Source organism: Engystomops pustulosus, chromosome 4 (assembly GCF_040894005.1).
Source record: "Engystomops pustulosus chromosome 4, aEngPut4.maternal, whole genome shotgun sequence".
NCBI lineage: Eukaryota > Metazoa > Chordata > Amphibia > Anura > Leptodactylidae > Engystomops > Engystomops pustulosus.
The window spans coordinates 20,802,709-20,855,096 of record NC_092414.1 but is presented as its reverse complement, the minus strand read 5'-3'; the positions used below and the strand labels follow the sequence as shown (position 1 = coordinate 20,855,096).

Here is a 52,388-nt window from a genome sequence, read left to right as displayed (position 1 = left end):
CGGAGCCCTCTCTGTGGGCACCCAGGCCATCACCCCAGAATGAAGTTCACCGGACAGGACTCAAAGAATCTTCCTACAATGATAGGCGAATTTGCCCTCCTCCTTTCAACTGCATTGGTGTCTTTAGGAGGCTGAACAATTTAAAGTTGTCAAAGCAGTAAGCAGTAAAAAATTACTGCTTAAATTGCTTTACTGGCACTTTGCAATAAATAAGTGGCTTTTGGTTGAAGTTTGGGCACTCAGGCTCTAAAAGATTCGCCATCCCTGCTCTATGGTGACTTTAACATCATTCCAGATCCAGACTTAGATACAACAACTAGGGGCAGGGTGTCTCCTCGCTCGCTAATGCATCGGTTACATCGGAGGAATTGATACATACAGGTGCTTGAACGCGCAGGCTTAAGTCCTTTACGAAATGGCGGACAGAAGGGCGCTAACACATGTAATAGAATAAGGTATAGGTAACACAACATGGTCAGACCATTCCCCCATCTTCACCGCTCTGACACTCTCCAACAGCCTTACATCCCAATGGTATTGGAGGAACACTCCATTTACCGTATATACTCCCTACCATTATACAGAGAGAAAATCTCTCAGGCCAATACTTTCAACATAATGTAGAACTGAGAGTGGATCTTTACAACCTATGGCTGGCACATAATGTAGCAGTAAGAGGAGAACTCATACAAATGGGCTTTCACTTCCAAAAACAGAAGAATAAGAAAGTGACAGAACTTTTAAATAAACTCCTAACAATAGAAGGTGACTCAAGATCCGAGTAAATAATAACCGTCTCACAGAAACATGCCAGGCCTTACGGGCCACGTTATTATCAGATTATGAAAAAGAATTATTGTCCATTAGGGCCTCATACTATAGGTGTACTAAAAGGTGTTCGACAGGATCCATTCGACATACGCATTTCCAGTGCTGTCCAAGTTAGGATTTGAGGGCCCTATTAAGAGAGACATTCAAGCTTCATACACACAGAGTCATGGCTATGTCTGAACCTTTTAGAATCCCGAATGGTACCCATCAGGGGTGTCCACTTTCCCCATTGCTGTTTGTGGTGATGATGGAGTTGGAATGGATCCGATGTGACCCTAACATAAGAGGGGTGTCGGTGTGGTTGAGACAACATAAGGTGGGCCTCTTTGCCGATGAGGTGATCCTGACTCTCACCTCGGTTAGAACCATACAGACAGCATTACAGTACTACAGTCCTTCTTACTATAAATTGTACGAAAAAGCAAATCCCATTAGGCAACCACATCCCATCACATATGAAGAAAGACTTAATAGGGGAATTCCTATTCCAATGGGGCAAAGAGCATATTCCATATTTGGGGATTAAGCTTTGTAGTCCGACTAGTAACCTGGGGTCTATTAATTTCATTCTTCTAGCTGAGGACCTGCAGAGAGAGCTTGACACACTGGGGCTCATTTACTTACCCAGTCCTGTCGCGATCCTCGATGTGCGTTGTCCGACGATAATGCACCCTGGAGCAATTCACAAAGATCGTGCACCGATATCCTACATGTGTCGCTTTCCCGCTCAGGTCCGCCGGAGTTCACCTTCTTCTTCCTGGTGCATGTAAGTGCATTGTCTTGCGACACAATTTTAAAGTTAAATCCCGCGCTTGGTCCGAATCCGTCGGATTGTCCGACAGCCCACCCCCGATTTCTGTTGCATGAAAGTCGGCGCAAAGTTGCGCCAAAATACGATCGCTTGTGACACACTCCCCTTCTAAATACCTGTCCCAGCAGCGCGAAACCCAAAAATTACTAAAAGCCGACGAAAGTGCTATCCGCGGGACCCTTAGTAAATAAGCCCCACTGTCGTGGTTAGGACATATGGTTCTCTATAAAATGCAAATTTTACCCAAAATCCTTTATGGCCTCTGTACCCTAGTGATTCCAATCCCAGGAGACTCAATAAGCTTCAAAAGCAGATGCTGAATTTCATATGGAATAATCGCAAACCAAGAGTGGCTGCAACCACGCTATATGCTGCCAGGGATAGAGGAGGTTTGGGCACCCCAATTTTAAGGAGCTACCACAGGGCAATAGTCAGGCAATGGTGGTGGATGGTGTACTTGGGGGGGGGGGGGTAAACACAAGTTGGCCCACTATTGAATCACACATGGTAGGGGACAAGCTATTGCAGCACTTGCTATTGGCTCAGATACTCCCCCCTAGGCTAAGTCGCCTTGGGAAGTGGGCTCCCTCGATAAAATCCCTCGATAGAGGACCCCATTAAAGAGATCCAGATTCCACTTCGGATGTTGGAGTTCATAATTCCCAACATCTCACTAAAACAATGGACAGAGTCAGGCAGATCACATATTGGAGATCTAATATGGACAAGAGGAGATTAGGCTTTTTCAAGAACTAAGATCCAAGTTCGGGATGGGGGATAGGGACAGCTACATGTACATGCAAGTCGTCCATTGTGTAAGAGGGTTGGGTAAGGGCACAAGGTTTAGCACATGAAACACCCAGCCCAATATTAGAAATACCCAGGATGTATGAGATACTCCACAAAGACACATCTGGCTCTTTAACCAGTCCAGTAGTAAAGTGGCCGGAGGAATTGGGGAGGCAAATCCAAATCACAGATTGGAAATCAGCCAACATTTGGGCTAGGAAGCCCACAGCCAATGCCAGCATGTTAGAAGTACACTGTAAAATCACTACCAGATGGTATCTTACCCACTGCAAGGTTAGCACGAATATATCCCGATTCTTCAGACCGGTGCTGGAGGTGCCACATCCAGAAAGCTACAATTTTCCAGCCTTTCTCGAGTTGCCCAAGGCTGTTATCCTTCTGGTCAGAAGTCTTTCGATTAAGTTCTCCAATTGTCTCAACACCCCCATGCCCCGCAACCAAACATTAGCAATATTGGGGTTGGATATACAGGATATACCTTTTAAATACAGAAAACTATTAGGTCACATATTAATTGCCAAGTTTATGGATTATTGGAAATTTAAAAAAAAATTTTACAAATTTCCTCAGAGGGGTTTTCCGAAAATCTTGGAAAAACTGCTGGCAGTAAAGGCTCTGGCTCCCGATTCCGAGTCCTCGGCAGTGCCAGAGTGTTTTTCAAAACATCGGGCCAAGCTTGCAGTCCCAAAACATGTGAGACCTCCACAATTCTGGAAGTGGAAGCCAGAGTAGGGCAGGTTATCCTTTTTTTATGGTTAAATCGGTCCTGTGTGGCGGGCGGATATATCAAGGGGATTGAAGCGCAGTGGGAGGGGTGGAGAGAAAGGGAACTTGCCAGGGAGCTCATTCCATAACAGAAGTCCATTACACATGCAGTGCAAATATGTCTTTTTGCCTTCTATGAGCATTTGCATTACAATTTAATTGTGCGTTTTAACTTACCCTGCACCCTTACAGCTTTCCCTGTGTAGTCCCAGGGGTTGGGCTTTGGTTTGGATGCATTTCAAAAAACAACATGTGACTTGTCTGTGCTGCAGACTCCTCAGCACTCCCCAACTTTGTGCTCCTGTACAGCTCTTCCCTCCTGCTCCCTCCTGCTCCTTCACAAAGCTCACAGCCTGGTGAGCTGACATCAGTGGAGGAGGGAGAAGCTGTACCGGAGCATAAAGGTGGGGGCTGAGAGCTGAGGAGTCTGCACACAAAGGTGGGGGATGAGAACTGAGAGGTGAGCAGCCCAGACAAGTCACATGTTGTTTTTTGAAATGCATCCAAACCAAAGCCCAACCCCTAGGACTACACAGAGGATTATGTCAGATTGTAAGGTAAGTTATAACACTCAATTATACTGTAATACAAATGCTTAGGCTCCTGCAATCTGTGTTTAATGAAAATGAGCTCCCTGGTGACAGGTGCCCTCAATGTGCCAGCGATTGATGGTCTCAGGTTATCCAATGGAGTATGGGTATAGATTGCTTTGACTTTTATAGCTTTGTGGGGTTTATTTTGAGAATTTTTAAAAATGGTTTACATTTAACTTTAAAGGGGTATTCCAGGAATAAGCACATTTCATGTGATCATCACTATATTTGCTTGCAGTTCATCCAGTTTGACCAGTGTTATGGTGAGATGCCATCTCTGAGGCCCATGTGCCGTGATGGCAGTTACACACATCATTACTAGTACCAGCAGGACAGTCTGGTACAAAATCAATGAGAGCCGAGCAAAAGAGGGAGGAGCTGTTACTGAGAAATGAGGAATCATGGGAGTTGTAGTATGCTGTTGTGGCAATCTTGGAGATAACTCCACCTACTTTACAAAGCCCATAACATTTTGGGAACAATAAAAGCAAACTTTTTAAGCTCCACTTGTGGTCGATGACATTGAGTCTTGTTGTATTCATTTATTTATAACATTATGGTTTTTTTTGTATCAGACGTTCATATTACTGGAATACCGCTTTAAAGGGAACCTGTCACCAGGGACCTCATTTTCACTAAAGACAGATTGTAAAAGCCCATGACACCTGCAAGGCAAACATGCCTCTCTGCCTTTTCTAAGCATTGGTATTACAAGATAATTGTGTATTATAACTTACTCTTGCATCCTGACAGAATCCTGGGGTAGTCCCAGGGGTTGGGCTTTGGTTTGAATGCATTTCAAAAAACAACATGTGCCTTGTCTGAGCTGCAGGCTGCCCCCATCTTTGTGCTCCTGTACAGTTTGTCCCTCCCCCACTGATGTCATCTCACCAGTGTGACCTCTGGGAAGGAGTAGGATGGAGGAGCAGTACAGGAGCACAAAGCTAAGATCTGAGGAGTCTGCAGCACAGACAAGTCACATGTTGTTTAAATGTGTGCAAACCGAAGTCCAACCCCTAGGACTAAACAGAGGATTCTCTCAGGGAGCAAGAGTAAGTTATAACATACAACTATACTGTAATGCAAATGCTTAGAAAAGGCAGAGAGGCAGATTTGCACTGCAGCTGTGATGCAACCTGTCTTTAGTGACAATGAGGTCCCTGGTGACAGGTTCCCTTTAAGAAATATTCCCACTTTTTATATATATTTTTTGTTTGTATTTTTTATTATGTAGATTTCTTTTGTTAGTATTGGCGGGGATTCAAACCCTAGTCTCTAGATAACCATGGACACAGTAATGGGTATCGGGACAGATCCTACGTTCAGCCCGTCAATGTAGTTTTTTAGTTTTTTCACAGAAAACACCTTCAAGCTACATATTCCATTAGAAGAGTAGAGCAGAGGTATTTTCGAAGGTAAAAACAAGGTTAGTCCTGTATAATTGGTTTTCACTTAAAGCAACAATTTTGGAATCTGGCTGCGGCCAGTGGGACAAGATCTCAGGCTGTAATTATTGAGGTAGAGCAAATGTGACCAGCAGCAAAAGTCACACAATAATATTTACAGGGCACTGAAATATGCAGCGTAAAGAGAAATCCTTGTATGAGGACTCGGTTCTTCTGTGATTAAAAATACTAAATCGATAGGACAATTCTGAAATATTTTGACAATTTCTGAAACATAAGTGGGCAGCCCCTAAAACTACCATGGCCCCTGGAGAGAAAGGACCTATTTTGGGGGTTGCGTATAACCTGCATGCGGAGGGTCGGATTAAGGCTAGTGGGGGCCCCTGGGGGCAAAATCTGGTGGGGGGCCCCCATTGAATGTAGTCTAGACAGGGTAGAGCAATCACTATATACTGCTCCCCAGTAATAACTATGTACAGCTCCCACTGTTCACTATATACAGCCCCAAGTAATTACTATAGACAGCCCCAAACAATAACCATATACAACCCCCAGTAATCACTATATACAACCCCCAGCAATTACTGTATACAGCCCCCCAGTAATCACTATATACAGCCCCCCAGTAATCACTATTTACAATCCCTCAGCAATCACTATATGCAACTCCCCAGTAATCACTATATACAGCCCCCTGGCATTAACTATATACAGTCCCCAGCAATCATTTTATACAGCCCCCAGCAATCACTATATACAGCCCCCAGAAATCACTATATACAGCCCCCAGCAATACATATATACAGCCCTCGAACAATAACCATATACAGCCCCCCAGCAATCACTATATACATCCTCCCAGCAATCACTATATACATCCCCCCCAGCAATCACTATATATAGCCCCCAGCAATAACAATATATAGACCCCAGGAATCACTATATACAGCCCACCAGCAAAAAATATATACAGCCCCCAGTAACTACTGTATACAGCCCCCTAACAACTATATACAGCTCCCCAGTGATCACTATATACAGCCTCCCCAGCAATCACTATATACAGTCCCAAATATTCACTATATACAGCCTCCCCAGCAATCAGTATATACAGCCCCCAGTAATCACTATATACGCCCCCCACAGTATTCACCGTTTACAGCCCCCAATAATCACTATAGTCCCCCCCAACATTACCTATATAAAGTCCCCCGAACATTACCTATATATACAGTCCCACAGCATTAACTATATACATTTCCACTATAACAACTATAACAACCCCCTTTAATAACTATATACAGACACCCATAATAACTATATACACCCCCTATAATAAATATATACAGACACCCATAATAACTATATACACCTCCTATAATAACTAACTATATACAGTCCCCCTATTATAAATATATACCCCCCATGATCACTATATACACTACTCTATAATAACTAGCTATATACAGTCCCCCTATTATTACTATATGCACATCCTATAATAACTAACGATATACAATCCCCCTATAAAACCTATACACACAGCAGATTGGTTATGTGGCAATCTTGTAAATTTTCCTCTCTTGACTGTATATACTGCATAATTATTTTTGAATAAAAGCTTTAAAATTTAAAAAAAAAAAAAACCTATACACACTCCAAGGTAAAATAATAAAATTCTACTTCACCTTCCGCCCTCCCCCCGATGCGCGCCGACTTCGTCGTCTTCCCTCGCTGTGTCCCTGGGAGGTGTACCAAGGGGCCCCGTCATCTTGATTTACCTCATATTGTCTAATGGTAGAGCAGGGAACGTATTGTTCCCTGGCTCTGCCATAGGCCGAACTCGGGCTTGCCCCATGTCTGCCGACTGCCTGGTACGACAAATACACAGCCCAGAACCAAATATACACCCACATTTTCAGGGCAGTTTTATACCCTGTACAGGCAACACAGAGAGGGAGCTCCAGCCCTGAAATCCTCAGACATGTGTGCTACCTCACAACAAACATGTATATAAAAGCCCTTGCAGGACCTTTAAAGGTTCTCTAATGGTATTTAACTGCAGAACTGCACAATTTTCACCAAGCCTAGATCCAAGGCAATCTTCATCCAATCTTGGTAAAGACCTGCAAATGCATTTTTGAAGGTAGTGAGAACCTTCAAATGGATGATAATAGTTAGTAGGAACCTGCACAGGATTATGGACTCCACAAGTAGGATTTGCTGGTTCTCCAGAGCAGGATGGACCATGTTAGTGGAAGGCCCATCATCTGGGTGTCCAGGCACAGGTGGCATTGTGGTGACCTCTAATGTTGTATATACTCAAGGTGATCCTTATATGCCATGGGTGAAACTCGCCCACACCATGGGGAGAGCTCTCTACGGCTTCCAAAGCTGAAGAGATACAGTCACCCCCCCATTAATCACTTAGATATGATAAGGTGACAGTAAACAAGGAGACTCCCTGGCCTAAGTTCGACCAGTTTGTCATAATGACAGCCCAAGATGTAATTCCAGAGGAAGAAGATTACACAATTTGTTGCAGAAACTGGGTTCCAAAAAAAAAAATGTGGGTGTTGTCAAAATGAGCAGGGATGGGTAACTGGTCAGCCCAGGACAAGAATGGAGACGTCTCACAGAAGTCATTTCTTATTCCACCATGGATTCTTCATTCTCCCTCCTTGCTGTCCGCAGCTACCATACTGCCCCCCCCCCCCCATGGATTTACTGCCCCCCCCCCCCCTGGGCCCCCCTCACTCTACATGGATTTACTACATGTAGCCTGGGATCCATCACCCCCCATGGATTTTCTATATGTAGCTTGGGTCCTCCTCAACCCCCATGGATTGACTATTTCTAGCCTGTGTCCTCCTCAAAATGGATTAATTATATTAAGCCCAGCCCCCCTCACCCTCCATGGGTTGACTATATGTAGCCTGGGCCCCTCTCACCCCCGATGGATTGACTATATGTAGCCTGGGCCCCCCTCACCCCCCATGGATTGACTATATGTGGCCTGGGCCCCCCTCACCCCCGATGGATTGACTATATGTAGCCTGGGCCCCCCTCACCCTCCATGGGTTGACTATATGTAGCCTGGGCCCCTCTCACCCCCGATGGATTGACTATATGTAGCCTGGGCCCCCCTCACCCCCCATGGATTGACTATATGTAGCCTGGGCCCCCCTCACCCCCCATGGATTGACTATATGTAGCATGGGTCCTCCTCATCCTCCATGGATTAATTATATGAAGCCTGGACCCTCCTCACCCTCCATGGACTGCCACTGACTTAAAGCAAACTTGTCATGAGAAATTGTCCTAATAAGTCACTAGCAGTATGTTGTGCAGCAGCTGAGCAGCTTCTAGATGACATTTCTTTCATGTCCCAGTGTGGTGGCATCATCCAGAAAATCAACTTTTAAGTGAGATGTAAATTGGTTTTATGAAGTCATGGAGGCAGAGAGTTTAACACTGAAGTCAAGCTCTCCCTGCCTCAGAAAGCTCCATTTCCTGTCACTGGTGGTCCAGTGTCCGGGGACATCATTGATCAGATCTACTGAAGTCCGATGAATGATGTCAACTACTTGTCCCTGTGCAGAGGCAGGAGAGCTTGACTTCAGTGTTTAACTCTCCGCCTCCATGACTTTATACATCTAACTTAATCTCACTTCAAAGTTGATTTTCTGGATGATGTCACCGAGCTGGGTCATAAAAGATAACATACTTGCTTGACAACATACCTATAGTGACTTATTAGGTCAATTTCTGATGACAGGTTCCCTTAAAAGGGACATCTACCTCTTGATGAGTCCTAATAAGAAGTTCCTGAGAAACATCATTCCTCAGGACTTCTTTTATTATAACTTTATATAACTCTTTAAAAGTTAATCAATGGGAGGAGCGCATAAATTAAAATACCAGGCTCCCTGAGGCGCTCAGGTGATCTCTGCAGGGTAATTTGGGTAACTTTTATAACTCTATATTTCCATAATCATATAGAGTTGTAATAAAAGAAGTTGTTCCTCAGGAACTTCTTATTAGGACATAATAATCATAATAATAAAGGGAACCTACCACTAAGGATCTACCTATTATGGTAGATCCAGTGGTAGATGCATCTAACGTATGTAAGGATTGCCCTTTTTAGGGCTTATCCTTGAATCCCCTCTATCTTTTCTAATCTTTAATCTGGGTAATATGCAAATTTTCTAAAGAGGCTCCTGGGGCGTGGAGTAGCCAGAGCTGAGGCTACACGGCGCAGCTACTCTACGCTCCAGTAGCCTCTTTGATCCTACTACCCAGACATCTTCAGCGCGCAGCTACAAGGAGCAGGCTCCAAAGCCGTAGCTACAGCGCATGCACAGAACTCCGGTTTCGCAGACAAGTGCGTGCAGCTCCTTGTAGCTGCGCGCTGACGATGTCTGGTTAGGAGGATCATAGAGGCTACTGGTAGCATAGCCTCAGCTCCAGCTACTCCACGCCCCAGTAGCCTCTTTAGAAAATTTGCATGTTACCCTGATTAAAGATTAGAAAAGACAGAGGGAAGTAAAGGATTAGCCCTAAAAAGGACCTATCCTTACATATGTTAGATGCACCTACCACCAGATCTGTAGTTTCCTTTAAGGGTGATGCCACACATGGCGTTTTGAAACCATTTTTGGTCCGTTTTTAAGCACTCTGTTAAAAGACAGATGCGTTAAAAAACGCATGCGTTTTTGTCCGTTTTTTATTGGGCAAATTCTGAAAACCTGTCAAAAACGGATGCATTTTCAAAAACCGCATGCGTTTTTAAAAACCGGATGCGGTTTTTAACGCATGCGTTTTTTAACGGATTGCTTAAAAATGGACCAAAAAATGGTTTCAAAACGCGATGTGTGGCATCACCCTAAGTCAGTGGTGGCAAACCTATGGCACTCTCTGTGGGCACCCAGGTCATCACCTGAGCATGAAGTTCACCAGACAGGACTCACAGAATCTTCCTACAGAATCTTCCTACAATGATAGGAGAATTTGCCCTCTTCCTTTCAACTGCATTGGTGTCTTTAGGAGGCTGAATGACTGAAAGTTGTCAAAGAACAAGGAGAAATAAATTACTGCTTAAATTGCTGTGCTGGCACTTTGCAATAAATAAGTGGATTTTGGTTGAAGTTTGGGCACTCAGACTCTAAAAGGTTCGCCATCACTGTCCTAAGTCATGGCTGAAGTACTTGAGCAGAGTTTCTGTTCCTAAAACCTTCCTAAACTTACCACTTTAGCTTTCACCAATCAGTATGTGAAAACAAAGTCGGAAGAGGGCGCAGAAATCAAAGCTTCACTTATGTTCCAACAATGACATTAAATTAGTTTTCGGAAGTTTTCTATGCAGGTTACAAGGATTTGGTAACTTCCAAGTTTGGGGGGTGCTGAGTGGTAATTTCATGCTCATGTCATGTCATATACATTTAGGGATGTAGTTATAATGAATGCAGAGATAGAACCTGCACCCGTGTGACGCCCCTCGGCCACATAAGAAGACCCCATAAGAAGAAACATGTTGTCCTGTGACATGGACTCCTCTGTGTCCCCTGTATTGGTCTCTAGTAATGAAGGTGACAGTGACTGCCAGGTAATTATACGCTGCGGCTGTAACAAGGTGACCTAGAGAATGATGTTTGCTGGAAGTCGTGCTGTGTAGAGGCCGCCTGCTGGATTGTGGTCATAGATCTCTATCCACACCTGACAGACGTCTGCGCTGTGCCATCGCGGGGTATATTGCGCTGGACCGGAGGCGTTTGATGAGTTTTGCCCTTTTGAAGAACATATTAAAAGTCTAGTTTGGCCAATGTACAGACATAAATTTAAAGGGGTATTCCATTACTATAAGTTATAAAAGTGGGGTTCTGCCTGCTGAACGAGATGTACCCCTGAGGGCGCGTTCACACGTTGCGTTTTGGTTGCGTTTTCATTGCGTTTGAAACGCATATACAACAGCTGATGAGAGGTGATTTGCCTAATTACATTACCGTTTACACAATGTTAATGCATGCGTTAACGAAATACATGCGTTAACATCGCGTTTACGATACGTTTTGTAAACGGAAATGTTAACATTGATATAATTAGGCAAATCACCCCTCCTCAGCTGTTGTATATGCGTTTCAAACGCAATGAAAACGCAGGTCAAAACGCAACGTGTGAACGCGCCCTGACGGCGCTTTCACAGTGTATGCCCCCGTACGCTTGCACTGCGTTTACAAATTAAATTGCTGTTAACTTGTGTGTTTACAAAATGTTGTAATGTTGTTTTGTTAATGTGATGTTAACACAAGCGTTAACATCACATTAGCGGTTGCGTTTTGTAAATGTAAATGTTAACCGCAATGTCAGGGTGAAGACACACATGGCGTTTGTGGGCCGTTTTTGGGCCGTTTTTACTAAGTGCGTTTTCAGATCGTTAAAAACGCATGCGTTAAAAAACGCATCCGTTTTCAAAAAACGCATGCGTTTTTAAAAAACTGATGCGTTTTTTAACGATCTGAAAACGCACTTAGTAAAAACGGCCCAAAAACGGCCCAAAAACGCCATGTGTGTCTTCACCCTCAGGGCGCGTTCACACGTTGCGTTTTGACCTGCGTTTTCATTGCGTTTGAAACGCATATACAACAGCTGAGGAGAGGTGATTTGCCTAATTTCATCACTGTTAACGCATGCGTTAACAAAACGCATCGTAAACGCTATGTTAACGCATGCGTTAACATTGCGTTTACAAACGTAAACGGTAATGTCATTAGGCAAATTACCTCACATCGACTGTTGTATATGCGTTCCAAACGCAATGAAAACGCAACCAAAACGCAACGTGTGAACGCGCCCTCATTTGGCAAATCTCCGCTCTTCAGCTGATGTATTGTGTTTCAAAAGTCAGTGCTTTTACTCCACGTGTGAACGCGTGTGAGCCGTTCATTCTCACCTGGTGTATGGGATTTGCCCCTGGAGCTGCTGTGTAGATGTGATTAGCATACATCAGCTGGGGGATATTTGCCATCACTGCCCGGATAAATAGCGGGGAGCTCTGGGTGCAGTCATCACCCCTGTGCTTGGATAGCAGAGTAGTGCTGGGAGCAGGTAAGTAGGACTAGTCATCCTGCGGCATCAAGGCTTTTACTTTTAAGGATTGTCATGTGATAATGTCTTGTTTGGTCTCTGTAGTTTTGCGCAAAGCATGCAAAGAGCATTGGGTGTGTAAAGTTTACACCTGTGTCTAGTTTTAGCACACCCTGTCTTCAATCACATCATCAAAGTTTGAGTTTGAGGGCGCGTTCACACGTTCCGCTAGCGCTGCGTTCATAATGCGATGCTAGCGCACAGGGGGCGGAGTTTGGGGCAATGGCATATGTGATTGGCCTGAGCCCCGCCCACTGTGCGCTAGCGTCGCGTTATGAACGCGACGATAGCGGAACGTGTGAACGCACCCGCAATCTTCAGAATTGGGCATGGAGGGTGCATTCACCCTTGGACATTAACGCATTACAACAGCGGAGAGATTTGCCCGTTAACTTATGATATTGTTAACAGCAATGTAATCTGTCAAATCTCCTCTTCTTCTCAGCTGTTAGGGCGCTGTCCCATGTTGTGTTTTGGCTCTGGCTGCAAGCCATTGGCGTCTCGTTCCCGATTGCGGCCGTTTACATAGAAAAGCAGATGCAATTGGCCCACCTTGGTGGGTGTGGTTTGGTCTGTGTTTGCAAACGCAGCCAAAACGCAACGTGGGACAGCGCCCCAGGGAGATTTATCATAAGTCTCTTAGGCCATGGTCACATATGCCACTAGTGTCGCATTCATAATGTGATGCTAGCGCACAGGGGGCGGACCTTGCCCTGAACGCATGTGTTTCCTGGGAAACGCTTATGCGATCGTTCCGATGCCCGCCCCTGTGTGCTAATGGCGCATTATGAACGTGACGCTAGCAGGACATGTGACTGTGGCATAAGAGCAAACCTGTTTTAGTTGCCCATGGCAACCAATCAGAGCTCAGCTTTCATTTTCCCACAGCCGTTTATAAACTTAAAGCTGAGCTCTGGTTTGTTTCCATGGGCAACAGTTTTACCTCAGAAACTTAATGATAACATGTCTGAAAACCCTAGAATTCCCCTTGAAGAGTGCTGGACTCACAGGGCCCCATTTATCGCCTGTTTTAGGGGACTTGGCAGGTTGGGATATTAAGAAGAACCCACAAAATGTTTGTTGTAATACTTCATCTGCCCTGTGGGAGTGCTGTAGGGAATACTTGAGGGAAGACTATGGAAGTGCAATGTGAGGGGTATTAAAATTCCCTGATTTATTTTTGTTAAATCTAAAGTTGCACATTTATTCTGGTGTTGTGTTCATAACACCACGTTAGTGTTTTGGGGCCGGGCCTCGGCCCAATTGCACAGAGGTCTCCAGAAACCCACAAGTGACCAAGTTAACCAGGCTTCGGTGTCTTGTATGTAAACAATACAATACTGTCTGGTTACAGACTGCCTACATATTCCTGGAGGTGCATATGTGATCGGGCCGAGACCATCCTTTATTCAGAAGAACCTTGAAGGCAAAGTTTGTAAAGGAACTCGGTGGGGAGGTTGTTCCTAACATCTTGGAGGACTAAGCACAGATCTTCTAGGGACATGGGCTTGTTTTCATCGTTCAGACCCACAGATGAGATCAGGAATCTTGAGGACCGTATCAGGACTGCTTTTTTTACTTATCCTTCTGTATTTCACACTATTGTAGTTCTGCTCTTCACAGTAGATGGTTATAGGCTGTAATCTTATCTCTCTATGGTTCACACTTTGTTATCTTCCTTATCAGGAACCTTCTTGCATCTCAGACTTCACTTTCTATCCTCCAGGAATACAGAAGTCTCTTCTCACAATGAGCCCCTGTACGGCCTTAGGGGAGGGGTGGGGTGAAGATTTTTAGGCTAAGGAGGCGTCTGAAGTAGGGCCGGGCCTGTGATGCCCTTGCAGAGTTGTCCTTGGAGGGGATTGAGTGAGGTGATGGGGTGTGTCTCTGGGCTGTAGTCATGTAGTCTGTAACCACTCCTCTGCCTCATTCTGACAGCCGAAGCCTCGTACAATCAGACATCCACAGCCATAAGTCATGTACGTATTATTCTGCTATGTGCTACTTTAAGCTTTGCCACCGGGAAGGGGTTAAACCCGATTGTAGCGAATGACCCCCCTCTTATTGATGCGTCTCTGGTCCACGCTGCGCTGGGTGACCCTGGCATCTTGGCAGTGATCCCTACGCTGATCCTTGCATCACTCATCTGGTTAGACGGAACACTTCACACTTTTGTATCGAATGCTTCATACTTCATATTCTACGTCTTGCTTCCTTTAACCCTTTATAAGTTGTAGCAGCGTGTTGTGTAACCCTTTGTTATCTCGCCACAATCCAGCACAGGCCCCGTCTATTGTGAGACGTGAGCTGGACGCCTGCCAGGTCTCGGCGCCTGCCTATAGATAAAACGACACATTATATAGACCTGTGTACGTCAGCGTAGGGGACGCTTTACTTGAATTGCTGTAATATAATGGCCACGACGGAGCAGATGGAAGGTTTCGTAACGCTGGGACCTGCAGATGGTTACTGGAAGTCTTACTAAGCAGGAAACGAGATGTTCTAGATCACAAACCAAACATGACCGGGTCGTGACTTGTACACGTGGAGTCATAGCTGCGATGAGAGATTCATCCCTTTAAGATGTTAAGATTTGGCAGCATATAATACAGTAACTTTTTTAATTTGATAAGATTTCCAGTTTTATATTATGCACATGATTTGGACTTGAAGGTTCATCGGGTCACAGGTTAACGGGATAAAGGTGTGTTCACATGGGCAGTTTTTGAGATGGGAGTTTTCAAACCTAAAACCAGGCGTGAATGCCCCCTTAAGAGATAAGCTGTTGCGTGGGGGGGAGCCTTGGCCTTATAACCCTTGTGTATCAAGGGAATGCTCTGTTTCTCTATAGCACTCGGGTGGTTTTGGGGGATGGCAAACTGGGCATTTGCCCAGGGCCACCTGTCTTAAAGCGGCCCCATGCATCGATCTCCTATAATTTGCAGAACTAAAGGAGCCTCTTACTGACTGGTCATATAATAGTTTTATTTTGGGGCCCCACTTTTAGTTTTTACCAAGGGCCCCACTTTGTCTAAAACTGGCCTTGATAGCACTAAATGAAGTTGCAGAGCATCTCCATGCCATAAAGTGAATGGCACCGTGGTGCACATGCCTGACCTGTAGTTCAAGCAATGGGGGTCTGTGCTGCCCGACCCAAAAAAGAATGAATGGAACTGTGGGTCAAACTTTGTGGGCCACCCCAGTCACTATTTAATGGCCCTGGAAGACATAGAGTTCTGATAAACAGAGCGTCAGGGAGCATGTGTGACCAGATGCTCCATTCATATTGTGGGTGCAATTGGTTGACGGGTCGTCCCCTATTCTTGTCTAACTTGTTATTAGAACACCCCCCCCCCCCTCCTTTACCCAAATTATGAAGATTAAGAAACTCTTAGCAGTAAATCTATGGAGATGCTATGGGCAGTGACCTGGGAGTAGAAGAACTGGTCTGAAAAGCCTAATCTTTGCTGCTAATTGTGTCTCTTGACCCATAGTCAAGATTTATGGACTTGATACTGACCATATAGACCAAGGACCATCTTATACAGTCATATTGTAGGTTTCTAAACCTGTAGGTGTGTATTATGGACTGTTAATGGCGTGTATATGGACTTGTGTGGGGTATGTCAGTACTTGAGTCACTACAGTAGAAGTCCAGGGGCAGAGAACTTGGTGATGATGGACGTTGGACATGATGAATGTAGCAGTCAGATTGTTGGGTGATGTGTTTGGAGAAGATGGATACAAGCCCACGTTCTATAACGGTAATTATATATACAATAATTCCTCTTTAAAATTCTTGGAAGGGTTTTCCGCTTGTCAAGGAAACTTGGATCTGATGCCAGGGCAGCACCTGACATGGAAGGACGACCTTGTGTAGCATTAATGTGTGCAGCGTCGCTTCCATAAGATGGGAGGCTGAATGCACGTCCAGGGCTTTGCTATAGACTGGTAACCTGAGTCGTGAAGCTGCGGGAGGCAGGATATACAGCGACGTCATGGGTAGCGTGATGCTGCACAACCAAAAAAATCCACATGTGGGATCTTATGTTTTGCATTAACTCAAATTATTCCTAAGTACGCCCTCATGCAGCTTTGCTCATCCACTTGAGTGCCGGGCACCACCACTTCATGTATAGTGTGGGATGAACACTAACTAATGGGTCACGGCATTTGTACCATGGCCCTTTAAACATCTGACTAGTGGGGGCGCTGTCTACTAAAGTTGCTACTTTGGAGACTAGAAACTTTGCAAAAAGTTTGTCTTTGAATAAAGACAATTTTACTGATATTTGGGGTGTTCCATGGATGGAAGTATAAATGGGGAGCTGATCAGAGACTGCAGGACGCCTTCGGAAAGTCTGGGCCCTCAAAACTATAGGAGGTGATGGTGCCAATGCATAACCTGAACCCTCAAGTTGTGTCCTCCAACTTCAAAACTGCACATCAAGGTCTTGTTTTAAGTGAAGGACAAACTCTTATAGGATCTAAAATTCCATTGATATAAAATCTCTGCTTGCTGAAGTAATTTGGGAGGGGGGGACACTAGCTGCATCCATAACATCTGAACTGTTGTATTGAGTTGGTCCAATTCTGGTTTCCATGTATCGATTACAAGCAGAAATGGAAAATGGTGCCACCCTACCCTCTTGAGTTTGACAAATCATTCCATAATTTGTACACTTTATTTGACTGGTTTGGGAATTTCTCTTCTAGAAACCATGGCAACTGTACAAGAGGGACTGCTCAGCAGCACTGTAAAGGATAAGACTGCTCCTCCAAGGAACAAGATCACAATCGTAGGTGTCGGGCAAGTTGGCATGGCATGTACCGTCAGCATCCTCCAGCAGGTATGTGCCAAAAATAGCTCCACTCACACAAAGCATGTGACCAACTCCTGCACAGACGACCTTCAGCAAGCCTTTGTCTCGGAAACACTAGACTAACACTGTAATGGGAAGTTCAGCTCTGTCCAGAAAGGCTAACTTCACTCCTGGTAGTGAAAGGAGTGGGGAGGAACCCGGACCTTCATAAATTAAGTACAGGGAAACAAGTCTCCCAAGTAGGCACTGAAGAATTGGCTCTTGATGGCTCATCTGGGACTAGGGTTGGGGTTGACTAACGAGAGTCCTATGCCAGTTCCTCATGTAGAACAATCTAAGGGGTTGAGCTTGGTACCCCCTACTTACTGGTTGAATAAGTCTTTGAAGCAATAAATTTATGGTGTTCCCCTGATTGTCAATCCATGTGGCTAAACCAAATTTATAAAGTGTGATTTAAAATTTGGACTATGGCCTTCAAGAAATGCTTGCAGGAATCTGTAGAGCCTCTGTTTTTAAAGTGTCATTAGCTGATCTTCAGATTTGGTGTTGTGGTATTGAAGGCTTCTTTCTCAAACAGAATCTTGCTGATGAAGTGGCCTTGGTCGATATCTTGGAAGACAAGCTCAGGGGTGAGATGTTGGATCTGCAACATGCAAGCCTGTTCCTTAAAACGCCAAAAATTGTTGCAGACAAAGGTGAGGAGAACTTGTATTGTAGCACTTCATCCACATTGGTCTGATTCATACAGAAGTTAAATAAGTGGGTAATGTCTATGTTATGTTTGAGGGGACATTTTGGATGTCTAGACTAATTTGTCTTGTCCTCTTTGTACTCTTGCTTGGTTATCTGTCAAATCTTGTGTACCTGATTGCCAGCATGTACTGAAGAGTTGGCCCTCACAAATGCCTTGTTTGAGGTTACCAAAAGTCATACTATACACAGTACAAGGTAAAAACTCATATTGGGTAGTAGTTTGAAGACCACCAGGACCCCATGGGATTCAGCAGTGGTTCTGATCTTAATACAGTGCAATCTGTGGTATGAATGGCTTGCCCATGGAGTTCCCACCATGGTGGGATGTACTGCAAGGGAAAGATCCTTGTCCCAGTAGAATGTTGACAAACTTGCAGCCCAAGAAGTTCTATTTTAGTGTCTTGTACCAGGAAACCCTTTCATGTGCCATATATTTCCATTGCACAGACTACTCCGTAACAGCAAATTCTAGGATTGTAGTGGTCACCGGTGGCGTCAGACAGCAAGAGGGAGAGAGCCGTCTCAACCTGGTACAGAGAAATGTCAATGTCTTCAAATTCATCATTCCCCAAGTTGTTAAATACAGTCCAGATGCCACACTTCTTGTTGTCTCCAATCCAGGTAGGTGTAAACATGGCCTTCAAGACTGTTGGCCATTGCATAGGTGTCTATAATCTTGGCGCACTTCATAACTCTAGTAATGGGTTAAAAATCTGCTTCTAGTTGACATCATGACCTATGTGACATGGAAGTTGAGTGGTCTGCCCCAGAACCGTATCATAGGAAGTGGCACCAATCTGGATTCTGCAAGATTCCGCTACTTGATGGCTCAAAAGCTTAACCTCCATCCAAGCAGCTGCCATGCTTATGTCCTGGGAGAACATGGAGACTCCAGTGGTGAGTGACCATCCAGATTATTTGGTTAGCAATGATGCTTTCAAAACCTGATGGTGACTACGTGCTTGTTCTTCTGCAGTTGCGGTTTGGAGTGGTGTTAATGTGGCTGGTGTTGCCCTACAGTCTCTTAACCCTGCTATCGGAACTGACAAAGACCCTGAGAACTGGAAGGAGGTCCACAAACAAGTGGTTGACAGGTAATGACGACTATCTTGTTCACTGTTTGAACCATTCATGGACCCTTTCAATGCAAGGGAAGAAATCTGGGCTTGGCCTTCAAAAGCTCTCATGAATTTAGATGGTCTTGGGTGGTTCCTGTGAAAATGAACAAACATTAAATTGCCAATACATCTGATATTTCACTAGTGCCTACGAAGTGATCAAACTTAAGGGATACACCAACTGGGCCATCGGCATGAGCGTGGCTGACCTGTGCGAATCCATCACAAAGAACCTGGGTAGAGTACATCCGGTCTCCACCATGGTGAAGGTAAGAGTAGCCATAGTATTGTTGGTGCAGTCTCCTGATATAATTGTGTATGGAGAGTTTGAAAAATGTTCTCGATGCTCATCACCCCTCTGGCAAATATGTATTACATGTTGTCAAGGCCGGATTAAAGGTGGTGGGGGGGGGGGGGGGTGCCCCTGGGCTCAAACTGGTGGGGGCCCTTCCAACAATGTTTTTGGAGGTATATAGCTTGCCATCCCCCTGTAGTATTCAGCAATCTGTAGAATTTGGCCGCCAGTCCCCTGTAGAAAATGGCCATCTCCCCCAGTGGAGGCAGCTGTGTTTAGCTGACATCCTAGACCCCTATGTGCATTTCGCACAGAGACAGTCAGCGACTCGGCTGAGCTGAGTCGCTGACTGTCGGAAACTGGTGGGGGCCCCTTAAAAATTTAAAGTGGTGGGGGCCCCGGGGTTCTAGCCCCAGGAGCCCCTCCTGTAATCCGGCCCTGCATGTTGTTGAACCTAGGGTGGTGTGGCCAATTTTCAGGGCACGTAGGGCAAAGGTTAGAACTGGATTCAAATCCCATGAACCCCAGCAACTAATATCATCTACTTTACTAGATGATTGTGGGGAGAGTTCAACTATGGATGGGTTGTGCATTAACTAATCAAAGAAAATGCATGCAAGAGATGCTATCGCAGATGATAAATCCAGAGTAGCTCCAACATTTGGAAAAGCCACTGGAGCAAATGCTTATGTAAGCTGTAGGTTGGTAGACTTGGGACTCTTATTTGTAACTGGCTGGGCCAAACGCTTCATGTTGGTTCTCACAACTTCAACTTCTTCACCAGGGTTACTATGGCATTGAGAATGAAGTCTTCCTCAGTCTCCCATGTGTCCTGAATGGCAATGGTCTGGTCGAGGTGGTGAAACAGAAGCTGACAGATGATGAAATTGCCCAGCTGAAGAAGAGTGCAGACACTCTGTGGGGTGTTCAGGCAGACCTGAAAGATCTGTGAACGTTGCCTTGGTTGAACTTGTCCTGCACATTGCGCCTCAATCACTTGTGAATTAGTTGTATACTGGTTTCTAGAATAACAATAGTTGTCAGAATAAAATCCTGATACTAAACTACTAACTTGGTCATTATTTTGGTTCTGTGGATGGGGGGGGGGGGGGGGGTACAATACACCTTTACAAAAATTTTATATGGGGGGCCCCCATAACTTGTAGAACTCTAGAATCAAAATTGTACAAAACTGACCAGGTTCTGCAGGCCCCAGCCTCATGACTGAGGGGTCTTGACGGTTGATTCTTGGATGGAGATGGACCTTAAACTTCTGTTTCTACACATAACTTGCATGTAGTGCAGTATAAAGGGATTCTCTAGGCAAATGATTGAGTTTGTCCATCTTGGCATAAGGATATTGTTCCATTGATCCTAGAGTTCTCGTTAGCCCCCTAAGAATTGGGCTTCTCCAGACATCAGGTGTGACAATCTTTCAGTTCCAGCTCAGGACCACTGGCCTAACCAAGCTTCTAGGAACTATAATAATTTGTGGGTTGTCTAGCTCTACCCACTTGATGTACACCAGAATCGGAACCATTGAGGAGTTGGTTGAGCGTGAAGGCTCATATCAAGATGAAGCTCTTGTACCCTACATGCTAATTAAAGGGATATTCTCGTCTGGTCATTCACATTCAGTTTGATTAATCTGCCATATATAAACATTTCTTCAATAGGATGTTATTAAAAAAAATGCTCCTGTGTGAAGATAATTTCCCATAAACATAGCCATGTTGTCCCTTAGAAACGAGAGAGCTTCCTCGGATACGGCCACCTCTGCTGGAGGGATTGCACAAATAAACAAAATGTTTTTGTATATGAAATGTCCGTGAGTTACTGCAGGTCCTACAGTCGTCCTGTAGTAATGAACGCTTAATCCAGGAGGTCAGGCAGGACTCAATAGCGCATGTCTGGCCACCGCTGAAGAGTGTGAGGTGGTCGTAACCGAGGAAGCCATCTCGTTTCTAAGGTTCAACATGACTACGTTTATGAGAAATTATCTTCACACAAACATTTTTTTTTAATAACATCGAATTGAAGAAATGTTTATAAATGGAAGATTAATGAAACTAAATGTGAATGTCCAGACGAGAATACCCCTTTAAGCTGTCAGATGGGTTGTGTGACCATACTGAGTCCAATCATGAGGCTCTTCTTAATCCCAACCAGCACAAGAGTTTCCTGGACAATGGCTTGTAGGCAACCAGCCTTATGGACACCCTTTCAATTATCAGCTCTGCCCCTGATTATAGAATTTTTTTTTTTTTTTTCTAGGAATTGTATGACTTGCACCTTGATACGTGGGTTTTCTCATTCTGCTAAGTGCCATCATGTCTCTTATACACTGCACCTTAGACAACTCTTCTAAAATTGAGGAAACTCCCATTGAAGGAAACTGCTGTGGCTTCCTTGCCTCCAGCTTCCTCCCTCCTGTGGCCCAGCACATTAATCCCCTTTCCACTTGTTCCCCCACAGTCCTGCTTCCACTTGTCCATGGGCTCTGAGATAAGGAGGTGGAGCCATCCGGCTGTGACTCCTCTCCTTGCGTGGCTCCGGGGATTGGAGAAAGCGGCACTACGGGGGGACGATGGGTAAAGGGATTTTCTTCACACAAGAGTTGGTCTTCCAGTGTGTCGGGGTAGAGACCAGGAGGCAGGACATTGATGTAAGGGGAGGAGGAAGCAAATGCCTGCAAGAGGCGTGCATAATAAGTTGAAGGGGCTTCTGTTATGTACACCGTAGTCCCTCAGTCCAATTTGCATATTTTTAAACACTAATTACACATTACAAGTGATTCCAAGGATCATGAGGATAAGACACAGGTTCAGCAGGCACATGGCTATGAGTACCATATTTTTCGGACTATAAGGAGCACAAAATTTTATTTTTTTTTCAAAAATCAAAGGTGCGCCTTCTATATATGAACCGTACATAGACAACAGCTGCTTTGAAGTGTGCACAGGTCTGCCACCTGCTGGTCATTCATCCTTATAATCATAATGTGCCTTATATATGAACAGAGACGTTTCAGCAGGCATTTATTGATGGTGCGCCTTATAATCCGGTGCACCTTGTAGTCTGAAAAATACAGTAGGTGTGCTTAGGTTACAAATTGTATATACAAGGGCTACAGTTCCTTTGTTACTGGGGGGCGTTACTGTAGCCGCTGCAATTCCTTCCCACCCCATAGAACTTGTAAATGTGTCATGTGTGAAAATTTATATAAAAATATTAGGAAAATTTAAGCGCTGGTGTACTTTGTGTGTTTGAGGGGGAGGTGGGGTCAGATCATAAAAAATTATGGTTCTTTTACCAATTTTTAGGTTGCCGCACATAAAAAAACAAGTCCTCCTGTACCAAATGGCTCTAGAAAAAGTCACAGCTCTTGAAAATCCTGATTGAAACAAACTAAAATAGTCACTTTCACAATATAAAGGCCAAAATTGGGGTTAAATATTGATTGAATATGTAATTCCAAGATAGCAATAAATACACAGAAGTCTTGTCTACAACCAGTAACATACAGTGAAAAAAAAACTCAAAATGGAGGTAAAAATCGCCGACCCTGTTTATTTAAAATATCAGGCGCGTGTCTATGAACTAGCTTCCTCTTGATTGGCGGAGAATACGGGCTACATTTCGGGATACTACGCTTATGAATTTTCCCTCACTAAAGATGGCGTCTATCTGCCCGTAGACGTCATGTGACCGGAAGTAACATCAGACAGGAACCCACGTGTGTCGAGCGGAGGCAGCCATTGTTTACCGGAAGTTTTTCTGATCGTTGCTCCGGTGTGCACTATGAGCTGTCAGATTACCTGCGTTTCTTGGGTGCAGCGAGGGGTCGCAAAAGAAGTCCCTGATAAGGTGGGAGGATGGGGCTGGACGGTGCTATATGGGTAGAAGCGCAGAATGATGCACTGTGTGTATGGGGCTTAAGCCTTGCATACTGCTTGTAGTTGGGCAGCTATAAGTGATGATCATTTCTTTCTTTCATTTCTTTACATCTTCACCATCATATAACATATAAGTTTATCATTTTTCTTTTACCATTGCTATATGAGGGGTTGTTTCTTTTTACAGACCCATTGTTTTTTTTTACTGTGCTATAAACAACTCAGATGGTCTTAAAAATGGGGTGTGTGGGTGGCATCTTTGCCTCTCAGGCACCCTTATGTCTTTGCACAAGAAGGGGTATGGAGTTGTACAGCTAGATCCTTGAGAGGCTACGGCCGCGTTCACATGCAGCGTTTGTGTTGCATTTTGAAATGCAAAGGCCTCAGGGCAGGTTGAGAAAGCCCCTCTTGTCGGGAACGAGCCACCGGTGTTTCGCGTTAAATTAACGCAAAACACCGGCGGCTCGCCCCGGTGGGCGCGACTTTGTCTGCGTTTGCAAGCGCAGACAAAAGCGCCACGTGTGGCGCCGGCCTAAGGCAGTGGTGGCGAACCTATGGCACGGGTGCCAGAGTTGGCACTCAGAGCCTTTTCTTTGGGCACCCAGGGCTTCATGCCAACAGACAGTTTGCCAGATAGGACTCAAAGCTTCCTCCTGTGGTCCAAGACAGCCCAGGATGTGCCATGCTCAGCGCCATTTTAATGCAATATCCTTGGCTGCCAGGACTACAGGAGGAACAAGAAGGTGTGGATAGATGTGGGCTATCGTTGGAACTCCTGCTCTGGGTCCCCTGATTCTTTCTCTTCAGTGGATGCTGGAGGGAAGCTACAATCCAAATTTCTCCATCATCTTTCTATTGTATTGGTGAACTCAGGACACCAATATGATTGAAACCTGTGATACAGCAGGGATCAATAAGTTACTGCTTAATTTGTCATGTTGGCACTTTGTGAAATGTAAATGAGTATTGGTTGTAGTTTGGGCACTCTGTCTCCAAAGGTTCGCCATCACTGGCCTAAGGTATCGGACAGTTAAACCCTTTGTCGGAACAAGCTCAGGAGTTGTGATTTCACTCACATCCAGACCTGGTCAAAGGTCCTTTCAGCTTCCTGAGTAATCCTTTAAAGTGTTTCTGGATTATTAAATTAAATATCTTTTGTCACGTTTTACCTTTTAGGTTGAACTAAAGGAGGAGGAATTGAACAAACTAATAACTGAAGCCAAAGAACAACTCGAGTAAGTCCTGTGAAGCCATTAATGCTATTTGTAGGAGGTTACCCAACTGCTAGTATATGTTATCCCTTTAAAGGACATCTATCACCAGGATGAAGGATTGTAAGCCCAGCACATGACATACTGGTGTGTGCCCCTCTGGCAGGATCTGCTCTTCTTTAAGGGTGCAGTCACATGTGGCATTTAACGCATGCATTTCAAAACGCATTGCAGCAGCTGAAGAGAGATTTTCCTAATGAAACAGCGGTTAACATTTGTGTTTATAAAACAGTTAACTTGTGTGATAACAATGTGCTAACAAACATGTGTTAACACAATGTTAGCAAACGTGTTGACACTTGCGTTTTGTAAACACAAATGTTACCAGCTGTTTCATTGGGCAAATCTCTCCAGCTATTGCAATGCGTTTTGTAGCGCATGCGTTAAATGTCACATGACGCTCGGCCTATGGAGTAAGCGGGGCGGTCTGGGGAAGTGGCAGCGCCTCGGACCGCCCCCCTCATGCATACGCCAGATTGCTTTGAGACCGGTCCAGCATTTCTAGTAGGGGCGGCACGGTGGCTCAGTGGGTAGCACTTCTGCCTTGCAGTGCTGGGGTCCTGGGTTCGAATCTCAACCAGGTTAACATCTGCAAAGAGTTTGTATGTTCTCTCCATGTTTGCGTGGGTTTCCTCCGGGTCCTCCGATTTCCTCCCACACTCCAAAACATACTGTTAGGTTGTTTAGATTGTGAGCCCCATGGGGACAGGGACCGATTTGTCATGCTTTTGTGCAGCGCTGCGTAATCTGTGTGCGCTATATAAATAGAAGAATTATTATTATAGTGTACATCGCTGCAGTGTTTGTTAGCGTTATTGGAGGTAAGAAAGAAAATAAGTGGTATGTAGAGATAAGTGGACCCAACATCCTGCTTCGGCATTGGGACCGGATTGGCAACCGAACAGCCAATCTGGCAAATGTACGGCACCTGCAATGTCTAGGAGTAGCTATAGGCGTTCATTTCCCAATTAGTGGCTGTACACCCAATTCTTCTGGGTTGGGGGCGGCCGAACCCAAACTGGAACGTTGGGACCCACTCATCTCTATTGGTTTGTGAAGACTCATATGACTCGTATTATGTATTTTTTTTAGCAGTTTCCCCTCCGCAGGATCTGTCTCTTATTCTCAGTGGTCCTGGTGCTGTTGGCTGGAGACTAGCAGCTATAGTGTCTCTTGTGCACTGCACATAGGAGTCTCTGCTACCTTTATAACATACAGACTCGTAGAGAAAAACTGACCAGTATTGATGTGAATCCTGTATCAGTGAGACAGTAAAACACTATTAAACACTGCAGATCGTTGGCTCCTCCACCCTCCCCACTTCATAGACTTCTATGGCCAGCTATAAGTTTTAACACTTCCAGGACCTGCATTCTGTCTTGGGAGGCAAAGATGGATTCAGCAAAGGTTACATAGAGAATATAAGTTTAGCAATGGAGAAGGAAGTAGCAAAATGTCTTCCATTCCCTAATTTTCCATAGTTGGAAGTTGTTGAGTATAATAATATTTTTTTTTTTGTCCAGGGATGAACTTGAGGAAAATGAGGACGAGACAGAGGAGGTAGTAGACGATGGGATAGACTGTGCAGAGAAAGATGAGGAAGATGCCGCTAAACCGTCCGAGGATCAGGAGGAGAACATCTCTGAGCCGATAGACGATGAGCTGGCCGAATACGACTTGGACAATTATGATGATGATGGAGATGCAGGTACAAGATCCCAGTCTTCCACTGCTCCTCTAAAAAGTGTTGTACACTTTGTGCTCCCCTCACATAGAGGATGAAATGTCCTTTCTAGAATTCCCGCCTTTCGTGTAAAATCTTGCCTATTTACCTATAAAAGAATTTTTTTTTTTTCAGAGAAGAGTCACATTTTGCCTGAGAGGAGTCACGTTTAGAGTCTGCAGGAGGATGTCACTTCAGATGCCCTTATCTTCAGTTCTATGCATCTTGAAACATGTCGCTGGTGTCATATTAAAGAGAAGAATCTCATCTTTACGATTTCATCATGCATATGCTTCAACGATTTACAGAACTGGAGATGGAGGCAACTTTATAAATAGCGGGAAACAGATGTTTGTCTGTATTTCCAACTATGTCACTTGTTGCCTGTATCTCCGGTAATGTAGACCCACAAGATGTGACCTGAAAGATGAGATTTGTATCTGTAATATAACACCGGCAGCATGTTTTGAAGTGCTATAGAACAGAAGAAAGGGGCAACTGTATTGACACTGCCCTTTACTCATCTCTGGTAAAATATGACTCTTCTCTGCTCATTTTCACTTGACTTCTCTCAGGTAAGATAGTCAGATTTCTATAAATTCTAGAGCGGACATTTCATTCCCTACCTGATGGCACTGGTAGTTTAAAATTTTGTGACAAGTGGGGAGGGGAAGGAGACAGGAACATATTTCTAAAATATGGTCTATTACAAAGTTTACTATTAACTATTCTACTGATTCATAAAATTTGGGCAAAAAGTTAGTTACACTTTTAACGTAACGTAAGGTTCCTCGGATTGGCCAGAGGTGGCGCTGCAGTCTTAGGCAGCGGTGATTTGGGCCGCAGGTTATTCCTCTTCCTCTCGCTGGGGTCCGGTCATCACTCATGACAGATGATGCACAATTAACAAGGAAACTCCAGAGCAGATTAATTACATTACAGCAAATTGGAAGCAGCGAGGTTACAGCGGCGGTAATTACACTCTAATCAATGGACTTCTGCCACGTCGGATCACGAAGGTTGGGGGAGGGGGGGGGGGGTGCAATTTTTCGGAATTAATTGGAAATAATTGATTTTTCTATGATACATGGTCAAGGAGCAGAAATACAGGAGATCTTAATATCCTAATGAGCGGAGAGTCAGAATGGTGCAGTCTCTACCAACAAATTGATGAGCCCATTTAATTGTCATAACCCAGCTTTCCAGGGGTCCTGAGTATTGCACTTAACGGCAGTCTGCCTGCAGGAGTAACCTGGAGAGATGAGTGATCGCACCTTTGTGTATGTAATCGCAGGAATGTAAAAAATGGCAATATGTACTAGGATTTGAATATATTATCCTCACACTGCTGTGCTCTTAGCTCACTGTTCTGCTCCGAGTGAGTGCTGTAGCATTGAAGCCTGCCACAGCACTTCCTCTGAGCAGAGGCTTTAAATGCAGAGTGCTGAGGGCAAAGTAGTGTGAACTGCTCCTCAGGCCATCTCCTGTCCACTGAATGGCTGCTGTAGTACATAACCCCGCTACAGATTTTACTATAATAATAATTTCTTTATATAGCGCACACAGATTACGCAGCGCAGCACAGAGCTTGCCAAATCAGTCCCTGTCCCCATGGGGCTCACAATCTACCAGTATGTTTTAGAGTGTGGGAGGAAACCGGAGGAAACCCACGCAAACATGGAGAGAACATACAAACGCTTTGCAAATATGACCTGGATGGCACTTGAAGCCAGGTCGCCAGCGCTGCAAGGCTGTAGTGCTAACCATTAAAGTTAACCTACCACCACATATCTACCTATAAAGGTAGATTGGGTGGTAGGTACATCTATAGGACGAGTGGATAGCCCTCACATCCCCACAGTCTTTTGCTGACTTTTATTTGGCTAATTTTGTAAATTTTCTAAGGAGGCTACTGGGGCGTGGAGATGCAAGGTCTACCACTGGATTATGGAGGCCTACATCTTGTGGTGTGACCAACGTGAGTTCCACCCTCTGGTGGAGGAGAGGAAGAATGCAAGAGGAGACGTAGGCTTGTACTTATCCGTAAAATCTGATTTTTTTTGGTTTGCTACTTTGGGGGACACACCCACCCCCTGCTTTATGTTATGTCCTTTTCTGGGTACTTGCTGTGTTTTTTATTTTATTTTATTTTTTTTAGTTTTTTATTTTGTGCAAGTACTTTGTTCAGCATTAGACCTGTATAGACGTATCCCAGCATCCTCTGCTTTCCATTCTGCACACGTATTACCCTGTCTTTTCAGCACGAAAAAAAATAAAGTATATTTTGACAGATTTTTTTTTTTTTTTCTCTTAAAGGTGTGGGGAACCTTGGCGACAGTCTTGCCGGGCTTGCGGTGTACGCCAGCAACGAGTTTGATTCTTACATCACTTTAAAAAACACAGTACGTATATATTTCGCTCGGGATCTGGTATATTACACTAGAAACAGCGTTGTTACTGGGTTAGGATCTGTAGGGAGCAGTGATCCCTTTAAATCCTTGCAGTAACAAAGACGGTGTTGGGTATAGACCCTGAGGAGTTATTTTGTTGGTAGCAGCAGGACTGTGATTGATTGATTTTATATTCCAGGATTGTGCAATGAGTTGTTTCCTCACACTGCTGTGCTCTTGGCTCAATGCATTTAACATCTTCACAGCTCTTCCCCTTTTACTGGCAAATCCTTAGCAAGTTTCTTGTTCTATACTACATCAGTCACTCACAGCAAAGGGGCTGTGAAGCAGTGCAGTACAGAGAGCTCAGAGCACAGCAGTGTGAGGACACCACCCAATTCTATTGGAAAAGCTACAATCCTGCTGCTTCTAACCTACACAAAGACATGTTTGTACATCTCACCAGGGACAATAGTGCCAGAGGTGGCACCTGTAGCTATAGGGTATAGGGAAAAAACCTGCACAAAATTATCTGATGGTAATTTTTAACCCCGTATTGTCTTGTAGGAACAGTACGAAACCGAGGACTTTGTTATCAAACCCTCAGACAACCTCCTGGTCTGCGGGAGGACGGAGAAGGATCACTGCAATCTTGAAATCCACGGTGAGGATGTGGTCATTGGCTCCGGTCTTTTGCGTTGTAGGAAACCTACCATCAGGAACCTACCTATTTAGGCTGCATGCACATGTCCACAGAGAGCAGCCGTGAGATAGCCGAAAAGACGGCAAAAACTCATGACGAGCAGTGTGGCCGCACTTCAAAATAATAGGGCAGGTACTACTTCTTCCATGATATGGAGCAAACCGCTTTACCCCCGTATGGAGACAGGAGGGGTGAGCAGTGCTCCAGTCCTCCACTGTGTGCTGCTACAGTGAGATTACCTGAGAGAGAGGGAAGCAAGGGGTAGACAGTGTAACAGCTTGTGAAGCTCCAGGACGGAGGCACTCTAGTAACACCCCCAGTGCCCTTCTGTCTCATTAGCCCAGTTAAGATAGTGGTGGCAATTGGGGTACTGGATCTGCAAGCTACAGGCGGCCTTGTAGTGGGCCGTAGTGTGGTCGAGCCAGTGAATGAGTCTATCATGATGGATTTTGATGGTAGATTTTCTTTATTGACCTATGACGTAGGTTATTTTTAAATGGATATACCCTTTTAAGTTAGTAACTTCTGTGTTTATGATTATCTCAGATTTTTTTTATTTTTTTTTAAATATTAAAACTCCGGTGTTTCTGGCCCCTAGGTGGCGCACTAATTACAGGTTATAAATCAATGAATTAAACTTAGATAATTTTATAATTAAATATATGTACATATTTTGTTTCTATGGAAAAAATACCCCTTTTGATGCATCGAACGCAGGGGTGGTCAATTAGTTTTCCCATGGGGCCACATAAGAACACATGTAACCCAACCCAGTAAATAAAACATTACAATCATTCAATATGGAGGAACTAATTGCATCGTTATTTAATGATGGGGAGAGGAGCTCAAATTTTATTACACTCTCGTGCGGGCCGGTATGAGATGGTTAGAGGGCTGGATGTGGTCTGGTCTGACCTATGATGTATAATTGTCATCCCTGCAGTATATAACCATGAGGAGGAGTCCTTCTATGTCCACCATGACATCATCTTACCAGCGTACCCTCTGTGCAGCGAGTGGCTGAACTTTGACCCAAGTCCTGAAGAGTCTACAGGTAAGTTGCGATGGTAATCTACAGGCTGGGATTACTACTAGGACCACCGATCCCATTTTTCCTCATTTATAGAGTGGCTGGTTGAGGATACCTACTACCACGTCATGCAGTACTATGTTAGTATTGGAAATTGCCGAGCTTAGCGCTCCAGTGTCACCAGCACTTGAGATTGCTGGAGATACTCAAGTGCTATGCTCAGCAATATCTGACACTCCCATAGGATTGAATGAAGCGACAGTAGGCATGCTTAACTCGGTCCTCCATCAATTTTAGGGATATTTTTCATTTAAGGTTATGATTGGAGAGAGGAATACCTGGCACAGAACACTATGGGCGTCCATGTAGCACACAGATGGATAGATTAATATTGGCTCAATTATTGTCACCCAGCTTTCCTGTGACCAGATATAACAAGGACCTGTAGCTGTTCAGCGCTCTACCAGTCGTCAATCTGTATAATACAATATAGTCGTCACTTCCAACAATGTAATAAGCCCCAGAAGGAGACGCGCAATACACGGCCGGCGTTCATTATTAGCTATAAAACTTTTATTTCTCCCCTCTCGTCCGTGAAGCTCTTATTGGACGGGAGTTTGGCGGGTGCTCGGGCCCTGTCCTGGGGTGCAGGTTATAGATTGATCTCACCTCACTGTTATTATGTCTTCGGGGCTCGTTCACACAGGAGGAGCGCGCCATGCAGCCGCTACTTAATAATATCGAATCATTCCAGATATAATGGATGTTTATGTGAAGTTTAATGAAAATCTCCTGGTGTTCGATTAAAGGAACATAGGACGTCATGGGAACCACTGGAAATATTTTTTACAACCCCCTATGGATGATTGTGTTGTTTTCCTTTCCCATCTCTGGGTTCTGGAAGCACAAAAAATATTTTTATTATTATTTATTTTTTATCAAAACATCTTTATTGTGATTTTTTTTAAAACTTTTTTTTACATCCATGCCATGACACAAAAGACCAAAACAATAAAACATTAGAACATCCCAATCCCCCCTCCCCCACCCTTTTCCCTACAATATTTGTATTATTAATGATTATTTTAAATTATTATTAGGTATAATATTTTTATTTTAATTTTTCTTAGTACCGTATATACTCGAGTATAAGCCGACCCGAGTACAAGCCAAGACCCCTAATTTCCACACAAAAAACTGGGAAAACCTATTGACTCGAGTATAAGCCGAGGGTGGGAAATGCATTGGTTACAGCCTCCCAGTATATAGTCTGCCAGCCCCTATAGCATACCCCTGTAGTAGGAAAAAAAATAACACTGTACTCATCTTTCCGACGTCCCCCATAGGTTCTCTTCTGTCTCAGACAGAAGAGGACCTATGGGTGACGTCAGAAAGGTGAGTTTTGTCTTTATTTTTTTAGTTGACTCGAGTATAAGCATAGTTAGGGTTTTTGAGCACAAATTTTGTGCTGAAAAACTAGGCTTATACTCGAGTATATAAGGTAATCATTATTTTTTTTACTGTAGTCCTATAAGGGCTAGTGTTTTTTAAGTGATGAGATTTAGTTTGTATTTTTTTTTTTTTTTTGTAATTTCATTGTATTCCATTCTTTGATCTATAATATTTTTACTTATTCAATTTACTTTTGCTACTATTTTAGGATACATTTATTATTATTATTTTTTTTAATTTAAGTGAAAATAATTTTTTTTTTTAACCTGGACTATTTCTCCATATGATGTAAAAAGAACTTAACTTACTTTTATGTAATCTTATTTTATTTTCAGGTTATTTAAAAAAAATAAATAAAATAAAACGTATTTATTACGGTTATCAATGTTCTATTTTGTATACACATTTATTTTGCTATTTTAAATTAATCTTGATGTCTTTGTCAGGAAACTACGTCGCTGTGGGTAACATGACCCCTGTCATTGACATTTGGGACATCGACCTGGTCGATTGCTTAGAGCCCGTTTTTTCCCTGGGAAGCAAAGAATTGAAAAAGAAGAAGAAAAAGAAAGGAAAGAAGGTGAATGTGCACTGGTTCTGCCCCCTGTACTAAAATGACCCATTGAGGACCAGTTTCGTTTAATACTTAATGGAAGGGGAAAGTAGAATCGCTAGTAAATACCAATGTGGTTACTACACGGCATGGGAAACAGATTGAAAACAAATGTCAAGAAGGATAGTTTAGTTCCTGGGATTGGGGCTCATACAACCGTGTATTATAGAGGGAAGTGACGTAAATATGGGATATTTACAATTCTACTTAAGTGCTGTTTTATAGAAAAGCGAGAAATGGATGAAATGCTAATTTCTAGACAGTATTCAGAGTTTATGTATGGTGCGTTCTTATGTAAGACTAAGTTTCTGAGACTGCATTACCACATGTATTTTTCCCCAGGAGCCCTATGACTTTCCTGGGGACCTTTAGAAATTTAGTCCCAGGCTTCTCGACTGTCTAGGCCCGACTATGCCACACTCTCTTCTTAATCCCTTCTCCGCACATGAGAATATAAGGGACAGGGATACCTTCTAGTCCGGACGATAACATAGTATTTTGTTCTAGATTAAGTAATCCTGTTTGATATTTAGGCTTAACTTGTTTTATTGGTAAATTTTCTCAACCCAAACATGGCGGTGTTATTCACACCTCTCATACATGGACTACAAGAGATGTGGAAATCTTTCAGCTTGTGCTGCTTTCCACCCCTTAGTGTTCCTTAGTACATTACTGCCCTCCATGCTATGTAATGACCCCCTTAGTGGCCATCCTCTTTGCTGTAGCCCCCCTTTTCTGGAACCTCCTTATGATGCCAAAATTTCTTTGGACCTCTTTTCTGTATCCCCCTAAGCGGACGTCACATTGCGCCTGCGGACGCACAATGGAGGAGCCAGGAGCTGGATGCTCCCTACTTCTGCCTGCGTCCTTCGGAGTTGAAACCTGGACACACCCGAAAATCCAGGACGTTTGGGAGATAGGATAATGTCATAATTTTCTTTTGTGGTGGCTCCTGATATTCGTGTAAAGAAGCACTATGTCCGTGGCTAGTCCCAAATTGACCCAAAAAAAAAAAGAAGCCAAACCATGGAGGGTGGGACTAAGGATTGGGAGCAGTATTTTAGTACTACAGGTAGTTCTGATATACCTATTATTTTGGGGGAACCTAGTGAACTGGCTCTAAAATTGTACCATCCTAATTCATACCAGGGCGCCGCATCGCAGGAAACTCAGGAGGGCCATTCCGATGCAGTCCTCGATCTGTCATGGAACAAACAAATACGGTAGGAATTTTTTTTAAAACTGCTGTCCCTCTACAATTAATGAGTGAGGTGGCCATTAGTCTGTGTCTGGAACGTGGCCGCCATCTTCAAAGCCGCCATCTTGGATCAAGTGCAAGTCTTTCCAATGGGAAGGTGATCATATAGTTTGTCAGTGAAGGCCAGAATTGTCTCAGATATTGATTGCTGCAATCAGATGTGCAATATTTTTTCCATCTATGGAATTAAGGGTGGGTATAATGACACAGCGGCCAGATGGACATGAGAAGAAACCATAAAGCCTTCATCATCAGATTTTCTGAGGACTTCAGGCTGATGAATTCTCCTTCTGCTGTATTACATTGCGTTCCTCTTATGATGATTGTGCAATTTTGTTACTTTTTGTTAATTTGTCTAACGCAGAGCGGCTTATTGCCGTAATTGTTGTGCTTTCAACTTTGCGTTATCCTGTTTGAACTCGGATATGCGTAGGCATTAAGTGAGGTAAACGTGGTTTACGTCTGCCTACAAAATCTTACCACATCGACAGGTTAAAGGGATCGGCCCATGGATAAATGATGTTTTCAAAAGAAGAAAATAATTGGAATGGTTTAAAGGGATTGTTGTGCGCTATGCACAGAATATGGGATAACAATCTGATCGGTGGGGATCCAAATGCAGGGACCCCCACTGACTACAGGAACAGGGGTCCCATTCTCAATAATTGAGGGAGCCACTTTTTTCCCCCCATAGGTTACGTCCGGTATTGCATATAGGTCCCATACACTCCAGTGGAAGACAACTGCAGGACTTAAAGGGATGTTCCTATTTCAGCAAGTAATTGATATTGTTTGAATTATGAAAAGTTATTCAATTTCCCAATATACTTCCTATATCAATTCCCCAGAGTTTTCTATATCTCTGCTTGCTTTGCTTCTATGGAAAGCATCATTGTTTATTTCCAGTGGACAGAAATCTGACCATGGTCACACAGGTGCACGGCTCGTTGGTATCATAGAGAGCAATCAGAGCTGTGTGATATAACGAGCCGTTCGCCTGTGTGGACATGGTCAGATTTCTGTGCACTGGAAGTAAACAATTAGACTTTTTTTTATAGAATGACAGCAAGCAGAGATCTAGAAAACTGTGAGTAATTGATACAAAAAATATATTGGAAAATGGTATCATTTTTCATCATAAAACAATAACATGAATTTGCCGAAGTGGGAATACCCCTTTAACTCAACCTATGGACAGGCGTGCCACTGTGTTTAGTCAAAAAGCAACCATGGTATTTGTTATTTTGGAGAACCCCACGTTTCTTAGAGTTTCTCTTCCTTGACAGAAATATCCTGGCCAGTGCCTCAGCTGATAATACAGTCCTCCTATGGGATATGTCCGTGGGTAAACCAGCCGCCAGTCTTACCATGCACACAGACAAGGTAAGGTTATCCGGCCGTCATGTGGTATTTCCTCCACAAAGCTCCGCATGCCCCCCCCGCTGGCTACCACCAGCTTTATTGAGCATGTTTTAGCATATTTCGAGTTTCCTCTGTTATTCCTCTTGCAAAAGTTTGGATAAATTGACAAATAAGTGCCATATGTTGGCAATTTGTCCTTACATTTTGGACCTCTGTCCAGTCAGTGCTCACTATTAGGCTACACCCTTTTAAATACATTTCCAGGAGTAATTACAGAGTAATGGCACAATGCAAAAACTTTTATTTATAGCATGCACTTGTATTATTACTTTATCTGATGACTTTTTGCCTCTTTCTCACCAGGTCCAGACGTTACAGTTCCACCCCTTTGAGCCTCAGACGCTTATATCCGGATCATTTGACAAGTAAAGTACTTCTTCTCTTTCAGCTGCATTTCAGGATAACAAGCAATAAGGCATCATTTAGGGGGTCACTCACTTTAGATGAGAAATTCCAGGCCACAGTATAAGGTTAATATCACACTAACGTGTGCCCAACGTACCGTAGCACGGCGGAGCCAGGGAGAGGAGGAGGAGGGGATGAGCGCTGCTCACTCCCGCCCCTCTCCATAGAGAAACATGGGACACAGCACCATATTCCGGGCTCCTGGCTACGGAACGGTATGGTGCCGCACTTCTGTTGCACCGTGCCGCTCCATATGGCGCCGTGCACCCATTGTCGGCCTATGGGGGACTTGTATACGACCCCCAACGGCCGTGTGAATGAGGCATAAGATTGTGAAGGTTCTACACCCAGATTTGTTTCTTAGCTGATACACAGGGAATGGGACAGGGAGCAGACAGCGCCGTTCTCTCTGTTCCGAACTGGTTCCGCCACTACACTGAGGCAGCGATATCTTACTATTGTAGGATTCTCTATGCATAATCTATTTGGGATGCTGGGAATTGGACTCTCCCCAATCTGGTATTGATGACCCTTCCAAAGATAGATAGATTAGATAGATAGCATAAGTTGACCAGATTTTCTTGTATCTATCTCAGATATATTATATCTATGGCATATCAATATTCTCGGGCTGTAACCTGTGTTGGACACGGTTATTATGGGTACATTTTGGTGTCTGTCTCCCTTTAGATTTGAAAGATCTTTCAGTATTCTTTCCTAGTGACAAGTCGTCAGAGATTCCATCTTTTAGATTAGTTTCGGATCCGTTAGCGGCCGCCTCGTCAATGATAACCAAAGGCAAAGTCGCCATCAGTCCGGCGATAGGCGGCTGTAATGTTGCGGCCATCTGTTCTGCTGGTTCCTGTGACTTTGTGTCCCCGGAGTGCAGGGATGATGTGAGCAGTGGCGATACATCGGGGACGCAGTCTCGCTTGGCAGCAGATGGGCGCGCGGTGATGTTTTTAGTACATTTATCTAATGTGGCTGAACCCTTGGCGGGATGGGAAGTTTTATATTTTGAAGAGCTGCTTTAATAAATCACGTTGTGTTCGTGGTCCCCCGGCGGGTCTGAAATGCGTTATGCGTACGCACTTATAGTCCATTATCTTCTGATGCCCAGCGCTCAGACGCACTCGCAGTTGAAGCTGAAATCTTTGAGGATTCGCAGTTCCGGGATGAGTTTTTTTTCTTTTCGTCAAAGCACTTTTGTTGTCGTTCCCTGATGGTATGAAAGTGTCTAATGGAGACGGCTCGTCCTGATTCCTCTGTGCTGCTCTGTGCGTGGCTCTTCAATTGTCACTTTGAGGAAATACTTAAAGGGGGGTTTTCATCCCAATATCTGATTGGTGGTATGCCGACACCCTGACCTATCACCTAGCTTCCTCCAGTCACATGGTCTGCTTGTAGTTCCTTTCTATTCAGGTGAGTGAGGCTGAGCTGCATTACCAAACACAACCACTATACCATGTGTGGCACTGTACTGTGATAGCAATGACTTAAAGGAGTTGTACCAGGTTTTATTGTTAGACGATAACCATCTAATCGGTGGTGGTCCAGCTGCTGGCGACAAGTAGAAAAGGGATCCATTTCACAACAATTAGAGTAATACTAATTCAGTACTATAGGGATGTCGTAATGGCGGATGGATTCGTTATTAAAAAATTGACCCCCATTTTTCAGAACCACAGTCAGACATAAACCAATTTGGTTGTGTTGTCCCCCCAACATGTGGCTAAAATAGCAAAACAAATCGTCGCTCCCCATTATGTCATGAGGGAGCAACCATCAGTTGCCACGACAGATTGTAGTCTTTATAAGGCTACATTCACACAACCGTTAAGGGACTTGTTTACGTCCCCCATAGATGGCAATGGGCGCACGGAGCATTATGGTACTACATACGTGCGGCACCATATCCGGGAAGATAGAATATGTGCGCCGTGTATCTCTCTGGAGAGGGACGGGGGCAAGCAGCGCTCACCCCCTCCTCCTCTCCCATGCACTGAATAGTGTGAATGTAGCCTAAGAGTATAAGAAAATAAAAATAAACAAAAAAAAGTTAGTCGCACCCCCTCCTTCTTAAACAAGTAAAGTCAGGTATTGCTATTCTCAAAAGTTCCAGTTTATCAAAAAATAAAAACTGTTCTGTTATTCCCGGGGTTGAACCTTGTAACGAAAAATATCGCCCAAACATCCAAAATCCATCTTTTTTGTCATTTTGCAACACAAAAGAGGTAATAAAAAAGTGATCAAAAAGTCATACAGACCTCAAAATGATGGGAATGAAAATGTCAGCTCCTCCTGCAAAAATGACACCTCACCCAGCTCCGTACATCGAAGTATGAAAGAGTTATTAGCATCAGCAGATGGCAAAATGAATGGCATGAATGCGTTTTCTCACCAATTGCACTGCGTTTGGAATTTATTTTTTTCCTGCTTCCCAGTACACAGGAATAATAAATACTGTCACTAGGAAGTACAGCTTGTTACACAGAAAACAAGCCCTCGCACAGCTCTGTACACTGAACAATAATAAAGTTACAGATTTTTGAAGCTGGTGGAGTGAAATATGGAAACACAACTGGTTGTTAAAAGCTCATCCTATGGCACTTTTACAGTGGCAGTTCTTCTCCTCACCTGCGGGGGTGCTGTAGATTTATCTGCTTGCTAGATCCAGGTTGTTTATCTCTCCCAGCAGCATCGGTCTATATTCTGTACTGTATTCGTTCATGGTGGGTTTTTTTTTTCTTTTTTTTTTTTTATAGGTCGGTAATATTGTACGACTGCAGGAGTCCACAGGAAAACCACAGAACGTGGAGATTTAGCGGAGAAGTCGAGAGAGTCACGTGGAACCATTTTTCACCCCGGAACTTTTTAGTAAGTACTAATTATCAGTAAAAAAAAATTTAAAAAATGGTTCTTAACTCACCTCATTATCCAAGTCAATTTTAGGCAAAATTATATTTAATAAAAACAGCGCCCCCTCCTTGGCCCGTGGTCTGTGTGTGTCTCTGCAGCTTAGTCTTCTAGACGCGAATGAAGCAAGACGTCAGTCTCTCTAAGGATCTGTTCATACCCAGGACTAGGGGGGTATCATCTACTTTATTCAGGGACGGTGGGGGCTAAAGAAGTAAAAAAAATTCTTTCCTCTAATCAGTGATGTTATTTTTGTATCTCTGTGGTCAAATGGGCGGAGTCAGAGTGTCTGCTCCAACACTGGACCACCCATTTGACAGTACAGAGCCAAATTCATTTAAGTTTCCAAACAAGCAAATTAAACTCTGTTTTCAATTGGATGGTCCTAAATTTGAACAGACTCCATGGCTCCGCCCACTTGAAAGTTTGCTTCACCTCTTGGCTTCTGCATCGTCCCATTACTTCTGGCTGGACGCTGATCCAAAAAACAGGAAGTTCCCCCAACCTGGTCTGAAAAATCCGAAGTTCTGGGGTGACGCAGGGAACCAGAGCATTGTAAATTTATAAGGTTTTTACAAAGACTTTGTATGGTTTCTTTACTGTAACAGCAGTAGGACAATGGAATTCTTAACTAGAAGTTGTCATGGGGAAAATCTCTATAATAGATAAGGAAGAGTATTTCTAGCATCTCACAATATCTGAGGAGGAAATTTAGGATCTATAACAAGTGAATATTCTCCATTCTGAAAAAAATAAGGATGCGGAATGGATTCTTTACTGTAACAGCAGTAAAACAATGGAATTCTTGGCTGGAAGAAGTTGTCATTGGGTAAATCTGTAATCGTTAATGAGGAGTATTTCTTGCATCTCACAATATCGGAGGCAGAGAATTGGTATCTATAACAATGGGCTATGATTCTCTCTGACAAGATTAAGGCCGTGGAATGGATTCTTTACTGTTACAGCAGTAAAACAATGGAATTCTTGGCTGGAAGAAGTTGTCATAGGGAAAATCTCTAATAGTTAATGAGGAAGAGTGACGTGTATTTCTTGTGTCTCACAATATCTAGAATTAATATCAATAATAACAATAAGGATGTGGAATGGATTCTTTACTGTTACAGCAGTAAAACAATGGAATTCTTGGCTGGAAGAAGTTGTCATGGGGTAAATCTCTATAATAGTTAATGAGGAAGAGTGATGTGTATTTCTTGTGTCTCACAATATCTAGAATTAATATCAATAATAACAATGGGATATTCTCCGAATAAGGATGTGGAATGGATTCTTTACTGTTACAGCAGTAAAACAATGGAATTCTTGGCTGGAAGAAGTTGTCATAGGGAAAATCTCTATAATAGTTAATGAGGAAGAGTGACGTGTATTTCTTGCATCTCACAATATCTGAGGAGGAAAATGAATATCAATAATAGGATATTTTCCAAATAAGGACGTGGAATGGATTCTTTACTGTTACAGTAGTAAAGCAATGGGATTATTTGCTAGAGGTTGTTATGGGGTAAATCTCTTAATAGTTAATGAGGAAGAGTGACATGTATTTCTTGTGTCTCACAATATCTAGAATTAATATTAATAATAACAATGGGATATTCTCTGAATAAGGATGTGGAATGGATTCTTTACTGTAACAGCAGTAAAACAATGGAATTCTTGGCTGGAAGAAGTTGTCATAGGGAAAATCTCTATAATAGTTAATGAGGAAGAGTGACATGTATTTCTTGTGTCTCAAAATATCTAGAATTAATATTAATAATAACAATGGGATATTCTCCGAATAAGGATGTGGAATGGATTCTTTACTGTTACAGCAGTGAGACCATTGGATTCTTTGCTAGAAGTAGTTTTCCTCACTAGATGGATGAGAAGTCTTTGTGATCCATAATTTGGTTTTCTACTCCATCTGCCCCAGGCTAGCACGGAGGACGGCTTTGTGTACTGCCTAGACGCCCGCTCGGACAAGCCTCTCTTCACCTTGAAGGCTCACGATGTGGAGGTATCTGGTAGGTATGGGTTTGGGATTTTTAAAGCATATTTTCCCAAATTCCTGCATTGTCGTTCCCCTATTGTTCCTCCTGGAAATGTTTTGAATAATTTAATAACTTGTTGTTGAGTCTTTTGGGGGGTTTGTCTCTATAAAGCCTGATACTGATGGGCAGTGGAAGTGTGACGGGAACCCACCCCCAAATCTTTTGACTTATTTATAGATTTCCAGGAGGTACAACAGAGGCACAATACAGGATATTGTCACCTAAGTGGAGTAAGATATCGCCAATTCTGCTTAATTTAATTTTTTTTTTTTGCGAAAAACAGCGCCACACCTGTCTGCAGGTTGGGTGTGGTACTGCAACTAAGTCCCATTCACGTAATCCCATTTGTGCTGGAATTACGTGAATGGGACTTAGATGCAGTACCGCACCCAACCTGGAGACAGGTGTGGCGCTGCAAAACAAAAAAATTATTTTTTTTTTTTCACAATCCTCGACAACCCCTTTAAGGAAGCTTCTTGCTTGTAAGTGACTGTAAGGTGCAGAGGACACGATATTCTGTCTCTTGCCATAACAAACCTGTTGTTATTGATGTATTATTTGCTCTCTGCGCGGCGTTGCGGTACATAAAGATCGCGCTGACTGCAGAATTTCGTTTACAATAACTTTGATTTCTGGCAAAGCGTAAAGGTCGCTCCGCAGATTTAACATTTGCTGGTGTGGCAGATGTAATCCTTGTCGGCTTTGGCCATTTGTACTGCAATTTTATTTTGTTCGGATTTACTTTGGTCACGGTTGAGTCGCGGTTAAAGGGATGTCCAACAGGAAACAAAGCTGTGTCACTTGTTAAAGGGGTTGTACCCCTTTTTCTAATAACCGGGGATCGATCCACAGTCGGAATATGATGGACGTTTCAGGGTGGGACATTGCTTCATCCAATCACAGACCTTCATGAGGATCACTACGCCCACGGCTCATCATATGACTCCAGTAGTGAGTTGTAATTGGCGTAGAGGTCCCACCTGAGGCTTGTAATTGGCCACAGCGGTGCCCCGCCCACAAACGCTGCTTATCTGCCCCTCCCTGATCCCAAGATCAACCATTTGTGATTGTGGGGTCGCAGCCATCAGACCCTTGAAGGGTCCGTTCTCATGACAAAATTTGACCCAATTGTCCTCTACTCATCAGGTCTGGAGTTGAGCAGTCAGGTAAAGGGCTGCTTAGTGACGTCCTCTGCCGACAAACACGTGAAGATCTGGGACATCTTAATGGACAAACCTAGTCTCATTCATACCCGCGATATGAAAATGGTAAGAGCTGAGCTGAGCTGCTGTATCTAAGCTGCCATTATATAGGCATCCACCTTACATAGAGCTGAGCTGCTGTATCTAAGCTGCCATTATATAGGCATCCACCTTACATAGAGCTGAGCTGCTGTATCTAAGCTGCCATTATATAGGCATCCACCTTACATAGAGCTGAGCTGCTGTATCTAAGCTGCCATTATATAGTCATCCGCCTTACATAGAGCTGAGCTGCTCTATCTAAGCTGCCATTATATAGACATCCACCTTACATAGAGCTGAGCTGCTGTATCTAAGCTGCCATTATATAGGCATCCACCTTACATAGAGCTGAGCTACTGTATCTAAGCTGCCATTATATAGGCATCCACCTTACATAGAGCTGAGCTACTGTATCTAAGCTGCCATTATATAGGCATCCACCTTACATAGAGCTGAGCTGCTGTATCTAAGCCGCCACATTAAAAAAAAGGTTTAATAATCTTATATATGTATATATATCTTTTATTATCTATCAACAACCTATTTACTCCGTGTCTATTATTTAGTGTATTTATTTCCCCCCCTTACCCCCTCAGGGCATCCTGTTTTGCACGTCGTGCTGCCCGGACCTGCCGTTTATGTATGCGTTTGGGGGAGAGAAGGACGGACTGAGGGTTTGGGACATCAGCACCATCGCAGCGGGTGAGTATATGAGCAAAAAAGTTGAAGGGGCTCTCTAGGTATTCTCGAAACCCCCCCTGGGGGCCCGGGCCCAAAAGTTGAACAATATCCAACAATATTCAGCAAGTATTGGTGAGGCACCATGGGAACCGCTTTGGCCAATCGGTGGCATGATTGGACGAAGAAGATCCCATGACCTGCGTCACTTTCAGCCGAAACGGGAGACCCCCTGCAAAGCTGAAATTTAGACTCAGACTGGTTACCCCTACCTTGACCTGCAGAATTAAGATTGCAGCTCTGGAGTGTAATAAGGGAAGGAGCTACACTAAATAACGTTCCTTCTAACCCCTCCAGTTAAGGAAGCCTTCGGCAGCCGAGAGCGTCTGATGGTGACCAGTCTACCCAGCTCCACGTCATCCAGCGAGGCCGCGGCAGAGTCCATGGACTCTTAGGATATCCACCATCACTCAGGATCCATCATCGAGTCAACGTCCTACAACTTTCTATAAATTATATCTATAACAACCTGAGAACTTCTGATCTTATATTGGACTACGTAGCATTGACTCTCTACGTCATGGAGATGCCTTCTATGGCAAGATTTTGTCTGGCGCTCATCCGAAAACTTTGTGCAATAAGACCCGGAGATGTCGGATTGGCCAAACCGTTTCTTAAAAAAAAATAAAAATTTTAAAACCAAGTAGTGGCTTGTTTTTACTTTCTAGCGGGCGTACGAAACGTCTCCTCAACGCTTAAGGGGATGGAAGCTCCTTCTAAACTTTATTACACGTTATAAGACTCCTTCCCCATCATTGGTCCTAGGAGAGCGTCCCCTCATTGGTCCTAGGAGAGCGTCCCCTCATTGGTCCTAGGAGAGCGTCCCCTCATTGGTCCTAGGAGAGCGTCCCCTCATTGGTCCTAGGAGAGCGTCCCCTCATTGGTCCTAGGAGAGCGTCCCCTCATTGGTCCTAGGAGAGCGTCCCCTCATTGGTCCTAGGAGAGCGTCCCCTCATTGGTCCTAGGAGAGCGTCCCCTCATTGGTCCTAGGAGAGCGTCCCCTCATTGGTCCTAGGAGAGCGTCCCCTCATTGGTCCTAGGAGAGCGTCCCCTCATTGGTCCTAGGAGAGCGTCCCCTCATTGGTCCTAGGAGAGCGTCCCCTCATTGGTCCTAGGAGAGCGTCCCCTCATTGGTCCTAGGAGAGCGTCCCCTCATTGGTCCTAGGAGAGCGTCCCCTCATTGGTCCTAGGAGAGCGTCCCCTCATTGGTCCTAGGAGAGCGTCCCCTCATTGGTCCTAGGAGAGCGTCCCCTCATTGGTCCTAGGAGAGCGTCCCCTCATTGGTCCTAGGAGAGCGTCCCCTCATTGGTCCTAGGAGAGCGTCCCCTTAAAGAAGGTGGATGGACAAGTTCCTCCATGATTAACCGCGTTGATGATCCCTTTAACCCCTTAACGCTGAAGCCACTTTTCACCTTCCTGACACGGCCCATTTTTTCAAATCTGCCCTGTGTCACTATAAATGGTTATAACTTTGGAACACTTTAACATATCCAGTTGATTTTGAAATTGTTTTTTTGTGACACATTGTACTTCATGTTGGTTGAGAAATTTAATCAATATGTTTAGTATTTATTTATGAAATAAATGGAAATTTGGCAAAAAATTTGAAAAAAACTATGTTTTCCAAATTCCAAAATTTTCTACTTTTTGGAAAGTTGGTCATATCACTAAAATAACTTGATAACTTACATTTTCCATATGTCTGCTTTAACTTGGCAACATTTTTCAAACATCTTTTCCTTTTTTTAGGATGCTAGGAGGCTTATAACTTTAGGTGCAATTTTTCAGATTTTCACGAAAATCATCAAAACCTACTTTTGGAGGGTCAATTTAGTTAGAAGTGACTTTATAAGGCCCACATGACAGAAACCCCCCACAAATGACACCATTTTAGAAACTACACCCCTCAAAATATTCAAAACAACCTTTGGGAATTTTGTTAACCCTTTGAGCCTTTCATGAGGGTGAAAGATAAATGAAAGTGAAATTACAGAAATGTAATTTTATCTTACTATAGATTCATTGAACACTAAAATTTGCACCTTCACAATGGGTTAAAAAGGAAAATGCATTTTACAATGTTGAGGGCAATTCCTCCTGAGTATGCCAATACCCATTTTGTCACTGTACCCTGCTGTACGGGCACAGGGGGGCACTTGGAATGGAAAGAGCGTTGTTTCGTTTTTGGAGGGCAAATATGGCTGAAAAAGTTTTCATGTGACAGGATGCATTTGGAGAGCCATAGTGGTACCAAAACAGAGGAAAGCCCCAACAAGAGACACCATTTTGGAAAGTACACCCCTTGGAGAGTTTAGCAAGGTGTAATTTGTGTATTTGCCCCAACAGGTGTTTGATTCAATTAGGCCCCAAAAAGGAAAAAGGTGAAAATATTCTCAAAAGTCACTTTTACCCCAAATTTTTGTAAGCCACAAGGGATAAAAGATGAAACACCCCCCATAAATGTGTAGAACTATTTCTCCTAAGCACAGAACTGCACCTCTTTTGCATATAAAGTGTTGTATGGGTACGCAGTGAAGCTCAGAAGGGAAAGAGGGGCTTTGGCCTTTTAGAAGCCAGATTTGACAATCATCCTTTACATGTGTCAGGATGCATTTGGAGAGCCCTAGTGGTACAAAAACAGAGGGGAACCCCAACAAGTGTCACCATTTTGGAAAGTGCACCCTTTGGAGAATTTAGCAAGGTGTAATATGTGTATTTTCCCCTACAGGTGTTTGCTTCAAATAGGTCCCTAAAAGGAAAAAGATGAACATTTTCCCAAAAAAGTCACTTTTACGGCTAATTTTTGTATCCCATAAGGCATTAAAGATGAAACAACCCCAAAAAATGTGTACTAGCATTTCTCCCGAGTATAAAATTGCCCCACACATGCAAATAAAATGTTGTATGGGTACGCAGTAAAGCTCAGAAGGGAAAGAGGGGCGTTGGACTTTTAGAAGCCAAACTTGACAGACATCCTTTACATGTGTCAGGATGCATTTAGAGAGCCGTAGTGGTACCAAAACAGAGGGGAACCCCAACAAGTGTCACCATTTTGGAAAGCACACCCCTTAGAGAATTTAGCAAGGTGTAATATGTGTATTTGTCCATAAAGGTGTTTGATTTAATTAGGACTTAAATAGGAAAAAGTTAAAAATTTTCCTATAAAGGTCATTTTACCCCTAATTTTTTATAGCCACAATAGCCACACAATGTAATAACCCCCCAATATGTGTAAAGCTATTTCTCTCGAGTGTAGAAGTACCCCACATGTGTATATAAAATGTTGTATGGGCGCACAGTAAAAGGAAAGGGGGATGTTTGCCTTTTAGAAGCCAAATTTGACAGAAATGTTTGACATGCATTTGGAGAACCCTAGTGGTAAAAAAAAAGATAAGAATCCGAAAAGTGTCCCTAATTTTTGAATGCACACCCCTTAGAGAATTTTGCAATGTGTAATATATGTATTTGCCCCTACAGGTGATTGATCCAATTAGGCCCTAAACATTAAAAAGGTGAAAATTTTCCTATAAATGTCACTTTACCCCTAATTTATGTAAGCCACAAGGGATAATATATTAAATAACCCCAAAAAAGGTGTGAAACTATTTCTCCCGAGTGTAGAAGTACCCCACATGTGCATATAAAATACTTTATGGGCGCACAGTAGAGGAAAAGAGGGATGTTTGTCTTTTAGAGGCCAAATTTGACAGAAATCCTTCACATGTGTCAGGATACATTTGGAGAGCCGTAGTGGTACCAAAACAGAGGAAAACCCGAAAAGTGACCCTAATTGTTGAATGTACACCCCTTGGGGAATATAGCAAGGTGTAATATGTGGTGTAGTGTAATACATGTGGTGAAATGAGCATTTGAACATACAGGTGGTTTCCAAATACGATGTGCGATGGAGTCCAAGATGGAAATTGCAATTATTTCTGGAAAGTTCAGTGCCCGTTCTGATCACTTGTTCAAGCTTTTTTACAGGTTACACAGTGCAATACATTTGTATTGCACTGTGTAATGTAAGACACTGAGCATGCTGCGCATGCCCAGTGTCTTACAGCCAGGTCCTGTCAGAAGGCAGGGACCCGGCTTCTGGATGAAGATCTCGCAGCCCCGGGCACCGGCAGTCCCGAAGCTGCGATCGGAGCAGCGGACCCCCCCGGTAAGCGCCGCGGGGGGGTCCGATTCCCGTTTGTTAAACTTTAAATGCCTCTAACACGCCGCGGTCGCTCTAGGGGTTAACACCCGCGATCGGAGAAATCTCCGATCGCGGTTGTTAGGGGCAGGTGTCGGCTATGATATATAGCTGACACCCGCAGCTTCTGGCCCCGGCTCCGTTTAGGAGCCGGGGCCAGAAGCTTGACGTAATAATACTTCATTTTGCGGGAACGCACCTCCCGCCATGCAGTACTATTACGTCAAATGTCGGGAAGGGGTTAATGGCCCAATATGAAATATTCTATTTTTGGAAGCCTTTTGGTAGTCTACAACGTGTGGCTTCCCAGTTTCCCCGAGACTGTCCTAAATGTTTGGTGTCAGACCTAGTGGCACCTACCACCACCTTATTGGCAGGTCCTAATTGTAGGGTTGACGTCCTCTGACGATCCTCAGGATGTCACGTGCTAAATAGGGTCTATTATTTACTTTCTGGCCCCCCTCACTCCAGAATGTGCCCAGTGATCCAACAAGGATCTAGGTGTTTTTTTTTTTTAGGAATTGGTCATGATCAACATTTTTAGAAAATTGACATCTTAGTCCTAGGCATATGCCATATTTTCTTGTTTCTTATGACTTTAAGGAGTCCAAATTCGAGGCTGCACCAACGCAATAAGTTGACGTTTCCTCATATTCAACATTAACTTGGAAACTTTGCCGTATAGACTGGAGCAGAGCAGCAGAGTCATCCAATAACCTCTATTTTAATACAACTTTGGATGCAATTCAATCATATTGGGGGTCATTTACTAAGGGGCCGATTCGCGTTTTCCCAACGTGTTACCCGAATATTTCAGATTTGCGCCGATTTCCCCTGAATTGCCCCGGGATTTTGGCGCACGTGATCGGATTTTGGCGCATCGGCGCTGGCATGCACGCGACGGAAATTGGGGGCGTAGCCGAACGAAAACCCAATGAATTCGGAAAAACCGCCGCATTTAAAAAACAAAAAGTGTTGCGGAGCTTGCACTCACCTTCACTCAGCCCGGCTCGGTGTACTTGAGTGCTTTCCGATGCTCTTCAGCGCAGCGCCACCTGGTGGACGGCGGAGGAACTACCTTAATAAATCCCGGCCGGACCCGAATCCACCGCAGAGAACGCGCCGCTGGATCGCGAATGGACCGGGTAAGTAAATCTGCCCCATTGTCTTTGGCGTAAGGGGTGGGGTGGGAATCCTACTCATTCCTAATTTTGTTCCTAATAGCAGAGCAGATACAATTTTAAGCTATAGGGGTATTAGCATCTTGTGGAGGCCTATATAAGGATTGGTAAGATGATGGCAGATGTGTCCTACTTAGAAGTTCTTGAGGAACCATGTTCCTCAGGTCTAATTATAAGAACTATGCACCAGGATTGGGAGTTGGTTGCATCTCGCCATTATGTCACCAAGATTGTTGGGGTCCCAAGCAATTGCAAATTTGGAGGAAATGCCCCTGTCTGTAGGGGGGAGGGGCTAACATATACACTACATGCTACCAAAATGACACAACCGTGGGGTGACCCTTCTCCATAGAAATGCACGGCATACGGGCCATACACATAGGACGTATCCCATCTTCTTCTCGTGTACGGAGCGCTATGTATCGCTCCGCCCGGCCATTGCTGTCTATGGGGGACGTATGTGCGACCGTACATACTTCCCCCATACAGTCATGTATGTGGCCTTAAACTGAGCCGTGTCTACTACTAGTTTTTTTATTTTTCTTCTAGATAGTGAGACAGAATGGCAGACACTTCCATCACACTACTGCTGATTGACAGCATACTCCCTACACACAGTAATTCGGAGAAAGCAGTCAATCCGTAGCGGGAGGGCAGGGTAGTCCCAAATATGGATTGATCAATATAATAATGGTGTCACTCACAACTTTATTTTGTCTTTTAGGTAGGGTAACGGTATTGAGCAGTAGGCTCTTCCCTTCTACATGCTGCCGATTGACAGTATACTCCCTAGGCACAGTCAGTTGCTAGTTGGCAGGTCAAGGTAGTCCCAAATAGGGATAAACACCCCAAATAACAGTGTCTATCACAACTTTTATTTTGCCTTTAGATAGGGTAATAATTATGAGCACAAGGCTCTTCCCTCCCACCTGCTGCTGATTGACAGCATACTCCCTACACACAGTAATTCAGAGAACGCAGTCAATCAGTAGCGGGAGGGCAGGGTAGTCCCAAATAGGGATAGATCAATACAATAACAGTAGCTATCACAGCTTTATTTTGCCTTTTAGATAGGGTAGCAATTATGAGCAGAAGGTTCTTCCCTCCTATATGCTGCTGATTGACTGACTGCTTTATCAGAATTACTGTGCCTAGGGAGTATGCTGTCAATTGGTAGTGGGAGAACTGGGTAGTCCCCATATAGGGATAGATCACTAAAATAACTGTGTCTATCACTACTTTATTTTGCCTTTAGATAGGGTAATGGTTGAAAGCTGCAGGCTCTTCCCTCCCAGCTGCTGCTGATTGACAGCATGCTCCCTAGACGTAGTGAGAGGGCGGGATAGTCCCAAATAGGGATAGGTCACTACAATAACTGTGTCTATCACTACTTTATCATGCCTTTATTTTGCTTTCAGATAGGGTAACAGTTATGTGCAGCAGGCTCTTCCCTCCCACTTGCTGCTGATTGACAGCATACTCCCTAGGCGTAGTCAGAGGGTAGTGGGAGGGCAGGATAGTCCCAAGTAGGGATAGATCACTACAATAACTGTCTATCACTACTTTATCATGCCTTTTATTTTGCTTTTAGATAGGGTAACAGTTATGTGCAGCAGGCTCTTCCCTCCCACTTGCTGCTGATTGACAGCATACTCCCTACGTGCAGTTAGTTGGTAGTGGGAGGTCAGGGTAGTCCAAAATAGGGATAGATCGGTGTTTATTACTACTTTATTTTGCCTTTTAGATAACAGTGATGAGCAGCAGGGTCTTCCCTCCCACTTGCTGCTGATTGACAGCATACTCCCTAGGCGTAGTCAGAGGGTAGTGGGAGGGCAGGATAGTCCCAAGTAGGGATAGATCACTACAATAACTGTCTATCACTACTTTATCATGCCTTTATTTTGCTTTTAGATAGGGTAACAGTTATGTGCAGCAGGCTCTTCCCTCCCACTTGCTGCTGATTGACAGCATACTCCCTATGTGCAATCATGCGGTAATGGGAGGGCAGGGTAGTCCAAATTTAGGGATAGGTCACTTCAATAACAGTGTCTATCACTACTTTATTTTACCTTTTAGATAGGGTAACGGTTGAGAACAGCAGGCTCTTCCCTCCCACTTGCTGCTGATTGACAGCATACTCCCTAGGCGTAGTCAGACGGAAGTGGGAGGGCAGGGAAGTCCAAATTAGGGATAGGTCACTACAATAACGGACTCTATGACTACTTTATTTTGCCTATAGATAGGATAACAGTGATTAGCAGCAGGCTCTTCCCTCCCGCGTGCTGCTGATTGACAGCATACTCCCTATGTGCAGTCAGTCAGTAGTGGGAGGGCAGGGTAGTCCAAATTAGGGATAGGTCACTACAATAACGTTCTCTATCACTACATTATTTTGCCTATAGATAGGATAACAGTGATTAGCAGCAGGCTCTTCCCTCCCGCGTGCAGCTGATTGACAGCATACTCCCTGGGTACAGTAGTTGGGAGAAGCCAGTCAAACTTTGTTGGATATCCAAGGGAATTCCATAGGGATAAATCCCATTAGACATAGTGTCACTACTTAGATATTGCCTTTTTGACTAGTGCTACTCTGCGAAATGTTATATATACTCCACCGCTGTATCGGGACGATGGAAGAAGACGCCGCGCAATCAAACTTGAGCAGCGGATGAATTATTGATATGACTATAACTTTGGCTAAATACTAATTTAGTCCCGGCTCTTTCCGTTTTCAGCAATGTACTTTGAAAAGGCGCTCAGTAATTATTATAATTAATGGAAGTCCTATTAATTCTGCAGGGAAATTTTGTGCATAAATATTACATGGCTCTGCTAATGCGCCGCTTGTTTTATGCCTTTCTCAGCTTTGTGCGCCGGTGTCTTTGTTGCGCTGTTAACCCTGCAATTCTAAGCGGGGTAATTATTTATTTAAAGTGGCTGACGGTGTCCATGCTAATGAGGTACAAGGGGTCGGGATGCATTTACAACGCCTTTCGCTGACACGGAAGTTGACTCTTTTATGGGGCTCGGGGGGTTTATTTTGGATGTTTTTGTGTGTGATTTAGAGTTTTTGGAGTTTGTAAAGAGAAACTAATGGTAACTTGTCCTCTTAAAATGGTTTCTTTTACAATACTATCTGCTTTTATATACTAACTACGCTGTAGGTTTGTAATTGGTGTCATCAGATTAGCAATATCGATACTCCTCAGGGGCAGGTTTACCGATAACGCCAATCAAGCAGCTGTGAGGCACACCAGGGGGGAAGGGGGTGTCCCACACAGTATTCTCTAATTTATGTGAAAGCTCACCTGTTTACCTGTAAAAAAAAAAAAAAATGGCCAAAGTCAGGTAAAAATGACTCTTCTCACCTCATAAGATAAGTCAAGTTTAGTGGTTGCAGGGGGAGTGTCACATCAGAAGCCCCTATGTTCTGTTCTATAGCACCTAGAAACATGCCGGTGTCATTTTAACGATAAGAATCTTCTCTTTCAGATCATGTGAAAGCTCACCTGTTTACCTGTAAAAAAAAAGTCAGGTAAAAATGACTCTTCTCTCATTTTTCACATGAGATAAGTCAAGTTTAGTGGTTGCAGGGCGAGTGTCACATCAGAAGCTCCTATGTTCTGTTCTATAGCGCCTAAAAACATTTTTGTGTCATATTAAAGATAAGAATCTCCTCTTTCAGATCACATCAGGCTTATGGCTTTGTGAGCTACAGAACCGGAAGCTCAGTGCATAGTTGGAAATGCAAACTGCAGATACCGTTTCGTATTTTTTAATTGCCTGCATGCATTCAGGGGGGGCTCCTAGACAGACTTTCTAGAATTCCCTATTCTATGCGAAAGCTCACCCATTTACCTATAAAAAAAACAGCAAATATGACTCTTCTCAACTCATTTTCACATGAGATAAGTCAAGTTTAGTGGTATCACTTCAAAAGCCCCTATGTTCTGTTCCCCAGCACCTAGAAACATGCCGGTGTCATATTAAAGATAAGAATCTCCTCTTTCACATCACATCAGGCTTATGGCTTTGTGAGCTACAGAACCGGAAGCTCAATACATAGTTGGAAATGCAAGCTGCAGATACCGTTTCCTATTTTTTTTTTTACTGCCTGCATGTTCAGTTCTGTAGCTCACAGAACCATAAGCCTGATGTGATCTGCAAGGTGAGATCCTTATCTTTAAAATGATACAAAAAGCTTCTTTTTAGGCACTAGAGAACCAAAGATAGGGGCTTCTGAAGTGACACTACCCCTTCAATTACTAAACTTGAGACGAGTCATATTTGCCTGATTTTGGAGGAGATTTTTTTTTTTTATAGGTAAACGGGTGAAATTTCACATAAAAGAGAAAATTCTAGAAAAGACATTTTGATACTCTACCAGAGGTGGCTGACAGATTAGAGGGGTAAAACCTGGTGATGGGGCTCCCTTTAAACTAAAAACCAGTTTGTGGAACCGTGGAGGAGCCAAGCGCGACCTCTACCTCTTCCTTTAGTTCTCTTTCCCCCTCCGCTAGTGCTGAAATCTAAAATACCAGCTGGAGCT

At 43.7% G+C, this 52,388-nt stretch overlaps 2 protein-coding genes across 3 annotated transcripts; both read left to right on the top strand.

The window, feature by feature from the left end:
• The first annotated feature begins 12,223 nt into the window (after positions 1–12,223).
• Positions 12,224–20,418, top strand: LDHB (lactate dehydrogenase B). 2 transcript variants are annotated; one of them, XM_072145438.1, is made up of 8 exons: positions 12,224–12,323; positions 17,079–17,212; positions 17,763–17,880; positions 18,386–18,559; positions 18,662–18,835; positions 18,915–19,032; positions 19,202–19,325; positions 20,136–20,418. In XM_072145438.1, exons 2-8 carry the CDS (start codon positions 17,084–17,086, stop codon positions 20,301–20,303), a joined length of 1,005 nt encoding a protein of 334 aa, XP_072001539.1. In that variant the 5' UTR covers positions 12,224–12,323; positions 17,079–17,083; the 3' UTR covers positions 20,304–20,418. The 2 variants fall into 2 exon arrangements, with proteins under 2 accessions (XP_072001539.1, XP_072001536.1); XM_072145435.1 differs by lacking the exon at positions 12,224–12,323 and adding an exon at positions 14,184–14,341.
• Positions 20,419–23,060: 2,642 nt separating this feature from the next.
• Positions 23,061–43,103, top strand: PWP1 (PWP1 homolog, endonuclein). The gene is made up of 15 exons (XM_072145434.1): positions 23,061–23,218; positions 24,424–24,482; positions 26,042–26,226; positions 28,558–28,643; positions 29,199–29,295; positions 30,278–30,388; positions 32,263–32,396; positions 33,579–33,652; positions 34,974–35,070; positions 35,413–35,474; positions 38,280–38,391; positions 40,361–40,451; positions 41,625–41,746; positions 42,319–42,424; positions 42,758–43,103. The coding sequence occupies exons 1-15, from the start codon at positions 23,153–23,155 to the stop codon at positions 42,853–42,855; spliced, it is 1,500 nt and encodes a 499-aa protein (XP_072001535.1). The 5' UTR covers positions 23,061–23,152; the 3' UTR covers positions 42,856–43,103.
• Positions 43,104–52,388: the final 9,285 nt, after the last annotated feature.

Excerpts from the sequence above, each read along its gene's own strand:
- LDHB (XM_072145438.1), top strand. The coding sequence starts at position 17,084 with ATGGCAACTGTACAAGAGGGACTGCTCAGCAGCACTGTAAAGGATAAG. Across the intron at positions 17,213-17,762 it reads CCGTCAGCATCCTCCAGCAG|AATCTTGCTGATGAAGTGGC; the intron begins GTATGTGCCAAA and ends TTTCTCAAACAG. Across the intron at positions 19,033-19,201 it reads CACAAACAAGTGGTTGACAG|TGCCTACGAAGTGATCAAAC; the intron begins GTAATGACGACT and ends ATATTTCACTAG.
- PWP1 (XM_072145434.1), top strand. The coding sequence starts at position 23,153 with ATGAGCTGTCAGATTACCTGCGTTTCTTGGGTGCAGCGAGGGGTCGCA. Across the intron at positions 40,452-41,624 it reads TCACGATGTGGAGGTATCTG|GTCTGGAGTTGAGCAGTCAG; the intron begins GTAGGTATGGGT and ends TCTACTCATCAG. Across the intron at positions 41,747-42,318 it reads ATACCCGCGATATGAAAATG|GGCATCCTGTTTTGCACGTC; the intron begins GTAAGAGCTGAG and ends TTACCCCCTCAG.